We start from the raw sequence: 72,089 nt of genomic DNA on the forward strand, positions 1-72,089 counted from the left end.
GGATTTGTAGACGGTACTACCTGTTTCATGTTCCAATAAGTAAAACATCGTATGTTGAAAAATGCTTTTTTTCGTAGGACTTTTTCAGTGTACAATACAAAATTTAAAAATAATAGATTACACAAACATCACTCTGTCAGATTTAAAATTTACACTAAAAATTCATTGTGTAACTTAGTAGAAATTATAATAATAAATATGTACATCTCCCTTCCCCTCCTTATCCTCTCTTCAAGCATTCTTGTCCTAATCCCACCCAATTTACAGTAACTTAATGTTCTTAAAAAGAATATAAAAAAAATATTTGATTATTGAGTAAATGAAAATAACATTTTTATATGTATACATTGTATGTATTTATTTGATATGTAATATATTTTCTTTACTAACTTTGTATACTATGTGGAAATCTGTTATTAGTTCTGAGTTTATACACTATATCTGTTTGTTTATTATAAATATGTATGTAGAACTGTTGATTTCCCAAATAAAATAAAATACATAAATAAAATAAAGAAAAGTGAAAGAATTATATTGCGAGAGAAAAAAGAAATCAGACTCGTTTTATAACTTTCAAGTCCAGAACCAACTATATCAGCCTTGTCCTCATTCTGATTATCATAGCTGTGGAGTCTGGGGATAGGCGAGTATTATAGATATTTTACTATTTTTTTTATTATTTGTTGGTAGTCATAAACATTTTGAAATTGAAATAATGGCTTAAGAGAATTGAAAGAATATAGATGTTTAAATATGGGCAAATAATGTATATTATATTCATTAACTTTAACGTTACTCTTTATTTTTTAAGTGATAAAAATGTTATTTTGTAATCAGTGCTAGTTTTCTTTTCGCTTTTATTCATAATTAAAAATTCAATTCATTAATATAGACCATCGATCGATTTAGACTTCCCTATTCCATCGATATCGAGTCTCGAATTCGCGATGTGGCACAACACTAGACCAGTAACTGCATAATATATTACTAACCGACGCTAGTGCTTTGTGCCTAATATCGGAACTACCATTGAACAACTGCATTATCTGTTTCAACTAGCATATAACAATATAATCTGTGGTTTGTATGGCCCCATAATTTATTATAACCGAATAATGTATCTATTACTGCCATCTACCGAGATAATGGTCTTACTCTCAGGACAAATTGCTGTCATATTAAAATATTTTATTTTCCCATATAAGTACCTAAATATAAACAAGTGTAAATACCATCAAATCATTCGAGGAAGGGATTCTTGTATTTTAATTTTATTTACTTAATTGTTTTTATGTACAATAATTTATTTACCAAATAACTTAAAAGGATAAATTTATTGAAAAAATAATTAATATTTAAAATACAGATTTCTAAAAAGAAATTACAGATATCAAATATACCGTAGGGTATCATATTATATTTATAATATTTTGTAAATGTTATCAACTATCAAATATCTAAATTTAGTAAATGGGGTCTAGAATTTCAACCGTCCATGCGCTCAGTAGCTGTAAGATTTGTTGCTACCTTACTTATATTATTATTAATTTGCTTTTTATTTCGTTTTTAAAATATCACTTAAACTTTTAACTTCACTGTTAAATAAAAAAAATAAAAAAATCGTAAATAGGGGCTAGATTTCTTACTGTCCATGCGCTATGTAGCTGCAAGACGTGCTGTTATCTAGCTCCTATATATCATAATTGTTATATATCATAATTGGAGACGAGGAACTAGAATCCCAACAGCCCATGCGCTCTGTAGCTGCAAGACGTGATGGGATATTTATTTATTATACAGCGCCTTTGAGGTGATTTTCACAAAAATGGCGCTATTTAAATTATCCAAACATATATATACCTACCTCCCTACCTCCGTCACTCCTACCTCAGTCTCACAAATAACTATTGAAGTTATGACGAACAAATTACAGTCACTGTCACTTTCTAAATCTGATTATTAGGAATCTGTAATCACTATCACTCGCTGTCAATGTAATAAAATTCCCAATTTCGACATCCAGCAGTGCAAGTATTCATCTTTTCATTTTCCACGTGCTTTAACTGAATACGTCAATCTTCGGGTGTAGCTCTATCTAACCACTAAAAACAGATCTTACTAGAAAATATATGTAAGCTCATAAATATACATATTTGTGTTCCAGATGAAAACAATGTCACCGGTGACCCTACGTGGAACTATGGAGAGGGAGCGAGCCGGAAGGGTGGAGACGCATTGTCAATGGAATGGCTGGGGAAAATACCAACGATCGCAACCCTCAGAACTGAGAAACGACAGAGAAGAAAATATTTATAAAAAAAAGTATAAGCATCGAGCATCTTTTCTGATGAGTCTGTCTTTTGGTTGGCTGGAAGATATTAATTTAAATGTTTTAAATTATGTAAAGTTGTAGATAAAAATGATGTTTTATAAGAACATATTCAAACCGTAATAAAAATAAATGTATTTAAAAAAAAATGCAAACGTAGAATTGAAATGGACCTTGTATGCATTTTCAAAATACTTAACTTATATACTTTTTATATTCCCAACCATATCACCAGAAATCAAAATCTGCTATTTTTTAAATTTTCTAAGAGCAACTTTTATTTTTATTTTATTTATTTATTTATGGTTTAAAGAGTGCTTACAAATAAAAATAATAAAAAATCGAGTGTGATATATTAATATACTTGTACTATACAAACCTATTAAAAATTACTTGAAATACATACATATTTCAAAGTAATTACACAATAACAAAATACATTAATAATTCTAAATATAACTATATATCAATATATAAATTATGCCCCAATGTACAGAATAAGTAAATTAGTCAATTCGTCCCATGACTTGAAATTCTTTGGGATAGATCTTCCGGCTTTTCGTACATGTCTTCGCCACTAAAACAGTGTGGGATGAAGATGGATTGGCATGGTTTAGCTCGAAGTCTTATATGTTTTAGTTTTTATGAATATATTGTATACCATTATTGTATTGCCCTTGTTTGTCTTTACTTCATAACTTTATGTTCTTTTTGTTCAGTTTCTTTTTTTTTATGTTTCTTCATGTAACTATTGTAATTGGCTTAGGCCGTATATTCAATAAATAAATAAAGACTCAACATATAAACATAACATATGAAAAGGCAGAATGACGAATGTTATATAGTTTGTAAAGTAATCTCTTTAACTAGCAAATGACAGGTCATGATTCATCTTCATGCCTGGTTAGACTTTCATATTGACTTATCGAAAAGGTTATCCACCTGGGTTAAAATATCTCTCACTCTCGACACAACCCTTATGGGATTATATTGTGTTCATATTCAATATTCAGATTATTTGTGACAATCACGGGCATTGCTTATTTGACGATTGTATTGTTATCGACTAGTAAACTCAGCGACTTACACGCAACTTAATAAAAACATTTATTGCGAAGAACCGAGCCGTTTACTTTTGCAAATATTTGTTTTGATCCTACGCTCATGCGTTGGTGTTGATATTTCACAGCGATCCGCGATGGTTCTACAAGTTTAGTGTTTACCGTTACATAATATTGAAATGGGAAGTTGAAAATGGAAACATTACAAGTTGGGCTACCAGCTAACAGCTAACAGCTGCTGTCTACTGTATATTGTGCTGGAGGGCACGAAGTAAGAGTGTATTTTCCAAGTGTCCCGAGCTTACTTAAACCGACAACGTTGTTTGGAACACTAATATTGACTTGAACGCTCAGGTAAGTAAACTGAGCGTTAGCCCTTACCTACAATAACTTGATCATACTCAAGAAATGAGTAGAAAACATTGTTTTGCTGTTTAACAAATAAACGACATCGAATTTGAACCCGGCTGTGATCTGCTATTGATATATTTGAGTATATACTCGTTTATAGATTAAATAAACGCAAACGAAAGTTTAATATCAATTGAACACAGTTTTGCAGAAAACTTTTGCAGAAAACAATTTGGAAAAAATTAAATGTAGGTGTTATCGAGTGCAGAAAAATCCATTCTTATCAGTCTAGCAGCAGTCTCGTACAATGGTCTCTTCCCTTAGACAAAACCCAAACTTTTATACTTTTACATTATTAAGTATACTTACAAAACTTTCCTGCATAATGCTTTTAGGTAATCACAGAAATAGGTTCAGTTTTCTTAAATAAATCCATTGACCTATTAATACACATGAGTCTTCAAACTCAGCCGGTAGAGACGGTACAGTTCGTTAATTCGCTTAAGTGACGTCAAATTGAGAATCACATACTTGCTTTTCTACTATTAGTGTTTCTTAAAATATATCAATCTAAAACTTTGCAAGCAACTTGCCAAGACATATGTATGGAGCATATTGATGTACGGTTGTGAGACACGGTGCCTTACCGAAAGAGATAAAAAAAGACTAGAGGCCTTAAAGATGTGGTGCTACAGAAAAATATTAGGAATTTGCTAATCAAAACCATCTCAGAGAGGTGAGCCCGATGGATCGGCCACATTATGCGCCATAAGGGTCTCCTGCATCATAGAGGGAATGGATGAGGGGACAAATTATAGAGGGCGCCCCCAACGGGAATATTTGGAGCAAGTGTGCGAAGATTTTAACTGCGCCTCATATGTCGAGCTGAAGAGGGCTGCAGAAAACAGAGACCAATGGAAGACGAGATGCAGGACTTTGCTGCAAACCAATCCCCAGGATTGAGACTGCAAAGAAAAATAATAATATTAAAGTATTACGGGTGTAAATAAATCGCTACCTACAACTGATAAAGAACAGCTGACAGCCGCCGTATTACCTACTACGAAGAAAGATGACGCGTGTAAATACGGAAATGATAACTAATTTAGGCGAACATATTTCAGCCCTAAGTGAAGAGAAAAATGAAAAATAAGTTTTTGATTAAGATCAGGGAACAAAATAAAATCATACATTTGCTACTACCAAATCATCGGTCTGTACAAAATGCCTCGCTTTCGTATGTAGATTGCCGCAAATATAGTAAACACCCCGAGACATACTATTGTGACTTCAGGGCCTCAATAATTATGAATGCCATCTTCATATGTACATCGAGACGGTACGAGACAGATAGTACTTCTTTACTATCTGTATCTACCTCAGTATGTTCTACCCTATTGTCACCTCGACATCATATGATCGAAATCAACCAATGAAATTGGTCCTCGTTTATTTAAAATAGTTCTCAATTTTATTTTAAATAGGCTTCTGTGATAAAAAGTGCCTACTTCAAAGCGATTATAAACAACAATAAATCCAATTCAAGCATAAAATGCTCGCTTGCACATGATTTTATATGACTTTTGACAATTGCCAAGACGGTATACGAACAATTGTCTGTATTTATCGACTAAGCGATTACAAGGTCGGCTCTCAACACATACACTCAGAAATGTAGTAAAACAGATGGAAAAATACTGAATTTGTTTTTTACAGTGGGAACATTTTACGATTAGATGCTCTTGTATATTAATAGGGCAGCGTCTTGCCAGTCTACCCACTGCATCTAGTCGCTCGTTTTTAAAACTGTTAGTTGTGTTAGAATTTAATTCGACTAGAAAATTCACTTATTTCTCTCTCATATTTTTATTAGGCTTTTAAGAAGAAAAGAGGCAACCTCAGAACGATAAAAAATAAAAAAAACGCAATTAAAAGAAAGATTGCTCGCTGAAACAAAATTTTGACACTTTTAATGCTTAGATAAACGTATCGAGAGGTTTTAGACCGGTCGGTACAAACCGATGTACTTACAAAACTTGATGGTGGGGGTTCGGTAGTGTATCTTCATAATCGCTCGAGAGAAATCATGTTCAACTATACCGCCATGGTGAAGGTTTGGCGTCCTTATCTTCCCATCCTAATCGAGGCCCTGTTCTAGCAAACAGAAATGTCTTTGAACCAAGTTCGTTTTGCCTTTTGGGAGAAATGGCAAAGTTCATAGGTATCTAAAGAATTCCGTGTTAGTGTATTCTGATGTTATTTTTGGTTATAGATGCCTCGAAACAAAATGAAATAATTTCAATGGACTGATCGTATAAAACTATTTTACACCACTATTTTTCTAAAAGAAGTAGTAAAATAGTGGTGTAAAAATTGCGAACAAACGTGTCCGCATCTTGTTAACAAGAAATTTTCCAAATAGATATTTCTAAATACTATTACTTCGATACGCACGTCAGCTGCTTTCGTATGATGTACGCATATTTCCCGTGGGTGAGTCGATATGTTAGCGAATTCGCTGAATTTATTCCAGTCATGTATCTAATATTTCTAAATGAGTTGTGTATCTTACAGATTGAACAGTTTTACAGGAGAGCAAGTTGGGAAGCCTGCAAGTTTAGCATACGCGAGTGAGGGAGTAACGTGCTCGGTGCCCGCTGCCCGCTGCCCGCTGTCCGGTGCCGGCCGATCCTCCTACACAAAGTAAGTAGTAAAGTTGCGAGCTAGATTGACCGTTCCGGATCACTTTCCGAAGCGACCGAAAGTAATATACCGGAATATCGGCCATATAATATTGCGAAAGGCCTACCAGTAATAAGATGACCAAAAGTTACCCCCTTTGATGTTGATTGGAGCGTAACGAGATATGTATATACGTACACTAGCCCACCCCCATTCATTAAAGTCCAAGCGGGGGAGTACGGACTGAAAAGAGACCAATATAAATGGTAATCACGTTGTAGTTAAGTCAAAGTACTTTCATCAACAGTGACCGCGGGGGTACGAGGCGCGGCGCCGGAGCTAACACTGTGGTCTCCGGGCCAGGGGCAAGAGTACTCTGAGCTAGAGTGTGAGCTATGTGGCGGTAACACCCCTCACCCTTCACGCCATCTTCCTCGATCAAGTATCCCAATATAAAACAATTAAGAAAACTGCAACGGTGTTCGTAATATGGCATTATACTGCATTTAAATAGATAAATCTCTTTTAACTTATTTGTTTATTTTTCCATACTAGGTATTTACATCGATTTTTTTTTTGCATTTCATTTATTTTATTTATTTACACTCTTTATCAAAATACAATTTTACGTTCACTTTGACCAGCTAACAAGGGTACATACCTCGTTCCAAGTTGGCAATTACATTTTAATATATTGTAATAGTTAACAAATTAATAGAGAGCACAGACAAATAAAATATAAACTTATTCGTATACACATTTTGATACATATACATACACAAATACACATATACACACATATACACACATATGTACACACATACATACACCCATGCGCATACACTTACATACATTCATAAAAACAAAAACAATTTATTTATGCGAAACTTCATGGTTGCCATCTATAAATGTATTTTTTTTAATTATTCCTTATTTTTATATTTTATTTTCGACATCCAGTAAGAATCTCCAATCCGTGGCATGCATCAACTTTTCTGACTCCCTACGACTAATGTCATGAAAGAGCGATGTCAACACCTTCTTATTTATTTATCAAAAGCATTCAAAAACCAACATTTAAATTATTAAGTCCCACTGAACTGCATTAAATGCAGTTCGTCAGCAGGTGCTTATAGTTAAGTTCTAAAATATATACATAATATTATCTCTTAAATTCTATAAACATATAAAAACTCTTATTACTTTGGAAGAAAAGAAAAATATGAACATCGAAAATAAAAAAAATTCCAAATAAAAAGAAAAACACAAAAAAACTTTAATAAAAAAAAACAGGTTCCAAAAGCCAGATTCTCAGCAGACGTCTTTCTCTTGAGCCAGATAAGTGTTTTTGATTTTCGATTTTTCATGGGAGCATATTATACATTTTTAGTATATTGTACTCTAGTGTTCTTTTCCCAAAATTACAAAAATACACTTAAAAAAATACATCTTAAAATTAAGCTAACATAAGTTGGAAAAAATGCCCACATAGACTTTTGCGTCTAAGCGTGGGCCATTTCTATTTTAATGATTTATAAGTTTATAGCATATATGTAAATCAAGGGGATTCTGCAAAAAAAGCACTAAGTCAAAATTACTACTTCTAAGATAAATTGAAGTTTAAAGTTTGTAACGAAATAACTTTTTCTTTTATAATTAACATGACTAAGCCAACTTTAAAAAATGGTAAATGGATCTATTTAGTACATTTTATTCAATAGTTTAATAAGTAATATCTGAACTTTCAGCACATTTTTTCAAAATAATAGTGGATTGACATGACTTACTGCATTTTCGCTGATACATGATAAAAGAATGAAGAATTTTTTCGAAGTCACATATTACCTACTATAGTAAAAAAAAAAAAACAATTTATATCATTTCGTCATTTGAATTTTAACAAAAAGGTTTCTAACTTTTTACTAAGCTCTTTATTGTACCATTTTTAATACAATTTACAAGTTTTAAGCAAATATATTATTTTCATACTTACGCACCCATACACACGCACCCTCTCCCTCATTCATTCCCACACGCACATGTATCCTCTCTCTCATTCATTCACGCATACACACATTCACATACACATGAATACAAACGTCACACAAATACAATTACTAAACTTCTTTTCTTATATATTATGTGTCATTATATTTACAGTGGATTTTTTCAATTGGCTTTAGTATTGTTAAGATTTTCCTAATTATTTTATTTATGTAATAGCTGTAAAAATCCCAAATAAAATAAAATAAATAAATAGTCACTTTGTGAGAAATGTTTTTTTTTCTTTAATTAAAAAAGTTTGATCATTTTATCTAATGTACAGTGCCTATTACAGTAGGTAAAATAATAATAAATTAGTAAAAAGAGAAAAGAAAGAAAACAATAATTTCCACGTTTGCCCCTGAGTGAAGCATGTGGACATCTCCAAGATATCATGTCGCCGACCAACAATCTCACCTTTTTTCAAGTCAACACTGCTCCATAAGCTTCGCTGAATACATCCGAATTATTGTTATTGATGGCCCACCAGTACGGCGTCCCTTGTCCCTTGGTGCTTTTTCCCTGGACGGATTTATGTAAAGGACTTAGTGCGTTTTTGCAGATTGTGGAGTATTTTTTTAACTGTATAACCCCATTATTAAGTCAAAACAGCAAAATGTTGGCTTAGTGCTTTTTCGCAGAATACCCACGAAACGTACATAACCATGAAAAAATTTTAATATATGCTGATAGTACAAAAACAAGATTTATTTGCAATATGTATTTCATTTTAATTTTAATTTTTAAAAATTTAAAGAAGGTGTCTCTCTATTCCTTCCATGCTAATCCAAGACCTTAAACCTACTTTAAAACGGCATCAGTGATTTAATGTTTTGTAATTCCTTAGGTAGAAAATTGAAGGATCTTGGACCATCATCAACTCTTAAGAGACTGTTGTAAATAATCTATTTGCGCGCGGTGATGTAACATCGTGTAACCACAAGCAAAAGACGGAGTATTTTAAAACGCTGACATTTGAAAAAAAAACATAGAGATATACAGTTTAATAATACCTTTCCATAACTTATTAAAATAAATATATATTCGTACTTAACCCTGTTGAAGCAACGAAAAATAATCATAAATTCGCCGCTCATACTTCACGCGTGAGTCTCCCATCACTGTCAACAACCGACTGAATTTCTTTCACTCAACACCGGCTATGGCGGCTACAGAATAGCGTCTCTGTCTCCCTTGTTATGTATAATATCTTCGGGCTTTCTCTAATACAGAGGTATTGCTGTATTTGCGGACATCATTCTTCGGGTAGCAAGGTTAAGTGCTTTTTGTATTAAAATCCAGCACAGTTATTCAAATTTTACTTTCCAAATCCGGTTTGAAAATGTCCATTTGAATAACATTAAAAACACAACTTCATCATTTAAAAGAATAAAAGAGACATTTATTTATTTATTTTACATAAACGGCGTAAATTGCCAAGTATATCAAGTCTTGTATCGTATGTCGACTAGTGTGACACACAGCCACCCAACAAAAAGACCTCCATCACAACTGTTGCGCTTGCTCTAATGTAACGCTTCGCCATCAAACCAAAACAGCGCAAAGTTTCGACTATAAATAAAGATTATTAACACCATTGATAAAACTAATATGTACATAATATACTAGGTACGGTAAAAATTACCCCTTTTTTTTGCTTCACAACATGCCAGGAGGTCCAATAACATTGGTGAAATACATCACAGAACAGCCAGGCTTGAGAAAAATCACGTTTAATTTTGGTGTTTTCACCAGGAATCGAACCCGGAACCTTCCGTGTGTGAGTCAAGCGTCTTAACCAGTACACCACGGAGCCCGTTATTTATGTTTTCACCAACTACGTTGTTGGTCTACGGCGCCTACGCTTAAAGTACCTTACAATGTATTAAAATAATGGTGAAATATTCACGCCATTTTTTATTGACAAAACCAATTTAGATATTATTTTGTTTCTATCGTTATATAATTGTATAATATATAATTCGATGCGACATTTTTTCTTTTATTATTATTGTTTATTAGACAAGTACCTACACGTTACTTTTTATACAATGAAACTTTTTAATTAAAAGTTTATACCAGTAATGTAAAAGCCCTCTGGGCGTATATAGATAATAAACAAATAAATAAATATTATAAATGCGGAAGTGTGTTTGTTTGTTTGTGTTTCCTTCACGTCGCAGCAAGGCAACAGATCAACGTGTTTTTCTGCATAGGGGTTTCCGGAGAGACAACAAGTGTCACAAGATACTTTTCGTTCGAATTTCAGATGAACGAAAACTCATGTTTTTAAGGTAGGCATAGGAAAAACATCTTAAGTGGCATGTACGAGTACGTATGGTTGAATTTGAAATCGGTTCGTCGAAATCCAATAATCTTGTATCGGGAAATTTAATATCAAAACTGCCACTGTAATGTGGAGTTCAAAAACAGTGCGTTTATCTACGTCAAATAATAGTCTGATCTGTGATTTATGTCAACAACATAATAATTGAGGTCGGTATGCTGAATTCAATAAGCCTGAAAGCTTTTCACTGAAATATGCATTTATTATTGATTTAAGACCAAAAACAAATAATGGACATCGTTATCTCTATTTGATATTGGATAAACATCAACACGACAATGAAATATTATTCTGTCTACTTATATTACTGAGGACATGATCATTAAAGTCCGTAGGACTGATTTTATTTGGCCAATAAGACATATTGATTAAAGCTCGTAGGGCGGATAAACGAAGTCTGAAGTACGGAATTTATTAATATTATTTTAATTTAGAGATTTTTCACTATTTAATTTTAATCCTAGTAATAAATTATGCGTAGAGAGTGGACTCCTTAGTTTTAGAAAGTAATATGTGTATCAGTGACTGGAATATGTTTACTTGAATAGGGAATTGTTAAGTAATAATTTTAATCGTATTAGTAATAGATCCGATAGTGTACTGTCAGTTCCAGGATGCAGAACTAAGTTCGCACACAGGCACTCCTTACATTTTGGTCCAAAATCCTTCAATCTTCTAACCAACGAACTACAAAACATTAAATCACTAGTACAGTTTAAAGTAGGTTTGAGGTCTTGGATAGGCATGGAAGGAGCAGATAGACACATTCTTTAAAAAATATAAAAAATAATTAAAATTAAAAATAAATGCATACTGTAAATAAATCATATTTTTATAATTTCAGCCAATGTTAATTTGGTTTTTCTTTTATTTTTCTTTTCTTTTCATGGTCATGTCATACCATTTATATGTGCTATAAACTATTTAATAATTAAAAAAGGAATGGCCCACGCTCAGACGCTGTAGTCTTTGTGGGCATTTTTTCCAATTCATGTTATAGCTTAATTTTAAGATGTATTTTTCTAAAGTGAATTTTCGTAATTATATTTCTATGTAAATAATATATGTATGGAAAAATAAACAAGTAATAAAAAATCGCTTTGCAAACGGATGTTTTGCAATGATCGGGTTGTGGTCCCGTGGCTAGTGTTGCGGACTCACGGATCAGAGGTCCGACGGTCGAATCCCACTCAACCCCATTTTTATTTTTATTTTCTAACAATGAGTTATTTACAACTCGTTGAAAACGGCCACCATAATTAAATAAAAGAAATATTGTTTATTTGGTTATTAATTATTGTTTTCTTATTATGAATCGCTTTTTTAATTTCTAAGATTCAAAAATAATGATATCAGATTACCACCCGTTTAAGAAAAAAAACACTTGATTTATTGGGTCCACGTGTAGTATTTAGTGAACATGATAGAAATAAAATAAAAAGGAATCAATTCATTAGTTACGTAAACCTTGACAAAGAAGCTTGTTTGCTTTGAAACCGGTCGGAGAAAAATAAAAATTAGTGGTTAAAAACAAAGTTGTTTTATTTATTTTATTTAAAGATATATATATATATTTATTAAAGGCAATCCATCCTAACGTTAAAGGGGTGCCTATAAATCATCAACAATCGGTTTTAATTTTCATGAATTTACTGTCACAAAAAAATAGTCTAGATTTTTGATAAACCAACAGTAAAGTTTTTTTTATTAGGAAATAGATAACTTTATTTTTTGAGTTTTTGTAAACACAAATAAGTGGGTATTTTTAAGCAACACTGTATTTTTTTCTGCAAAACAAATAATGTTTAGTTTTATTTTTCTTATTTTTCTTAGTACCTACTGAATGTTTTCTTATTTTTTATAACCTCTTATATTTCGAGGAGTTACAGTTAAAAAAATAAAAAGAATTTTCGTTTGGAAATAGTAAATTAGCGTAATTAACCTCGTAATAAAGAACGAAAAATTTGATTTCGATATTGTAATAACTCAATTTCATAATATTTAGAGTTGCCGTAGTTTATACCTCTCACACCCTTGTTCAAGGTCAAGTTTTGGACAAATAATGAATACTTAAGGAACAAAAAAGAATCTGTACAATAATTAATATGGAAACTACACCAAACATACATATTTCATGTTTTAAATACACCCTTTTTACTAGGTTGTCAAATTTTATCAGGTAAGTTGTTTCAGAAACGTTACAGTAATAATAATTTCTCTTTTCAACTTTCGGTGTTCAAATGGAGTAAAAATCATAATTTCTCTCTTTTTATTATAATGATAATATTTCGTTTTGCAAATACCGATTCTACACACACAAACATAAGAAAGTTAAAAAAATTATTCATTTGTAAATCGAAAAAACAGATTTTTAAAACGACTGCGTCTACGAAAATTGGTTTGCGGTTAGCTATTCTTTTTGTTATTTTTTTCATTCTGATTTCTTATAAATCATTTTCGTAAATGTAAAGATTTATGCAACTTAAATTTGTATGGGCTAACAACGTTTCGTTTTACCTTAATTTTATCTTGCTTAGTATCACGAACATACATACATAAACATTTCATCATGATCGTGAAACAACTATGATGAGACAACTATGTCTTTTGTATGCTGACGATGCTGTACTCCTTGCTAACAACAAAGAGGAACTGCAATTCTTGGTAACAAAGGTCTACGATGTATGCAAGAGAAGCGATTTGCTGATGAATGTCGATAAATCGAATGTGATGGTTTTTGAAAGAAATGAAAGTATGACTAAATGTGAAATCACTGTGAATGGAGTTATACTAAAACAAGTAGAGGAATTTGTGTATCTGGGAAGTATTTTCACTAGGGATGGAATGACTGAGAAAGATATTGAAAGGAGGGTGAGTGCCGGGAACAGAGTGAACGGTGCACTTAAATCGACCTTGGCAAATAAATGGCTGTCACAAGAGGCAAAATTGGCAGTTCACAACGGAGTCCTGGTCCCATCCCTGATGTATGGGAGCGAAGTATGGACTTGGAAAAACAGGGATGAAAGTAGGCTGAATGCTGTCGAAATGCGATCTATCAGGCGAATGTGTGGTAAAACTATGTACGATAGATGCACAAATGTTGAGATCCGTACATTATGTAGGGCTGAGACAAGCATTATCGACAAAATCAAGAAAGGAGCTCTGCGCTGGTTTGGACATGTAGAACGAATGGACAGCGAGAGAATGGCTAAGAATGTTTACAATGCGAATGTTGATGGATGCAGAAATACAGGAAGACCGAGAAAGACATGACATGACCAAATCCAACAAATACTTAAAGATGGACATGTCAAAAGTCGGAATAATCGGCGCGCGTGCATGAGAAGATGTATGAATGTAGAGGAAGCGAGATATGTATGCAAAGATAGAGTGTTGTGGCGTTCTATCCTCTCTGCCTACCCTTACGGGGAAACGGCGTGATGGTTTGTTTGTTTTGTGAAACAACTACGCGCGTGATTTTTATTTTTACGTAAGAGCAGTTTAATTTTTTAATTTTATTTGGACATCTTATGTCACAGCCTGATAAATACAAAAGTATTTAATTTGATAATTGGGTTAGCTATAAATAAAAAAAAAATACAGCCTGCAATATAGAGCCTTTATGTAACCTTTTCAAGATCAAATATAAAAGAATGCCACTGCCGCATTTTTCGCACATCCGTCGTTGTTCTACGATCACGACGATATGCTTAAAATAATGACAGCCTGTTAAATTCAATAAGAGCGGAGAGCAAACGTCCTTACGCAGCTAACCACATAAAAACACGAGGTGTTCAGCCAATGAAAATAGCCGAGATCAAGTGGGAATTCTTTTTAATGGGGGGGATTAAAAAAACATTCAGATAAAGCGGGCACTTAACAAAATATCTGATTTACTGAATTACTCGAGTATTCTAGCACTCATAGAAATTTTTTGTATCAATATACATAAATAATATGACCTATAGTGAAGGTCATTCTCAAAAAACCCTTGAGGTATTGCAACGGTAAGTTATAAGAGGTTGAAGTAAATTATCTGGTCCCAGTTGAGCGACATCGTAATGGTAGGTTATCACAACATTAATGATCAAATTTATAATATATAGAAGAATAATGAAGATAACCAAATAAAGTACCTACAAACAACTTACCATTCACCAGTTTCGCTCATTCGGCAAGAATATGAGAATTCTCCAAATAAGATTATGTTGTATAAATTTATTTTATGAACGGCATCAAAAGCGTTATATTTAAAAAACTTTACTTTAAAATGAAATAAATATGACTCGAGATCTGGATTATATGAAATAAACAACTCGTTATTGAAATACAAAATTTTAATAAAAGAGGCAATTCTCTACAAATGTAAAAAGATTAGTTAATGTAAAAAATCAGAATTCTGCCTAGCTGGTATGAATAAATGATTGACAATAAATTTATCTAAGAAGTAAATATTCGTAATAATAATAATAACTACTGAAATAGGTTCTTAATTGTTTTCTTCTCGCCGTAATATGGAATAATGTTGATTTTACGAAATGAAATCCGCAGATGGAATTTGATATGCGACGTCTTCGGTTGATATGCTTGAACTCATGATTGGCTCAGTCGATGAGTTCCCAGAAGATTGTTTGTCGACATCTGAATTCAGTAAATGATCGTCTGCTTCATTGCATTTGTTAATTTGTGTCTCATGATGTTGAAGAAAACTTAAAAATCTGACCCCGACTTTTCCAGGTATTTACGAATAAACTTCGTAATGATATATCATCCATTAGAATTATGAAGTAAAAACAGCATATTGTGAAATCTTTATCATAGGACAAAGTAGATAAATAGGTGTAGGAAAGTGAAAAAAGAGAGATAAAAGTGGAAGAAGGTAGAAAAAAAGGGAACCTATATAAAATACAATCTCATTTGAATATGATATCTATCTCTACAAGAATTGCGCTAATAAATTAAAAACAAATAGGCTTACGTTACGTTGAACATTCCCTTTCTTGAAGGACTACATTTTTGAAATGTGTGGTTGCCTGCCCTTCGAGTTCTTCCGCGACAGCTGGACTGCTCGTTCCGAGTTTTCTAATGGAAAAAAAATTATTTCTTGAGCACGGGCATCATATGGATGAGTTACTACCGCGGCCGTCAGATGGCGCTAAATCAGGCAACATAGAATTATATTCAGTACTAAAATGTCTTCAAAAACGGGGTACGTTGGATTTGTTTTTTTTTTACAACGTTACAGTATTCAACGGAAGATCTATTCGCTGAGTTAAAGATATTGGATGTAAGACAATTATTGTTTGTGAAGTGCCTACTACTTAAATTTTATGATAAATTTAGTGAGGTCAAAAGAACTCAACAAAATGTAAAAACTTGTTCAGCAACACAAATTAACTGTATTGTCCCATTTGTATCAACCGCCTTCGGTAAAAAGCAATACAATGTAATTGCTCCAAAAATATTCAATGATTTATTACCAAATATAAAAGACTCAAAATGTAAAACTAATTTAAAAATAAAAATAACTGCACATTTAAATAGTGTAGCGAGAGATTTAAAAAAAAAAAATATGTCAATCAAAAAAACGTAGTGCTTTAAATAATTGTGGTACACATATTATTTATATTTTTATGTATTTCATTGCTTTATATTTGTTTTATTATATATTATACTTTATTATTTATGTTTAAGCAACAAGTTTTCTTGGCACATATATACACTTTATATTTGTATAATAACGATTTTTAATTTCTTACATTTAATTAGCTAGGCATTTTTAGTTAAGTAGTTTTAGTTTTTCTTTTTTATGTTATTGTTTTATTAGTATAGGACTTCTTATCCTCTAAAGATAGAAAATCTCCATCTAAGAACAGGCTATGCCATGTTAGACCATAAACAGAGAACACTCTGTTTTCATTTTACATTAATTGGTTTTATATAGATTCCCTGTTTTTAAGTATGCATATTATTTTTTTGCAATAAATTTAAAAAATAAATAAAATACTCAATCCGGCGTGGTTAGCGCACCCCCGAAGCCTCGTTATGTTTTAAGGACACCTGAAAAATTCGACACTTCTAGTTGGCGGGCCTAGTGCCTACTCGGCAGAAGGGCCTTTAACAGTTACACATATTACATAACACTTGGGCACGTTGGCAAAAGTTGAGCTGGAAACGAGTTAAGGTAACTTTTCAAAAGGAAAAAAATGTTTGGCGTATTTCATCAGTTTTCGATTTAGGTAGGTGAGATTACATAATGTGGTGTTAATTGTTTAAAAATAAAAGTTTATTTAATTAAAATATTATAGTTACATTTTTAATATCTTCAATGAGTAGCAATTAGAAAAACAATATTTTGAGATCCAACTCCCTGGGGAGCTGTTAACTGTTTTCAGGCGTTGCCTATTATGTAGGTGAAATAATTCAATTAGATGAATCTCACCCGCATAAATAAAGGTTTCAGCTTTTAAAATGCCCCAGCATGCATCAATCTTACGGTATGTCACATGACGATCTTGCAATATCTGTTCACGCAAAGCATTGATTTTTTCTAGCACAACAGCCGATATTGGACGACCTTCACAAAATTTGTCCTGTAACGAAGCGCGATCACGATTGAATTCAGAAAACTTGCAAAACACGGTAACTCGAGATAGTGCTTCATTATCAAAAGTTACAACGCGTTAATCGTCACACTGTTGTTGGTTTATATCCACGTCGAAAGTCATAGAAAATCATTGCACGAATGTTCCATTTTTAAAAAAAAAAAATTTTTTGAAGTATCTGTAAACAACACAAATATCATTCGTATGACAAAACGTTCTGCTTACGTTTACCATTAAAAATAAAAAACTTTACGATAACAATGTCAGATTTGACGTATTCACACCGGTGTGGCCATATCTCAAAACTTAAGTAGCAACCCTCGTACTTAGATAAAAAATGTCCCATCACTACATTATTATTATTTCGGTTTTCGACTGATATTTCTAATACAGTATTGTATTTATATAGTGCAATTTTATGAAGGTAAAGTATTTTTTAATATTATCATTTAAATTCAGGATTAGTAATTAATTAGCTAAGTTTAGCTAAAATTATTTGCTGTTTACTTGTTTTATCGAAAAACTAACCAGAACGCAGTATAATAATAGCCCAGCTTTATGTTCTTTTTGTTCAGTTACTTGTACATATATAATGTTTATTCGTGCAACTGTTGTAATTGGCTTAGGCCGTTTATATAATAAATAAATAGCCTACCTGTTAAAATACTCTAAAAATGCAAATATAAAAATAAAAGTTCAATGGCGATGGTTCGTTAATTAGGTCGACCAGATTTCTTCATTACAAAGTGGCCAGAAATTGTAACTGAGTGTCTTGTCTTGTCTTTTTCATTGTCTTTTCAAACCACATCCGATCGACCGAATTTGGTCACTTGAGTTTTTCAATTAAAAGTAGAAGAGTTTATTAAAGGCATTGTGGAAAGAATTATTTTCGGCAGGGTTGTAGCTTGGGTATATGTTATTGAAGAGCAAAAGAGAGGATTACTACATTTGCACGGGTTGTTTATATTGTGTGAATCGGGTAAATTTCGTTCCACTACAGAAACATATGATGTTATATCTGCAGAACTACCAGATGTAGGGATCGATGGGTTGTGTAGAAATTTGAATGTGAAGATTTGAATTCAAAATCTGTATGCATGGTAAATGGAAAGTGTTCGAGAAATTTTCTTAAATCATTTAGAGATGAAATAGATTGTAATTTTACAAGATATCCATCAAACCATCGTAACAAATTATATTTAAATATATCCAAATGCTTCCATTTCACCTTTACTCGAAACATTTATATCATTCACCATCAAGATAACCTTGTTACCAGATATATTAATAATTTTCAAATAGTTCGGGACCTCGGTGTTCTTTTAAATAGTAAACTTGACTGCATCGAACATGTCAGGCATATTACAGGTGATACATTCAAAATTTAGTAGTCACTAAACTTTTTAAAGATATACTCGTAAATACATACGTTAAAATGTAGTATTACGCATTTTTTAGAAGTCGTGTTGTAATCTGGTCCCCATACTATGAGTCACAAATATAAAATAAAAAATGTCAAAAATAAATTATTAACATGTCTCATACATAAAAAATTACCAATTCGATAACTACAATAAAGCGAGAATACATTTTTAAATAAACTCCTTGGATAATAGACGAAAGATTGCTGACTCAATGTTTTTATTCAAGCTTTTTAACGTCATTACTGACTGTCCTAATTTACTTACTTTTATTCATTTTCGTTTACCCTTTAAACGTACCCATCACATCAAATTATTTAACTGTGCCAACATAAATACTAATGCAGCAAAAAATTCATTCATACATAGAATTTGCAACTTGTATTAGGTGGCGCAAAAGTCATCACCCTATCGGAAGATGCCATAACTTTTGCAATTGGAGGCAAATGTTTGTTCTGCTTTGACATTTGTGAAGTAAACAGATACAAAATACACGTCAACAAGACATAAATTGCTAAACTCTTCTAAGAACGCGGAAAAATTGTTTCGATTTTTTGCGGAATAATTCGTCATTGGTGTTGGCGCAGCGTGAATTTAAGCGCAGATTTCCCGGTCGTCCGACACCAACCGGATAAGCACTACGGCGTTTAGTCACTCGCCTAGAAGTGTATGTGACAACATGAGGTGTTGCCAGGTCTGGCCGGCCCTGGAGCAGCCTTTCTGCTAAGAATACCCCGGCTGTGGCTGAAGATGTCGCAGAGGATCCCGGAGTATCGACCAAACGATATGCCACGTAATTGGGCATCAATCGGCGGTTTTTAGAGAGAATTTTAGGATTGGAGAACATGTGGTTCCAACAGGATGGAACAACGGCGCATACTGCACGAGCCACAACCAATATTCTGAGGGCTGTATTTTTGTGTCGCTTTATCTCTCGTTTTAGTGATTTGCACTAGCCGGCAAGATCACCCGATTTAACCATTTCTGACTTTTTGTGGGGTTTCTTGACGTCAAGCGTCTATGTTTAGTCTCAGACTCTTAAAGTCCTCAAAGAGAATATCCGTCAAGAATGCGAGAACCTAGAGCCGGAAGTTCTGGAAAGAGTGAAGGAAAATGTCATAAATTGAGCCCGTATGGTCGTCAATTCTGACGGCAGCTCCATGACCGATATAATTTTTTCGACTTAATGAAAAAAAAGTTAGGATATCAAATAAACACAATCCAAAAGCAGAATCAAAAATTTTCATTTAAAAAAAAATACTGTCGAAGAACATCGGGTGACAACTTAAGCGCCACTTCGTATAATAACATTATTGGAGTCAATACGAGTGATAAATTATTAAACTTGAATAGTATTAAATTCAAAGGGGAAATCAGCGACAGCATGCAGGCATTGTCGTCGTGGGTGAGTAATTATGGGTAAATACAATGTTATTTTTTCATTTTTATTTCTATTTTAAATTTTCAAAGGTATCATTAAATTTTGTTTTCCAAATTCTGATCCTGTTTTTTTTTTTTTATTCATAAATTTATTGCGAAAAAATAATATACATACTAAATAAAACCAATTAATGTAAAATGAAAACAGAGTGTTCTCTGTTTATGATCTAACATGGCACAGCCTGTTCTAAGATGAAGATGTTCTATCTTTAGAGCATAAGTAGTCATAAACTAATAAAACAATAACATAAAAAAGAAAAACTAAAACTACTTAATTATAAATGCCTAGCTAATTAAATGTAAGAAATTAAAAATCATTATTATACAAATATAAAGCATATATATGTGCCAAGAATACATGTTACTTAAACATAAATAATATAGTATAATATATAATAAAACAAATATAAAGCAATGAAATACATAAAAATATAAATAATGTTGCTACACATCGATAGGGACGAGGTTGTCAATTTTTTAAAGTACGAAATTAGCAAAAATTTACAAATCTGCTTTCCTTCTATACTCTTTAACATTTATTTTCTTTTTATATATATTGATATTTTTTATGTTTTTCTTATTATGTATTTTTGTATAATTTAATTTAGTACGTACTATTATTTGGCATATGATTTATTGCTCCTATTCCTTATATTTCTTACTATAATTAAGTGAATTTCTAGAAAACATAACTCAATTATCATTTCAATTATGCTTTTATATATGTATATTCTTTTTCTGTTGATTTAAATCATGCTCTTATTTTGTGATGTTTTTTATTTATTTTTTATTTTATTTTTTTAATACTACTATATTTTACTATTATTTTGTTGATTTTAATGATACCACTATTTTGTATATTTGATTATGTGTGATTCTTAATTTGTATAATTTATATTTTAAAAATTATTTCTGATTATCTTTTTTGCATTGTATTCTTTGGAATTTGATTATTTATTACATCTACCTTTTTTCTAGATTGTGATTCTATGTCATTATAATTTGATCTAATTAATTTTACTGTGTATTTTTATTGTTATTTATTGTGGCTTGACACGGGCATAGCCTAAAAAGCCTTAATAAGTTTATAAATATTTAATTTTGTAATTTTGAATGAATAAATAAATAAATAAATGTGTGTAAAAATTATATAAAGTACTACGTTTTTTTATTTACATATATTTTTCAAAAAACACCCCTCTGTTGGTGAGACGACCGGAGTTTGACGTTTGCAAAAAGAATGCCATATAAAATAATATGTATTTTATGTTTTGGAATTCAACCATAAACAAGTACCTACTTAAATGCAATATTTTTTTAATGTCGCCAATTTTTAGTTTTGAAATTCAATCTCAAACGAGAACCTAGGTACCTACTTATTATTGAAAAGTATTTTTCCAAACTAATAGCAGGCAAGCCAACGTTCGGGCAGGACAACGACTGTCGGATCCGCTAGTATAAAAATAAAATAAATCATTTAGTATATGAAATGTTTAATTTTGTGTTTATATATTTAAAAAAAAAAATATTTATTCAAACAAATGCATATATACCTTTTATGTTTATGTAATGATTTTTAAAAAAATATTTTTTTGCTATTATTTAATTATGTCCACTTTCCATTATGTTGTATCAAAATATATAAAAATAAAACAAAACATTTTATTTAAGAAATGCTAATTTGATAAAAATTATCCGCCTATGATAAAACAAAACAACGATATCTTTAAATTGCTATTTTCTAAGGATTCTGCTCAGGTGGAAGGTAAAAAAATACTTACATTATTAACTTACTAACGTTAAATTTTACTAACCGAATATCGCATATTCATTCCAATCATAATTCACCATCTTAAGAACCAGACATCCATCAGAAGGGTATTTTACAAATAAACTTTTCTCTCACTGCCAAGTCTTAAACATTATATTATTATTTACTCGGTAAATTAAATTGTTTAAACCATTTTATTACGAAGCTACACATAAAATTAATTATTAAATCTGCTATCGCCCTCGGTTTAATTAATCGATGTCAGATTATATCGTGGAAAATATTTTGAAGAAAAACTGATAATGATTAATGCCGAGTGGTTTTGATAGGTTCCTTGGATAGATTTAATTTGTCGGATTTATTAACTTTAAAGTTACCTAACTTTTCCCTAAGAAATAACAACCGATTTTCAGGAGTATTTACCCGCATTCTCTCTTATTGTATTCAAATAGCTTAATTAATACAAAAATGCGCAATTCAAAAACAATTATAATCACAGAGAGTAAAGACGTCAATAGTGAAAATAATGCAGAATCTTTGCCTGATAAAATAAAAATAGTATAACTTTTACAAATTGCACCCCGGGAATAGTAGGTGGCACCACTGGAAAAGCTCATTTTTACAGGAGAGCAGTTACACACACACACACACACTCACCCACACACACCCACACACACACACACAAACACACACCCAACTGAAATTTAATCGGAAAAACATAGACACAACCAAAAGTTCACATACTTGTTCCATTTAATTTCAAATGTCATCAAAAATTACAAAAGCATAATGATCATTGTGCTACTATTAATTGAATTTGAATTTAAACAATATGGTATAACATTGTCGTATTTGTTTTAAAAGATTTTTTAGTATCATTTCGTTAATAGGGATATATCACATACTACAATTACCGATAGAAATAAATTAAATGGATTTAGAATAATTAATTGCACTTTCAAAATCAAAATAAATATGTAGAGAAATGTTTTCATAAATAAATGTAAAAAAGAAATTCAATAAAAATATGTTAGTAGAAAAACGCGACGTGTTTTGCTTTGGTTGTTGTGACGTCAAAATTCATAAAATTGTTCTACACAAATTTCAATGGCAGGAAAAAATAAACATGAATCGTGACGTATTAAGGGCGTGGTCAATGAAATGACCGTTTTTGTGAAAATTACAAATTTAAAAGTATTTTTTATGCTACTAATAATTAGCAAAAAATGATTTTTTTACTGGGCAGTATTTCACAGACCTTTATTGCTTTAAAAATGTTATAAAAAAAGGTTATATTTCTCCATTAAACGGATAGGAAATATTTCTGCTTACTTAACTCAAAAAAGTTATTCCAAACGCATTTACATCGCGCTATAACGCGTATTTAGTACGTAAAAACGCGCCATACCGCGCTATAATTGCGTTCCGAATACCAACCCAGGGGTAATATTCCTAACGCTCTCGCGGCCGTAGAAAACACTTTTATCTCACGTATTTTGCATGTAAATACACGAGTTAAGGTATTTTCTACGGCCGCGAGAGCGGTTCAGAATAGAACCTCAGGTGCGATATAGGTACCCATAGATACGCCATAAGGCTGGAAAATATTTTTACTTTAAATGGTAAGATAGAGGTAAATAAGTGAGAAACAAAAAAACAATAATTGAACGAGAACGAGAAGAACAAAAGAAAAATAATGAATAAAGCTTAGAATGAAAATACTTGATCGAATAAACATTTTTATCAAACAATCCAACATAATTGGAAACCAAATTACCGATTCTTTGGAATATATTCCGAAGTAATGTAAAACGAGATTTTAGCTTTTTATTTTTTTTCTTATTTTTCTCTAGCATTCCTCTCTCCAATGCTGGATACAGACCTCTTCAAACTATTATAATTATATCACTAATATTAAGTGATATAATTTTATTGTTATAAAATGTTTACTTGTTTTCACGACCGCTGTAAAGAAAGGATTTTATAATAAATTTTATTTTAAGATATGTATAATAATATTTATCAGATATAAGAGTGATTATTTATTCAGGGAGTTTATATCAGACAGCAATATTTACTGAGGGCAGTGGTGGTCAATCACACTAACAGAGACACACAGTCATTAGTTTATTATCAATATGAGACTCTGAGTTCCAGTAGCGATCTGATTTCCCGACAAATGGTTAGAACTTCATTAGCACAGAGACAATACTCTTATATAGGACAAAAGCTATATAATATAATGCCAGAACCATGGAAACGTTGAGTTACTGACTACTTTCCTCGGTGAAATTGGTGGCAGAAAGTCTGAGGGGTTGATGGTGGCTGTAAGATTACCAACACATGTCATTATTTGTAGAAACTATTTTTGGTTTTTTATTGATTGAATTATCAATTTAATATTTGAAGATCCTCATTACTTTTTACTCCGTTTTAACTGTTTTACTATATAGATAAACATTTTTTTTATTCCATCTTTTACTATTTTTTTTATTTTTACTACGTATTTTACTATGTTTTTTTAATGTCTTTTTTTCTACATGCATTTATATATTTTTTAAATATATCTGTTACTATGTTTTTTACTATGTATTTTGCTTTTACTGGGTTTTTTAATAGGTTTTTTACCAAGTCTTTTGTTTTTGCTACGTATATTACTGGGTTTTTATTTTGTTATTTCTACATTTTTTTCTGTTTTTTCAACGTGTATCAACTATATTTTTTACTATATTTGCACAATGTCAACTACCTTTATTTATTTTCTATGAATTGATTACTATTTTTTATATAACCCTAGTTAGATAGCCAAAGAAACTTTGTATAAATGTGTAATTTTATGTATTTTAAACTATGATAATAAATAAATCTAGGCACTGTGCCTACAGTAGATAATTATCATTAGGTACTTTCGTCTGTCATGTAAAGTAATATGGATATAAGAAAATAGTAAATAATGTGATAAGAAATTTTGGACTCAAATTTAAAACAGAAGTTATAAGGAAAACGGCAATTAAGATGAGTGATAAATTTTGCCCTGATCCAAATCTCGAAAATGTGTAAATTCGAAATAAATGGCGGTTAAAGTTTCTACTTTGCTCTCGTACGCGGGAGTCGCGCGTTTGTCGCTTCTGGTAATGTTTATACATACCTATATTTTTCGTGGTAGTCATTATTATTTATTAAGACAGGCGTCATGGCTCAGTTGGTTGGACGGCCAACTGTGAAACTGGCGTCGAGGGTTCGATTCCCGCCAGTTGTGAGAAAAAAAAACCAACAAAGATTTTTTTCTCAATCGGTCTAGATGTTGTGGTGCATAATTCATAACTTCCTCGTAAATCCTTTTTTCCTACATGCTGACAAGCCTCTTAAACGCTTAGGGGGTTATTTTTTCATTTTTTTAATGTTATAACTTTAAAATCTTAATACAGATCTTTGACCATCAAGATCTACATATTTGTTCATTTTCCTATCATGTGCATACAATAATGTGTGTAATAAACTCTTAAATAGGTACATATTTCATGACATTCCGGAATGTTAATAATTGGAACAGTATTATAGTTTAAAATTCGCGCAGCAGAATAAAAAATACAATAAGTACATGCTACGACGAAACAAAAAGTTACTCATGTGCGTTTTTTTATTTATTTAATCATGCAAAATGATTGCCAACCTCAAATGAGAATGTTTGTGGGTATTCCTGTAACATCTAATAAAAAATATTCAATCATTTATTTTATTTTTTCTTTGCGTTTTACAATAAGTATACATATGATACAACTGCAAAAAAATAGTATTACATCAACATCAAAAAAACCCACAAAGGCATGGCCAGTGTGTGAGTTTACATTTTATGTTAAATTTTAATAAAAGATACTGGAATAATAGAGATATCAAATAATAAAAAGTAAATGCAAATATTACAGCATAATTTTTTTGTCAATAAAAATGAGACAATATAATAAAAGTACCTGTATGCTATTTGTTAAAAAAGAAGCTAAATGAATCCGCTTTTTTATCTATAATTTCAACATGTACAGTGGTAGATACAACATACATGGAAGAGGCGTTAGAGATAGAAATAAGAAGGTAAAGCGGAATGGGTGAGGTAGAAGGTAGGGGAGATCCAAGGGTAAGTACCTACAGCTACAGGAATGGGAAGAAGTTGAGAAAGTTTAAGGAGCGCGGGCGCGGGCGCGGGCGCGGGGCGCGCAGTATCACGTTTCATCAACTCCGCAAAAGTTGAAAGTATCAAGCCTGTTTATTTGCAAAATTAATGTTCGTAAAATCTTGGTTTGAACTGCTTCTTCAATTTCGTTAAGTTTGCCTGTAGCGATAAACCCTTCAGCTTAACTGACGCACATTTTAAGTGGAACAATTTGCGATTAAAAATGAAGTTGAGAAGGTTCAACACGTAAGTACGTGTAGAGTTATTTTGGAATAAAATCAACTGAGTCAGGTATCGACAACTTTTAGATGGTATAAATTAAGACCTCCAGACCTCAGTTAATTGGCCCTTCGGACCTCACTTGATTAGGATCTTGGATACATAGAAATATCCCCTCTTTTTATCCATTTTTTTAAAAAAAGTTACCCGTGTATTTGAGCGAATTATTAAATTCGGGGCTTTTTGTATTTTTTTTTTCAAACTTAAAGCCCTTTGCGCTACTTTTAAAGTATTTTTCCGATAAAAAGTATGCCATTACACACGTTTGAAGCCATGTTTGAAATATATAATAAAAAACAATCGTTGTTTTCGACCCCTCCTAATAATATCCAATTGTTTAAAACTATTGAAGGGAAAAAGTCAAACAATAACGAAGAACCACTGTTGGATGCAATTAGCCGGCAGCCTATCAACTAGTATCTAGATATGTAATTGTACTATCAGTGACACGATAGTCCAATATCCTTATTGTATAAATCTATAAATATTTATCCGTTACAGCTTTATTATGGTCCAAGCTGGTTTTTCAGCATGCGTCTCTATGTGAAAACAGAAATAAATTGGAGCATGCGTATAATACTCGGTTCACTAGTGTAAATGGACTAGCTCTCCCTAAATTCAATAATAAATACGGGAAAAGAACAATAGAGTACAATATACCAAAATTGTATAATATGCTCTCATTAAATTTAAAAAAAAAACAAAAAAACTTATCTGGCTCAAGAGTCTGAAAATCTGGCTTTTAGAACGTGGTTTTTTTTAATGAATTTTTTGCCTTTTTTTTATTTTTTATTTTGACGTTTTTTTTATTTCTCTACGTGAAAAATAGTTTTGATGCACATGGGAATACATATTTTCTTCTTTTTTCATAGTAATAAGAGTTTTTATATGTTATATAATTTAAGAGATAAGATCATGTACATACTCGTATTCTAGAACTTAACCATAAGCACCTGCTGACGAACTGCGTTTTATGCAGTTCAGTAGGACTTGATAATTTCTATTTTATTTTTTGTATGTTTTTGATAAATAAATAAAGTTAAAAAATAAAAATGAAAAATCTCGGATATATTTCAAATCACGGTAGGTACTGAAGTATTATATTTGTGTAATGTTGAATTCGAAGGAAGGCTGCTGTAATGGCAACGTTTGATGCGCTCGCGTTCATCGCGCGGGAATTTTTGCCGCGTAAACTAACTAGAATGAATAGTTTTCATTAGTAAAACTTTGCATCATTTAGCTCGCACATTTAAGAATTTGAAATTTATAAATATTTTGTTGTTACGCATAAATATATTTATTGTTAAAAACATTCATGATAAATACTATGAAGCGGTATTTAATCGCTTAGTAGGTGGGTACAGCACTCCCAGCCCGCCCCTGTATGTAGGTATTACATTTGCTAATGATAATGCCGATGTTAATTATACTGATCTGAAAGGATTATTAAATTAGATCAGAATTAAACTAATTAGCTATCAATCGAGAATCCCGAGTCCATGAAATGTATTCAATATACATAAATACGTTTCACGTAAATTCATTTAATATAAACGAAGAGGTATCGTTTTTCAATCCGATATCAATATACAAATTACACAGTACCTATGTACTGAAAGCACGGAGAAGACATTTCTGACGGCGGATTGCTTGGGTTTAGGAAATGTACTTGAACTAGGTGATCCTAAGAATATTAGAGAAATTTGATTTGCGAATGAGAAATGGAAAAGGGAAAATGTTGTTCGACTATTAACAAATGAAAAATTATATTGTTTAAACACTTTTTTCAAAAAACTAAAACAAAGAAATTAAGTTTATTTTTGAAGCACTAACTTTGTGGTTATTCATTATAACAAAATAAATAAAACAACTTTGTTTTTAACCACTATTTTTTTTTTTTTTTCACAGACCGGTTTCAAAGCAAACAAGCTTCTTTGTCAAGCTACGTAGTTACGTAAACCTTGACAAAGAAGCTTGTTTGCTTTGAAACCGGTCGGTGAAAAATAAAAAAATAGTGGTTAAAAACAAAGTTGTTTTATTTATTTTATTACAAAGAAGTTAAACTTGAAAAATTCTGCGTTGCAAAACGAAAAATGGAATTGACTTCATATTGGCAGATCATAATAAATATTGTAAAAACCATGTAAAGACATATTGGTTTTGAATAACTTTGACACCTGGCAGCGATTGGTCAGCTCACTTTTTAGTATAAATAATTCCTAAATTAGAAGTTCTAGCTAGAAATCGTAATTCCGTTCAGATACTTATTTTTCATTCCGAATGAAAAAAAAACAATAAAAAAAATGTATTATATCTTGCTTTACTATTGCTTAAATTTGAACAATCGACTTGATTTATCTGTTGTATTGTATCTAAGTAGGTACTTAGTACAAATGTTCAAATATGTAATAAGTCCTTTGTCAATTCTCTTTTATCATATTATTATTAATACAAGATATTGTAAAATATAATCCATTAAATAATTATTGTTGTATCTAAATACTTTAAGCTCTTATTATGAAAATAGAAATAACTTCTCATAAATTATCTTTATATCTAAAATAAAATACCCGTGTCAAATAAGTTTTCGTTTTATATTTTTGTTGTAAAATGTGTATAAGAAGGTTTTGGGTGTTTTTCTTAATAATGCATGTCATACACTGGGTGCAAGACTGTCAAAACGTAAATTTCGTTCTGCATATTTAACTAAAACAGTCGTAATTCTATCACAAATACCTGAGAAATTATACCAATTACTTCTCTTTTCTATTTTTATTTTTTTCATTATATATTTGTATATATTCTATATTTAATCAAAAATAATAACATTTTAATTTCATCAATTTCAAATACAAATACATTATAAAAATTACTGAAAAACCTATCTCCTTTTCTTAAAAGAATAACTCTCTCTCATGTAAAATCAGCAATTTTGAGTTACTACTCAGCGTGCGATATTATTATTGCTATTTTCGTTTTATTTATAATTGTTATTATACTTTCCGTTCTTTGTATTTTAAGTTATTTAAGGTTTATCTGATTTTTCTGCATTGTTGTCTGTAATATTGTATTGCTCCTATTTAACATGAGTAAATATCGTTTGTTTCTGGCTTCCAAAAATGGTAAAAGCCGTAATTAATTAAAGTAAAAAAAGAAAAAAGATTGGTCTGCAAAACACGTCTAATGATTATAAAGTCAAGCTCCTTTTACACAATTAAACATTCATTGATTAGTTTAATTTGCTTTTCGTGTTGGTTTGATAGTAAGATTTTGTATTAGTAGTGGCGATTCGCACTATATTTTCCGAATAATCACTTAAAAATGAAAATAAAATATTTCAAAAATATCATCACAAGCTCGAGCTCAAGGGGTTGCTCGAAATTAAGAGTCTTATAAAAAAGCCGAACTCAGAAGACGAGAGCAAGCAAAGTCACGCTGCTTTAAGAGCCGCTGAATCAAGCTTTTACCCGCGGCTTCGCTCACATAGTACGAGTATTAGGGAGAAAGCTAATTAATTCGTTTCGAGTCCGGCAGATTTATGAAATTTATTAACTCTTTAGCGTGCAGATAATTATTAGGTATAAAGTAAATGTATTTTAAAGAAATTAAAATTAATGATCATAGGTAGGTATTACCTCTTGTGTGGCTGTGATGTGACACTATAGTCCTTAAAATGTAAGATTATTAGAATGACAGCCGTCAAACTCAAATCAATAGTGATGAGAAATTACTGATCACTGATCATGTACCGATCAAATCGATTTTATCAGTTTTTTCATGCAAACATGAAACTCTGTTTCCGAAAATTGATAAAAAAAACGCAATCACAAGCCTAGTTTAGTGTGTTGAATACAATTATTCACAAAAAATAAGACATTTATACTTTTTTCGTGAACATTATCAAACGATTTTTTTTTTATTCGATCAATTTATCCCATCTCTAACGTTTTTGCAAAATGATATAACCTTGTAAGAACATCGTAAATAATTAGGTTTATTTTAGTTGTTTTAAAGTTTTAATGCTGATTTTATATATTTATGTTGATTTATATGTCAAGAATTGTATAAAAAAATAAATTAACTTACCAAATACTAATGATTTTTCGCGTGTAAATATAAATCACTCCTTAGACGTTACTACAAAGTTATGTCGTCAGTTTTTCTGACAACTGTCATTCTAATCATTTTACATTTTAAGGACTATAGTCGACATAGGACACAATACTTTTTATAGGTATCTATCTTATTTTTTGAAATGATGAACTCGTATTTTTTGTAATCTTCAAATGGACGTTTTCACACCGGATTTTGAAAGTAAAATTTGTATGACTATGCTGGATGTTAATACAAAAAATATTTATCCTTGGTACGCGAAGAATGAATGTACGCTAATTCAGCAACACATCTGCATAAGAGAGAGCACGAAGATAGAACTCATAACAAGGAAGACAAAAACGCTGTTTTTTGGCGTGTGTTGTGTAAAAACTGTTCAGTCTTCAGTCGGTTGATGAGAGTGATCGAGGACGCACGCGCATAATATGAGCGGCGTATTTATGATTTTTAATTTATTCTGCTATAGAAGGGCTCAATTATATGTTTATTTTCATAACTGAAAAGGAATTGTTAAACACTATGTGTCCATGTTTTTTTTTAATTGTCTGAACTTTAGAATATTCCGTTTTTTACTAGTGGTAACACGATGTTACATCACCGAGCGCAAAGGGATTATTTACCACAGTCTTTTAAGAGTTAAAAAAGTTAGTAATGTTAGAATTAGGAATACGAATGAATTGAAAAAGAAGGTACTATGTTTGTTTTACTTATTGATTAGTATACCAACTATTGCTAATGCAAAAAAACGATGATCCGTTAGTCTATGGCGTAGTATCATCGTTATTCTGTGTTGATATTGATTTATTTTATCACTAATAATATTTATTCCAATAAGAAGAGGAGCGATAGCAAGCAGCTTGTGACACTTGTTAACTCTCTGGCTATCGTGTAAAAAAATGAGTCAATCGGTCGCTCCGTTGCGATGTGAAAGAAAAATGCTTTTTTTTTTTTGTTTTCTGGAGGGAGTGTGGTGGGGCCTTGCGGAGCGGTGCGGTGGGAGGAATTAACGAACAAACATATGAAATCTATGGTGTGAAAGGGAAAAAAAAACACAAAATAAAATTGGAAAGTTACTTTCAGATTACTTTTAATAATCAAACAGATTTTAGTGGAAAATAAGAGAATGAGAAATAAAAAATAAAAAACAAATGTAGAGGCAAACAAAGAATTATCACAAAAGTTTTTAAAAATTACAAAAGCAAATAAAAAGTTTACCTGGAAATTTTTTTTATGAATAAATTATTAGAAGAAGAGAGGCTTAAATTATCGTTTTCTGTTTAGTCTTCACAGTAGGAGTTATAAAATTTAGTTTTTGATAATTAACAACAACAATTATTTAAAAATTTAAAACTGAAATAAAACACCTTTTGAGAAACAATTTATTGTACAATAATTAAAACAAAAATTACAATCTCAAATTTTAATTTTATAGAAATAAAAGTGTGAGTTAGATTGTATAGGATAATTTTTATTTCAACTCCAAAACGAACATTAAAAATAATGGGTAATGATAAATATGTTTATACAGAATGCTGATTAAATCAAACATTACTTAAAAATTTGTTTAGTGGGATAACTACTAGAGCCTTTAAATGAGGCTTTAGATTTTTTCAAACCCTCAAAATGTATTCCATCATCATCACCCCTATCTATGGCTTTCAAAGCTGCTAATAGCTTCTTCTTCTTTTCGCTGTTCAATTCTGTAGTAACCTTTCGGGTGCTTAAGTTATTATTTACTTCTGAACATGTGGGAACCAACCTTTCTTTGAAATCACTCTCCGCTGTAGCTTCATGCATCGATTTCTCATCAGATGATTCATCTTGGCCTTTTTTTTCGTTGGTTGGGATAGTGTTACTCCCATCAATATTGTCGAGTGACTGTTGATAGATATCTAAGCTCTGCATGTTAAGTTCGATTTCAGAATCAAGGTCTTCCAATTTACGCAGAGCAGAAATACATTTTGTAGGACTTACATTTTTACTGGGTTGTTGTATTTGAGAGGCAGTCATTCTTTCATTCTGGATAGAGTCTTCCGATGTAATACTAATACTGTCACGACTGTATTTCCTCAACTCTCTGTAGGTAACATTTCTTTCATGTTGCTCGAAAGATATGTTTGAATCATACGATTGTTTTCTTAATTGATCCTTCATAACTTCTACCCTTTCTCTTACTTCATCATCCGAACTTTTTGCTTCTGCTGCTTCTGTGTCACTTTCAAAAATCTTAAAGTTTGGCATACCATCTTTTATAGCTTTAACGATATCATATCCTGAAGAAATATTATCAAAATCTTTTGATCCTTCGGATGATTCGTTTCCGCTGTTAGAACTCTTGGAAATTCTAGTTTGACTGTCAGGCATCTTGGTAGGACCATGAACATCCTGCGACTCATTATTTTGCATGGACTTTCCAATAACAGAAAACATTGATTTTGAGCTCGGACTAGATTTTGTGGTAGTTTCCAATGAAATCTAAGTGATAATGGAAAAAGGAATAAATTATTATTATGAAAATAAAACTTATCATTGCAAATTAAACCCAATTGAATTCCAATTCAATTGGGTTTAATTTGCATAGGATGATTCACCATGTGAAAGTTAACAATTCCACTTTCAATATAAGTAATGTGAGAACACTTATGCAAGAAGGTATTGAAAGTGTTACACCAGACCATTGGAATAATTTCGTTGGACATATTATTGGTATTGAGTAAAAATTTTGGAATTTCGATCATATTGTTGATGAACTCGAGGACAATAATAATGATTCATTGGCTTTCGATGTTTCAAGTGGGTGTCATTTGAGGCAGATTAGTTTTTTTTCATGGCAATGATGATATTTTAAATTATGGATCAATTCCTTAACACATTTGATAAATTTGATGCCACATAAAATGCAATATTTATATTCTTATAGTTTTATAACCATCTTTATTATCTGGTGATGATGGTATTAAATGTATTTATTGCTAAAATAGTAATAAAATTATGAATTAATTCTAATCAATTGATTAATCAGGATTAAATGTGTTAAGTTAGTAGTGGAGGAGGAAGCGGGACATGCGTGGACGCAGGTCGTTCTTACCTTGGATCGAGAATAGTCTCATGTGTTTATTCCTCCACGCGGTATTTCTGAGTCACCCTGATGTTGCTGCAGCCTTGTTAATTTGTTTCAAAGTTTCATTGTACAAATCACCTTTACTACTGGTGTGGACTCCGAGATACACGACTCGTCGACTCCGAGATACTTAGAAAATTTAAAATAATTTACATATTTATTATAGAGGAGAATTTGATAAATACCTGACTATCAGAAGAAGAATTTCCCTTCGGAGATAATTGAGAACTCAATAAACTATGTTTACTTCTGTTTTCCATATTAAACATATTGAGCGATGCTTTACTATTAGATCCACTAACATTATTTATTTTGGGAAACAACTTTTTTGGTATATTGGCAGCTATCATTTTTTCTTTCATCTGTAATAGATTAATAATTTTTTTTAACATATAAAGTTTGCAAGCATAAATTAAGTAGCGCTGGTTCAAGTATTTTGTATTTTGTTTTTGTTTTTGAGAATGTTGTTAAATTTATTTAAAATAAAATACTTTGTGTACCACACACGAGCTTAATATTATTATTACACAACTAGTTTCAGATATTCCGAATTACACATCCTCAGGTTTCATATCAACTAAACCAAAATTATTATACTGATTAATACTTAGGTAATACTTATGTGTGTGGTGTATATAATTATATAAAAAGTATTTTATTTTAAATATATTAAAAAATTTATTCCACAAAGCAGATGCTGAAGCAATAGAGAATGTTAAATGTGATTCTTTTAACAGAAAAATATTGATTACAATGAAATGAAACACTAGTTTCCACCAAAAGATAAATCAATAAAGAATATAGTAACAGATATTTAAAATCATAACAAAAATACAAGTTTCTTCATTATAAATTACTTGGCTTCATTAACAGAATATCCTCTGATTAAACTAATGTCCGTACAATCAACTCTTTATTGCTCAACTGTTCGCCCTCTTCTAGAATATGCCTCCGTGGTCTGGTCTCCATTCTATGTCAATCACATAAATCACATTGAATCAGTCCAACATCGGTTGCTTCGTAAAGTAGCGTGGATGCTTGAACTAGAGAGAGGTAATTATTCTTATGCTGATAAAGAGTCAATGTTAAATATTTCTAGTCTACAAAAACGTAGAACTAATATTGACTCCATATATATGTTCGGCATACTAAATGGTATAATCGATGTTCCATCATTACTAGGACAAGTAAAATTCAATATTCCGACCCGTAGGTTGAGAAACAATGAAGTACTGTTCATCGATCAGCATAGAACAAACTATGGCCTTAATTCTCCAATGACCCGTCTTTGTCGTATTGTTAACTCAAGACAAGATCTGGACTTTTTTGGTTTAAGTTTACAACGATTTAAACGAGCACTTAATAAATAGTCCGGATCTTGTCTCGACGTCCCTTATGTTTGTCAATGCTTCTTTCTTTTTTTTCTAATGTTTGAAACTATTATTTTATTGCTATATTTAAACCCTATAAATTGTATATATGGACAATGGCCATTAATAAATAAATTATTAAAATAAGCCACAAAAAGGATGTGCAATTCTTGGTTATAAAGGTTTACAGTGTAAACAGGTCAGAAGTGACTTAATAATTAATGTTGACAAATTAAAAGTGATGATTGTTGAAAGGGAAGAAAGTATTATTAAATAATGTGAGATCGTTGTGAATCAGATGGAAGAATTTGTGTATCTGGAAAGAATATTTGCTAGGGATGGAAAAGCTGAGAGTGATATTGAAAGGCATGTGAGTGCCGGGAAGAGGTTGAATGGAGCACTTAAATCAACTTTGGCAAACAAATGTTTAACGCAGGAAGAAAAATGAGCAATTCACGGTGGAGTCCCGGTGCTGACCCTTATGTATGGGAGCAAGTATAAAATTGGAAAAACAAGGATAAAACTAGGCTGATTTCTGTCGAAATGTAATCTCTCAAGTAAAAGTGTGGTAAAAGAATGTACGATAGGTGCACAAATGTGGAAGTCTGCGGGTTATGTAAGGCCGAGACAAAAATTATCGACAAAGTCAAGAAAGGAGTGCTGCGTTGGTTCGGACATGTAGAGCAACGGACGGTGAAATAACAGCTAAAAGGATTCACGATGCCAATGTTGATGGATGCAGAAAACGAGGATGACTGAGAAAGACATAGCTTGACCAAATTCAACAGATACTTGAAAATGGACAAGTCAAAGATAAAATAATCGCTGCGTGTGCGTGAGAAGATGTTTGAATGCAGAGAAAAAGAGTTCTGTATACAAAGATAGATCAAATTGGATTTCGAGGAAATGACATTTTGGTTTGTTCGTTTATAGAGGTAGGAATTAAAATATTTCCAGTAGTTTATTTTGTTGTCAGACTAGAAATGTATTTATCGAACAGAGTTTACAATTATCTAATTGCTTCTAAAAAGAAACTTAAGTCCTTAGAGGTGCATTTACCTTTACCTCAATGACTGAAGATAGTTGATCAGAATGGCAAATGGCTTCACTCAACTGCTGCTGAGTTTCTTTGTGTTTCAACATTTCTACATTCAGTTGATGTTTGAAGTTCTTGGCTTCCAGATTAATTCTCCTCTGCAGAGTATTAATCATTTCATTCTGTTTCTGGACTTTATCCATTAGTTCTGTGGCTTGATTTTGCAGTTTCTCGCGTTCAATAAGATTTCTGTTGTACAAATAAAAAATTATATTTGCTCAGATAATTTTGATAAAAATGGAAAAACATTAAGTTGTAGGTTATGGTGGTTAATTTTATTTAATGAGTGGCAGAAATTCACATATAAAAGTAAATTAATCATTAAATATAGGTACTGTTAAAATGGTAGGTATAGAAGCTAAATGTGTTTTTTATAATAATATTTCCTTGCGTTGAATACATTTAAATAAAATGATTCTACGTGTATTGAAAAAGGAAATAGTTGTGCCACAAAAAAACATTGAAATATTACATTTCTACTACTTATTTAGTTATTGAGAATTTAGTAAGTAACATAAGACTAAACAAAAATCATTTGAGTTGCATAATAACTCGACAGTATGAATATCTACCTACGCACATTATGTAGGTATGTTGGCTGAAAACAAAACTAGATTAAGTATTAGATTTAAAAAAAAAATAACATGTATATTTCATTGTCAAACTGCTAAGCTTACATAACACAAATATTCCAGATTGTTTGTAAGCTATTAAAAACTGAATCAATTGAATAACTTATTTTTAAAAAACACTATTGATCTGATATGATTTATTGATTTCAATAGGGCATACATTGTAAATCAATATAAAATGTGTGCTATGTCATTGTTGCAATGATATATGAACACTCATAATAAATATAACTTATAATAGGAAAAACTTGTTCACAGCTTATACCGTGGTTTTCTTTCAAGCCATTTTGTTTCATTTAACGCATGAAATAAATTCAAATATTTTATTGAAAAAAATCCCAAGTTTATAAAAAAGCAACCAACCATGGTTAACTTTATTTTTGAATGATAAAAAAATACTCACGCATCTTTACTTAATGATACTAGGTGCTTATGCTCATCGCGCAATTGTTGTAGTTCAAAATCCTTATCCTTCAATCGTTGAGTCACAGCTCTAGATTGAAGTTTTAGCTGTTTGTATCTTACTTGCCATGAACGAATTTCTTCTGTGTGACTATTTATTAGTTTAGGAATATCTCCATTTGCATTTTCATATCTTAAAAACAGTTGCGAAACATAACATTACTATAAGTCAAAAGATTCAAAGACTTTTATTTTTGATTTTCTACTATTTACTATTGATAGTAGTGAATTTCCAATTCCATGTATTAAAAAAATATGTATTTAAGCTCTAACAAAAGATATGAACAAACCTCTGTAGAGCAGAATCTTGACGTTTTTGCAAACTGCGTAGCAGGCGATTTTCATTTGATAACTCCTATAATTTAACATTTGTTAAAAAATTTTACATTACAGAATACTTCAAATTTTGTATAAATGCATTAAAATCTTACACTCAAATGAAAGTGCGCATCAGCCAACTGGTTTTGTAACTGCTTAACTCTATGCTCCTTGGCAGACAAAACTCTCTTAGTGACAAATTTGTCTCCACTTCTACTGGAATTATTAGCAACGGAGAGCATCGTAGTAGAACTGAGTAACGGGTGAAGGGTTTTCCTTTTATGCAAGGCACAAGGAAATTTCAATGAATTTGAGCTGTACACGCTTTCCGAACTGTCAATAAACAAACATATGAGTCAAGTAAGGTTAGTTGAATTCTAATTGGATTTTTTTATTCATCTCTGCTTAGGTAATTACATATCCATATCACCGTCTTTTGACCTAAATTGATTCATTTGGCAGAACAAATCTCCATATTTCTTTTTAAAAAATAGGTAATTTCACACAACAATAAGAATATTAATAGAAAATACCTTATGGTTTAGCTGTCGGCTGACAGAGATTCATCCGTGAGCAAGATATGTAGAAAGAAAACAAAGAGTAAGCATATTGAAAACCAACAAAATCAGCATTTCTCTGACCTTATCAGCAGAACATTACGTTATTGGAATTTAGACTTTTGTGTGCAAAATTAACAAAAAAGACATTTCATAATTGTGTTTACCTTTGGACGCATTTCTTTTTCTCCTCTGGTATCAAACTTAAAATTGACATTTCAAATATCGTGTTATTGCTTCCAATTGTTCGTATAATTAAATTTTAAAAATGTTTCTCACAATAATATTAAAAAGAGTAAACAAATTACATCACCATGTAAAGATAGTTGTAATATTAAAATGAGAATGTTTTGTGTTTCTTAGCAACCGTTGCTAGGGTTAAAAATTTAGTCAATATTGGATAACCATAAAGTAAGTATTATAGAGAAATACATATTTTTATGTACCTGTTATTAACACATACATATTTATTTATTTATGTCTACTAATTATCAATCAGATATTTATTTGCATATTTTTTTATTGTGGCCTTTACAATTTCATGATAATATCAACCAGTATTTAAACCACAATTCCAAATATATATTGACTTAATACGGTGCCTTGATAAAAAAAACAATCATTTGAAAATTGTATAATGTCAGGGCGGTATTACAAATGTAGATCTGTGTATGAAATAGAACCAAAACCCTGGACGAAATCAAATGGAAACTATTTCACCTTGTGTTTGGTTAGACAATTTACCTATAATTCCTGAGGTCCTGGGTTCCTGTTGAAGTCGATATGAAGTATGAACGTAAAGGGGTGAGTTTTACTGCAATATTTCCTATAGTACAGACACTGGATTTGAAACGTAAGACTGATCATCTGGATCACCAAGATATCCAACAATTGGAGTACGATACCTTGTGCATCACTGGGTGAGGATAGGAAGATAATAATAAAGCATTTACGATCAGCGTCACCAACCCTACCAATTTTTCGGTAGATCTACTGATTTATCAATTTGAGAAATCTACCGAATTCGATTGATGGAGGTTGACAACGCTGTTTATGATACACATTGAGTTTTTCTAGGTTGTTGCGCTGTCCTTTGTTTCTCTTAAAAAATCATTGGTATTGCATATCTCCTTTCACTTTCTTAATCTTTCCTCTTTTATTTCTCCTTCAACCCTCCTTTATGCAGTTAACGTAACATAGACAAACTCTTCTTAAATATTTATTATTCTTTAAAAAATATTTTTCTAAAGAAAAAGTATTCAGTAGCAAGAGCTTCAAAACAACTTTTATTAAACAAAATATATAATTTTTTTTTTTTTTATCTTTGTTAACAAGTTCATGTTTATGATATATAAGTTTATGAATGGGACAGACATAAAAACATTTTTTTATATAAAATATATATTTAGAAATTAAAGGTAGAAGGAACAATATATTACTATACCTATGTGTTATGTACATTTTCTATATATTAATATATTTAAATAATATATTGAAGACATTATCAACTATTTTTGGTACCAGATGAGTCTCCTTGATTTTGTCTATTCCACATTTGAGCATACAAAGAATTGTTGTCAGAAATGAGTTGAGAATGCGTTCCTCGTTCACTAACGGATCCATTTTCAAGGACGAGTATTTCATCAGCGTCCATCACTGTAGAGAGCCGGTGTGCAATACAAATGGAAGTTCTACCTTCCGTGGCTCTGTTCAGTGCTTGCAATATATTCTGTAATAATTTACACGGAAAAGATTAAAAATCAGCATAATGTTTTAATACATAAACTAACATAAATAATAAAATGTTGTTTTAAAAGACTTTTTAGGGATAAATTTGGAATGGTATTTAAAAAAAATTTTAAAAACTATGTAGGTATCAATAGTTTCAATAGAAAAAATATATTTAATCAAAAATGCTTAACAATTTTTTTTAACATTTATATTTATAAATATTTGAAATAGTATATTATTTTCAAGCATGCATTTTTATCTCTATTTATTTATGAAATTATTCAGTCCATTAACATTGAAATACATTTTTTTTTTATTTACAGGATAATTTAAATAAAATACAACTAGAAAATTTATGGTAGACAAAAAAAAACTTTGAGACGAGATCTGGACTATTGGAATGATTGCTTAAATCTAGAAAGACTTGCACCAAAATAGTCTAGATCCTGTATCGAGTTGACAAAACGACACAATTGGGACATCAGTGCATGCAAGCCATAGTTGGTGCTGTGCTGATCGAAAAACAGCACATCATTATTTCGCAACTGGCGAACATTGAATCCCACTCGTTCCAGTAACGATGGTACATCACCATCAATTTTGATAAATAGCTATGATTAGCTATGATTAGCTTCGATATCTATTTTATTAAACGCAAAATACATGAGCGTGTCTGTTTGTATGCCTGTTACAACATCTCCTCCGAAACAGTGAGTCGTAGCAACGATTAGTAGATCAACGGACGTATTTTCGGGTCAAATTTAACTCTACCTCTACTCGATAGACTCGAACTTCTTAACGGAAACTTGTGGAAACACAAGATTCAAAATCAACATGTAAAATGCCATTTTCAGATCCATATTGCTGCTTTAGAGCAAGATTGAACTTGTAGAGGGTATGTAATATAAAAAGTAATAGAAAGCAAATACATATATGAGAAACAACAAACGAGATGAACCGGCAAACCATTACACAGTAAGGGTATTAATTTTTTTATATAATTTTTTACACCTTTGAAGACAAAGCTATTTTGACCATGACTAGTGTGGAATTCAGGAATTTTAATATTATGTTGGTATCTGAGTGACTTATTCATCTCAAATTGTTTTCTTTTTTCTTTTTTGTATATTTGTATAATATAATTTATTTCATAAAGAGTGTCTACAACTTGAACTTGATACAACATGATACAACTTAAACTTCTTAATGGTAGGTTGTAGAAAATAGAAACTTTTATTTTATTTTATTATTTTATCAAATCTCTCTCCTCCACTTTCTTTCCTTATCACCTACCTTCTTACAGTGCTCTTCTTTTCTTTTATTTAATATCTAATGTTTTTCTCTTAACTGTGTAACATATTTTTTTTTTTTTTTAAAGAAATATTTGCGTTCTTATGAATTACCCAAATATTTCATTTTGAGGGCCATTTTCAGCCAGTTGTAAATAACTCAATATTAGAAAATGGGATCAACTTGGGGTAGAGTGGGATTCGAATAACAGACCTTTGGTCCGTGAGTCTGAGACACTAGCCACAGGACCACAACCCGATTTTTAATTATTCTTTCATTATATTCGCAAAAAACTCTAACTGGGTGTATGCACTAATTTTTACATTTATTTTTTTTAATATAGTATGATATCTATTGTTTTTCCTAATAAAAATAAAATTTAGGACTTATTAAAGTTAAAAATGGCTAAACGGTTTTTTAGACTAAGGAATGAATAATAATATGTATCGATAAAATAAGATAACAAAATTAGAACTTACATGTTCTGTTATTGAATCAAGACTAGAAGTCGCTTCGTCAAAAACGAGAATAGGAGAATTTTTCAAGATGGCTCTAGCAATGGCAACTCTTTGCTTTTCACCTCCCGATAGTTTGAGACCTCTTTCGCCAACTTTAGTTTGGTACCCGTTTGGCCATTTCAATATAGATTCGTGGAGTTCCGCCATCTTGGCAGCATTTTCTACTTCCAATGTTGAACCTTCTAGATTTCCATAATTGAGATTATATAAAATTGTTTCGTGGAACAATACGGAATCCTAAAAAGCAGGAAGCATTAATATTTATGATCAATTTAGTTATTAAAATAATGATAAAGCAAATGTTTAATATTAACATACTTGAGGTACAATAGCAATTGCCTTCCTTAAGCTATCCAAGTCTACGTCTTTGATGTTTTTATCTCCTATGAAAATTTCTCCAGATAGAGGTTTATAAAACCGGAATAACAATCGAACCATAGAAGATTTTCTAAAACATTAATAAAAACTGTAAGTTTCTAGGGTCCTAAAGCCATAAATATTCATGTCGATTATGATGATTATTCATAAATACCGACCCAGAACCGGATCCTCCCACAAATGCTACTTTTTTACCAGGAGCAATTGTAAAGTTCAAATTTGTAAATATGGGTTTCCCGGGTTCATATTGAAAAGTAACATTTTTAAAAGTAATTGATGCATTTGTTCGATTTACATCAAGAGTTGGAGCTTTTGGAGCACTCTAAAAATAGAAAAAGCATAAAATCATAAATCAAATCATAATCTTATATATTATTATTATAAAGGTGATTGATTGTGTCTGTCATGAACCGGCCCGTTTCACACGTATCGTGCCAATCCACTCGGTCTGGTAAAATGAAGGTGGGTGGATGCTTATTTATTTTTTGGTTTTAGTTATTTAGTTTCTACTTGCGGGTGAAAATTTTGCTAAAGAAATCGAGTGGAGATTACATTTTCAGCAAGTGAGATTCATTTTACTAAGAAAACGGGAAATTTGTGGGTTGAAATTCTATTGACTATGAGACTACCGAAAAGTCTATTATTTAAACGGGTAGAATTACACAGAACATCATTGTTACTAACCTGAATTGCGCTACTAACAGTCATCAAAGTAAACATTGTTTGCATATCAATAAGAGCTTGCCGCACTTCTCGATAGACTGATCCGAGGAAGCCCAGGGGAACTGATAGTTGGAAAAGTAAACCATTCACCATTACCAAGTCTCCAACTGTCATGTTTCCTGGAATACAAGACAAGTACTAAATCAAAAGACCCCCACAGAACCAAAAAGTCCTAGAATCATACTATTTTCGAATTTACTGAAAATTACTTCATAGCTGAAAATTAAAATGAGAAATAAACAAATTTTTTTTTTTAAATATTCTCATAAAATTACATCATATCAGTGCTTACTTTTCCATAAAAAGTACATATTCTGACAAATATATTTTTTGTAAATATAATCACAATTTTCATCTGTTAAATAAAATTATTCTGCACGATAATATGACAATATTACTATACAAAATAATTTGTAATAATAACAAAAAGAATACGCCTCTTAGATCTATACTAAGCATGATAGGGTCTCCGACCTACAAACTGGCGCAGTATTTGTCAAACATTTACAAACACATACTGAAAAGACTAGCTCGTTTGTAAAAGATTCAGCTCATTTTGTAAGCCTTCTTAAAAACATCTTGGTCGCAGAGAGGGACATTTTAGTAAGCTTCGATGTAGTCTTATTTTTTACAAATGTACCAATGGGAGACTCTTTGGCTCTTCTGTGGATATGTGTGATCTGTTCAAACATTGCCTTAAAAGTGGCTACTTTACACTTCAAGGTGAAATTTATGAAAAGATAGAGGTTGTGGCCATGGGTCCATGGATCCACTCTTTCCAGAGATAGTAAATTTCTTCGTGGAAAAATTTGAAGATATAGCACAGGACACGGCAACTTTGATACCCGAAGTGGGGCTGAGGTATGTAGACAAAATATTCAAGGTCTGGCCACACGGGATGAATGAACTGAACATTTATCTAGATCACATAAATTCATTACATACCCTTATAAAGTTCACAGTGGAACTACAAAATTATGACTCTCTTTCATGCTTGGATGTTGAAGTAAAGAGGAAACCAAACGGCAGTCTTGGGCAGACAGTGTAAAGAAAACAAACATCATCATCCAGCACAAAAACGAGGACTGATAAATACTCTACTAACGAGAGCAACACAAATATGCGAAGATTTCACAAAGGAAGAAGAAATTAACAAAACTACAGATGTGTTAGAGAGTAATGGATATGAGAAGCAACAAATTAACCGAATTTCAAAATCGCAAACTACGATGAAGATTGATGAAAAAGATGTTTCAAAAATGACTGCATACCTACCATATGGAATGTTACTGACAGGATAGCCAAAGTGCTTAACCCATTTGCGTCCTCTGTCCCCATTTGAGGACACTACTTACTAATCTTATAATTTATTTTTTTAACTTTTTATTGGGAAAAATTGTTATTAGCCCATTAGCATAGATGTCACTGGATATTATAATGTGCCGAAAATGACCTTTACTTGTTCAAATTTGACATTTATCCGTGGATAACTTCATTGCAGTTACAGCATCTACCGGGAGTTATTATTTGCATTGTTTTTTCACATTATTATTTTTTTATTTTTAAATTTTACTAAAAACATAGACGAAACCCATGTGCTAACTATGTCTTACATATAAAACATCCATCAATAATCTATATCGATGTCTACGTCAAGTTTTATATTGCCGTCCTTGTTTGGGGACAATGGGCTCATAAGTACTACATTTTTACTCTTAGGTTTAGTAAGTTTGTGACATGAATAGCTCGACAAACGTTGTAAATTTATTATAATTAGATCTTTTACGATTCTTCATTCTCCCTTCATAATAATATTGTGTGTATTTAGTTAGTGAATAATACATACGCTTATTTGGTAATAAGTTATTTGCTATTCATTGCATTTTTTTACAGTTCCGAGAAACACCTATTCTTACAAAAAATGTATGTGTTAATTAACCTGGAAACGCAATCGCCGCACTAAAAGGACTAGAGCCAGTTGATATTTTTGAAAAGATTTTCAATACTGAAGTAGTGGACCTGGTAATTGAGGGTTCGAAGCTCTATGCTAAACCAAACGTTGGTGATATTTGTTTTGTATTCTCGCGAAGTCCTCTAGTGTTTTTAGTGTCTGATAAGTTTGAAAAATTTCATAAAACTTAGGGTCAAGTGGGTACACACCTCCGGCTCGCTTCCGTACCTAAAAATGCACCTAATACCTAGTGCCAAAGACGAGAGAATACGAGCTAAGACGAACGTGTCCGCTTCTTGCTGCGCCGAAGGAAGCCGAGGAGAACCGAGGAAAGCCTAGCGATCCGACCCGAGCAAAACCGAGATACGATACAGGTACACAACCAAAGGTCTACAAAATAAGTAGAGTGACCACATTTCATCATAAAAACTATAATACAGCGTAATAAAATAAATAGTAAAATGCCTCAAGATACATTAACTAGATCTAAGCAGTCCGAAGATGGAGATGTGTTCTAAACTAACTGCATACATCGATACTAAATTTGAAAATTAAAAGCTAACTTAGAAATCTCCATTGAAGGAGGTACAGAGATATTTGCAAAAAACTTTGAAAAAATAATTGTGAGATTTCTAATTATGCTTCACTAACTCAATGGAGAATGCTAAGTTTGCGGTGTCAAGTAGTATAATTAAAATCTGTGTTTGCAAAATTTGGATACGGTTTTGAATTACGTTATTACTTAGGTATTTATTTATTTATATTTGGATAATTTATATAGCGCCGTTTTTGTGAAAATCACCTCAAGGGCGCTGTACAATAAATAAATATCCCAGCACGTCTTGCAGCTACAGAGCGCATGAACGGTTAGGATTCTTGTTTCTCGTCTCCAGTTATGATATATAAGAGCTAGATTACACGTCTTGCAGCTACAGAGCGCATGGACAGTAAGAAATCTAGCCCCTATTTACATTTCTATATTTTTATTTGACAATGGAGTTTAGAGTTTTAGTGATATTTTAAAAAATGAAATAAAAAACAGATTTATAAAAATAGAAGTTAGATAACAACAAGTCTCGCAGCTACTGAGCGCATGGAAGGTTGGAATTCTAGACCTCATTTACTAAATTTGTATATTTGATAGTTAGGATAGGTAGGTAGGTTTTTATGTATAGTTTATTTTGGCATCAATAACTTATTTTCATTTTTGGTGGAGATTTCTAAGTTTGCTTTTAATACCCTTATTATTTAGGAATGAAAACTACATAAACACTTGTAGCATATTAGAAGATAGGACAAAAGTAATGCGAGGCGTGGCAGTTTACATCCAAAAAACAACGATTTATTGCAATTCACATACCTCGAATAATCTCATTGGCTGATAAAACCATAATAGTACTAAGTGCAACACTGAATATAGCATTTTGTCCAAAATTTAAAAGAGCTAAACTTGATGATGTTTCCAGAGACGCTGTTTCGTATTTCTTCAAACTTTCGTCGTACCTCTGGAGCTCATATTTTTCATTGTTGAAATACTAAAACACGATGACACACATATTATTTTCTACACATAAAAATATCTAACACATTGCGAAAATCTTGTTTCTATCTTACCTTGACAGTTTCATAATTAATTAATGAATCGATGGCCTTATTTCCAGCATCATTTTCTGCTTCATTCATAAGGACTCTGAACTTAGTCCTCCATTGTGTCACTGCCAGAGTGTAAGCGGAATAAACAAATACACAACTAAAAGATACACCTGAAAGCAAATTGATACCAACATAGCATTTAATCTAGCATTACAACATAAATTTCATAATTAGATAGTACAGTTTATTAGAGACAAATCCGAAAAAAAATATATTTAGGTAATATACTAATATTATGTCTATGCAAATCCAATTCACTAGTAAGATAATTACAAATTGCCACAAAAAACATCCACAGAATTAACTTTGGTAATTTCAAAAATATTCCAAATGTCAGCAAATAAAGCAGACATATTGCCAATTAATGCAATCACCCAACGTCGGTCAAAAAAATATTTATAGAACATTCACAAATTGATAATATTAATTTATCCATATTACATGGTATACAAAGTAATATTTACAGTATATGTATCTCTACCTATTTAAAACATATAAATTACAACGGTAAACATGACACTTCTTAACTTCATTCCTTTATCTTAAACATGTAATTTGGAGATGTCTTACTAATGGACTGCACAATCTAAATATGCATGTACTGATGTAAAAACTTAATAAACTAATGAAATTAGAAAAAAGTAACACAATAACCAGATTAAGCTCAGTGTGGAAATAAACATAAATACTGATTTACATAATAATATTACATACTTCTGAAACTATGTACGTACAAAATGCTAACCTGCAAATGCCAAGCCTCCTTTCAGGCCAAGGATTGAAGAGACCAATGCAAGTTCAAATATTGTTGGCACTATGTTAAACACCATGGCTGTTAAAACAAAATTAATAGCTCGCGATCCTCTGTCAATGGTCTGAAAAAATAATCAATTTCTTTTCTAATGTAGAAATAATACAAAAAAAAAATATAACAATATTTACCAAAAAGATATAAATATTAAACCTACTTTGGATAGGGCACCGGTTTGTTTGGATAAATGGAAATTTAAGTCCAAGTTGTGAATATGAGTGAATACATTGCATGCCAACTTCCTGATAGAATGCTGAGCAACTCTTGCAAACACAGCATTTCTCAATTCATTCAGTCCAGCAGCACCAGATCTTGCAATACCATCTTTAAAAACATGGAGAGTTTATTGATGAATGTCAAAAAATAAAAAAAATAGTACCAATGCATTATACAAAACGGTAAATAAATATAAAAAAAAAAAAAATGATTGTATGTACATTTGTCTTACATCCAACAAGAAGACTGAACCCAGCTGTTCCCAAAGCCTGCGGTACAGTAGCCATTCCCATAAGGGCTTCTCCATTTACTGTCGCAGCTTCATTGATGCCATCAATGGCGTACTTAAATATAAATGGAACAGTCACATTTAGTACTTTAGCACCAACCAAAAGTGATAATGCTAATTTAACGCGAGACCGTATGAACTCATCGTCCTGAAAAAAGTATTGAAATGTAGATAATGACAAAAGTTTTACTGTGTCACAATGTATTATTTTTGAAATAGAAAAATTTTATGTTCAGGTTCAATTAGAATATTTCGGAAAATGCAATGTATGTATAGAGTACTTTACGTATGTTTTAATGTGACACAATACAAGTGTACACCCTTTTACATTGTGCCTTTCATGTTGAGTATAATTTAAATGTGTTAAAAAAATAAAGAAACTGTTCTGGGCTTATTTTGAGCAAGTCAATACACGTGGATATGATCTGCTGCTAGAAATTTGAAGAAAATCATGACATCAGCTCGGGAGTATTTATCCGGCACTAACATTTCATAGATAACATCAAGTAATTGTACCGCATTTTGTCTCGATTCCAGACAATAGAATGAGGTCTCTTTCAGTAATTCCTCACGATGTATAGATTCAGGATATGTTTCATACATTTTCATATTAATATACCAGAGAAATTTCTACAGAATTTTCTATATTTCTTGTGATAGGGGCTCTATGTAGAAAGATGTTGAAATCTATTAATTGTGTTCCTATTATTTAGTAATGCGTTAATATAACTGAAGTGGGGTAACTTTAATATGTATCGTGATAGCTTTGTAAACTCCGGATGCAATTTCCCCCCTGGTCTACACCACTTGATTAGAATTTTATAAGATGGCTATTACTATAGAAATATTTAGCTAAATCACAAAAATTATACTAAAAAATATCATTCTAAAATAAATTCTTTTTTTATTTCAATAAATCAAACAACAAAAAAAGTTACTGTAACAAGTTATTTTTTAGAAACAATTCACGAACATATTTCATTTCTTTGTGGTCGTAGCACTCTACTGACCCAAGAACAATAAACTTTTATGTAGCTTGACCGTTTAAATGATAGACAAATTAAACGGACTTTGAAATGCTTTTGGGAAAGAAAAATACTGTCAATAAGGATAAGTTTTGTTAGAAGATATCATGCGAAATCAAAAGTGGAATGGTATCTCTATTCATTTTAGGCAATGTTTTAAATTGGCAGTAAAACATATTTTAGATATATAAATGCAAATGTTCATGTTACACTGTACCATGCGTCAGATACCTGGCTTGTAGCACCTAAAGGGTTAATGGGTATGTACATACATAATATAGAAATAAATATGAAAATCAGTATCCATTTTGAACATAGCATTTTTAGGAAATTATATGTAAATTTCAAACCTTTGGCCAGATGTACGCCATCATTCCCCGCAGCATGTCTGTAGAAGTGACCGGTTTCACGTCCTTCCCAAGGCTGACATCTTCTCGAGACATAAAAGAGGTACCTGGATGAAAGCAGTCGCGCTTGTGGATACCTAACACCGGGGACAGAATTCATCAGAGGATAGAGGATATAAGGAAACACGGATGGAAGGAAAGGCAACAAGCAACTAAGTAAGAAGGATCTATGCTGAGGATTAAGGAGAAACAAGCACTGCAATCATCCACTGTTAAAACAAAAAATATCACACAAAAACATGTTATTATTGTGAGTTGTGATGTGTTGTCATCTCGAGATAAAAATGTTCTAGATATTCAAATAATTTGTATCAATGTTGAACAGTCAATATAATTATACTTTTAGTCAGAGGCCGTACCGGCCTGTTTCCCGTATCTGTCACGCACACGAATAATGCAAAAGGTCCATTTTCGTATGATTTCTTTCAGTATCTACCTGTATTCTTTCAGTATCTACATGCATAGTAGGCTGTCTCACTACGTCAACATACCTACCAAACGCTGTCTTGTTATTATCAAATTTACAGAACAAAAAATCAGTGCCAAGTGTCGTGAAGCATAAATATAACATTGTTTTTACCCCCTTGTTCGGTGGAAGTGTTAGCTTCAATGAGCTCAAATTCTTTCGTGCAATAAAACAGCAAAAAATATATTTATTAAATTGTACCCGCGAAGTTTGTCATTTGTTACTCGTAAATTAAAAAATAAAGCAAAACTTTATTTGTGGCTAGTCCGTAAAGTGCTTCCATCATAACAAATGAACTCTTCTGTAAAATTTTACATCATTTGCGCTGTGTAAGTGACTTTTTAACAAGTGAAAACGTTGTATAAAAAAGAAGTGTTTAAAGTAAACAGTCTTTGACAGTTATTGTTTCAAGATCTGTTCGGCCCACTGTGCACTGCTATTGGTTGTCACTTTGGCTCGTCAAGCTAGTAAAATTGCGGACAATAATTTTGCCAGGCGTCGACTACTAATCACGCATTATTTATTAACATCATGAATTGCAAAATTTGCTTGAAAAACATGAGCCCAACGAAGACTTTAAAGTGCTCAAGGTGCTATATGAGTGCGCACCATTCATGTTTGGGTACTTCCTCTTCTGTTTTTAAAAGAATGTCCCAAATTTCACGCGGTAACTGGAAGTGTGAATCATGCAAATTGCAGGACCCACGCTCTAGATCCTCGAGCCCTCATGTGATTGCAAGTCAACTCTCTACGTCACCTACTGCGCAACCTTCTCATCCGGCGCCCCCAACGATACAGGCCCCACAAATAGTGTCTTCGGCTCTTGAGGAAAGATTGGGCGAATTGATGAAATCGATGTTCGAGAAATCAATTGACTCCTTGATGTTGAAAATAAAGAAAGTAATTAAAGACGAAGTTAGCGCTGCACTTGATTCATTTGCTTTCGATATTAATAACAAAATTACAGAACTTGAAGGTAAACTTTTGCAATCCCAGGTACGTATTGCCGATCTGGAAAACCAATTCGGTGATCATCAACAGTGGCTTCGAGTAAATAATGTAGAGATATCCGGAGTTCCGGAATTGAGCAATGTTTCACCCCCTGATATCATGATGAGGATTGCTAAGCTCGCTGGAGTGTCTCTGAAGCCTGATGATATCGAGTTTGCACATCGCGTGCAATCTTTTAAACCAGAGGCCGGACGTCCGAAAACCATAATTGCAAAATTAAAAAACCGTCAGCTCAAGGACAATATATTATCTGGTATTCGGAAACACAAAAATTTCTCATCTGCGAACATTGACCTACCCGGTGAACCTAGGAAGATTTTTGTTCACGACCATCTGACTCCATCTAACAAGAAACTTTTTAAAGACTGTAAATTGTTGTGTAATTCTTTAAAGTTCAATTATATATGGGTGAGAAACTGTAACATTTATGTAAGAAAATCCGACGGTTCACCACGAATCCATATTAGAAACGAATCGGATTTTCTAAAACTAAAATTATCAAAACTCGCCGTATAGTGTTATATAATATATTGTATCACTATTTTATCTTTTTTTACATACAACTTTTTACGATACTTCCATTTGCACAATTGTTCTACACACACTTGCACAATCTACCACATACATTTTTATTATTATTAAAAAATCAAATATTCAATATTTCACACTATTTTATTGTCAGAAAACTGTATCCTTATAGTGTACTATCATTTGCACACTTGTCCTGTACACACTTGCACATTCTACTGCACACAATTTTATTATTAAAAAAACAAATATTCTATATCTCGCACTTTTTTATTGTCTTTAAACTGAATCATCATAGTTATGCGCCTTTACCAAGGAGTTTAGTCACATTATTTATGGAATTATCTAAAGGTATATATTTTTCTCAGTTATATTATGTTTATGAAAGGCGATAAATTACAAATTCTTTATCAAAATATAAGGGGAATTCGCTCTAAATTATCTCTTTTTTATCAGAATGTCTTAAGTAACTGTTATGATGTAATTATAATCACGGAGACTTGGCTACGCGAAGGAATCCTCGATTCCGAAATTTGCGACAGCAGGTACGATATTTTTCGCCGCGATCGTGATCGCGTGGAAAGTGGTAAGCTCGACGGTGGGGGTGTGATGATACTGGTACATCGGAGCCTCAGTGCACGGGCGCGTCCCGAGTGGTCGCGAGTGGGTTCGGAGTGCTTGTGGGTTACCATTCCTTCGGAGTCCTTGCGCTCCCGCATGGGTTCGGCTGCGTCTTCTTCAGCTTCTCGCAACTTACATATTTGCTCTTCGTATGCCCCTCCTGACAGCATCAACTATGTAAACAAGGGTAAGAACCAAGTTTTCCTATCTCAACATATATTGCGTTTAACTTCAATATTTGAAAGTGTTTTTGAACTTGGTGGCGATGATTATTATTTTGTTGCGGGTGATTTTAATCTATCCAATATTCAATGGATTTCTTTTGACTCCCCGGTTTATATCCATAAAGGGTCAGCCGAGTTACAGGAATCAGCCAGGAACTTGATCGAATTACTCATAAAAAATAACTTTCGTCAATACAATTTGAATAAGAACTCTAAAAATAATATTCTCGACCTTGTTTTTAGTAATTTTGCATCGGAAGTAAGTCGCTCTAATTCTCCTTTAGTAAAGGAAGATGTTTTCCACCCCTCGTTAGAAATTTTCATTAATGATATTTTTACTGTCCCTCTTAAGGAAAACAGTTTACCAATTAGAAGGTTTCGGAAAGGAAACTACGATCTGATTAATGAAAAGTTTTTACAAATTAACTGGATTCAACAATTCCTCGGCTTATCGTTGGAAGATACCGTCTCCAGGTTTTATGATTTAATTAATGATTTGATCGTAACACACATTCCTCTCGACACGCGTAATCGCAAACGTTCATATCCTACTTGGTTTAGTGATTCTTTGTTAAAATTAATTAAAGAAAAAAAGAAAGTTCATGCCAAATGGAAAAAGTTTGGTAACCTTCTCGATTACGATGAGTTTGCTCTGTTGCGTCATCGACAAAAAATACTTCAGGAAGATTGTTTTCAAAAATATGTTGTATCTTTACAAAATAACATCAAATCCAACCCCAAGCAACTCTGGTCATATATAAAAGAACGTCGAGGTGGCTCTGCTTACCCTAAATCCTTCGAGTGTAAAGATCAGAAATATAACAGTGGTCAGTCTATTTGTCAAGGATTCAATGATTTCTTCAGTTCGGTCTTCAGCAAACCTTGCACTTCATATTCTGTAGAAAATCTTGCACCACCATATTGTGATGACGGTAGTTTAATAGATAAAATTGAAACTACTGAAAGGGAGGTACACAAGTTCTTGTCTACACTCGACGTAAATGGAGGTGCTGGAAGTGACGGAGTACCTCCATATTTTATTGTAAAATGTGCAAAATCATTGTGTATCCCTCTCAATAAAATAATTAATTTATCTCTCAAACAAGGATATTTTCCTCTGAAATGGAAAGAAGCTCATATCTTACCAATACACAAAAAAAGTTCAAAAAATAAAATTTCTAATTATAGAGGTATTTCCATACTCAATACTTTCAGCAAAGTGTGCGAAAAAATAGTTTATTCTCGGATTTATCCAATCATAGTAAAAGGAATACCTCCCCAACAACATGGGTTTCTGAAAGGCAAATCTACTATCTCCAATTTGATAGAATTTATAGATTATGTTTTTCATTGTATGGACAAACTTGAGCAGGTTGATGTAATTTATACAGACTTCGAAAAAGCTTTCGACCGAGTGGATCATATCATTCTTATGAGAAAACTTTTAAACTTGGGTGTAAAAGGAGACGTTCACAGATGGATCTTATCTTATCTCAGCAATAGAAGCCAAGCTGTTGTTCTTGGTGGTTTTCGATCTGAGTTTGCTGATATTTCCTCCGGAGTACCCCAGGGTTCACATTTGGGACCATTGTTTTACAATGCGTATCTCTATGATATTTATGTTGTATTTATGAACGCAAGATTTTTGATGTACGCAGATGATAAAAAAATATACTTCAAAGTTAAGAATCCCCTTGACTGTCTTAAACTTCAAGATGATCTAAACCGTTTGACAGAATACTATTTGAAAAATCGTATTAACGTCAATGTATCAAAGTGTTTGCTTATTTCTTTTTCGCGAGGTCGACATCCAATCCCATATCATTATATATTATCAAACCAACCTGTTCAGAGAGTTGATACCGTACGCGATCTGGGTGTTATTCTTGATAGCAAACTTACATTTGAGAATCACTTCGATGACATACTGACCCGTGCACATAGAAACCTTGGTTTTGTACTTCGTACATGTCAGGTATTTAATGATATCGCGTGTATTAAAATGGTCTACTTTGCTCATGTTCGCAGTTTGCTCGAGTATGCCTCTTCTGTTTGGTCTCCACAATATGTCACACATAAAGAAAAGTTTGAGAAAATTCAATGGACATTTCTTAGACATCTTAACTGGAGATGCAGGTATACCGATCTCAATTATATGTCTTCCTGCAAAAAACACCACTTGCTTACTTTAGAAGATCGCCGTCTACTGTTGGACATGGGGGTGCTTCATGACATACTCAGTGGACGCCTTGATAGTCCGGCTCTTTTGTCAGAGTTATTATTAAATGTCCCCGGCTACCGCACCCGTCACACGTCGAGCTCTCTATTTCATGTGCCAGCAGTTCGTACGAACTATGCCCAGAACTCTCCACTTATACGTTTTGCTAGTGAATATAATTTGAACTTTCCCCTTATTGATCCATTTGATTGTAAAAAAATAACATTTAAAATGCGCGTCTTAAAACATTCTTTTTTGTCTTATACTTAGTTTCAATAATAAAGTTTTATTTTATTTTATTAAATTTTATCTCTATTTCTTAATATTTTATATATATTTATATTTTCGATACCTGACACCCTCTTTCCAATATAACACCCACACACCCACCTTCTCACTCACTTACACTCACACAAACACACTAGTATGTATTGTACGTGTATTTAATGTATTTCTGTGGATATCTGTCATTGGTTTTATTCTCTGTATATGTTATTTGTTATATTTGTATTACATGTATTACTGTTGATATCCCCAATAAATAAAATAAAAAAAAATAAAAAAATTAGCTTTCATCGGCTTATTCAGGGAACATTGCTATCTTCATAATTTAACCCCATTACGCTAGTCCAGCTGTCTGCTATTATCATGCACGTGGCCATCTCTTCTTATCTCACAGTTGCGAGCGAGTACAATCTCATTGCCAATCGAGCCGCAAACTCAAATAAAGCGACATTGGAATGTACAAGCATGCAAACAATAAATTAATATTATCTCTCAAATATTATGGAGATAGTTTTAACAATTAAACAAATGGCTACAATAATATATATTTTTAAATCATCTTTGCACTGGCAATATCTGTTAATAATAATGATTTATCAAATAACACACGTAGTGAAATTATATTGAAAAATTGTGTTTAAAACTGTATAAATAAATCAAAATGCTAGTGTTGTGAATATACAGTAAAAAAAAATATTGACATATTTTTCAAATAAATCTAAACTTCTAATCTAGTATAAAGTATGCATTAATTTATGTATGTTGGAAACAGAAAACAAATAAGTACAGTCAACACTCCTATAACCTGGTATTCTAATAATGTGGATTCTTATAACGAAAATTTCAAACAACCCTCTTATAATGCGGTATAACACATTTTTCATATAAGACAAATTTCATTCAATATAAATGACTTAAAAAGTTCATCTATTGCATTCATCTGCATGTTGTTTGATTGGTAAGGTAAATTGACATTGACAAATAAGGGACCAGGGAATTCCCCTAAATATGAGCAAACAATAAAGCACTGCACTCTTTTAATTTAGCATAAAATTGTCTTCAAATGTGTTCAGACGTACACAAAGAGAATTTTTGGCACGTTAGAAAAAAAAAGGTTAGGATAATAATACTGTGACTTGGATCTAAAAGGGCCGATAACAGATTTAATTTTTTTCTTACCGGCATTTTGTAGATGGTGGATAACCATTAAAATAAATACTTATTTAACTATTTTATTTACAAATACGTATGTAGTCATTATTTTTAATTAATATTTGTAATCAAATATGTCATACAGTTCATAATGACGCCACAAAATGGCTGAAAAATTACTCTTTTGTCAAACACAAACTCTTCTTTTGTAATATTGCGATTTACGACATTGACCTTTTTAGATCCAATCCACAGAATATGTGTATTTTTTATAAACAATTGTTTTTAGTTTGTAATTTTCTTATATGAACTATGTATCATATTTTAAAAACTTACACCTAAATATGCCATTTGTATTACGTTTGTAACACAATTTTATTTATTAAATGTATTCATAAAGACTTTGAGAATAATATTTTTATAAATGTAATGCAAAACTAATCGGTCTGATTTATGTACAATCAAATAATTTCTGACATTCATTTAACATGGTTTCTATATAATGTAATACGAACAAATCACGTAATAGAAGGGTTGACTGTACACAAATTCTAAAGCACAATAATTTAGAAATCGGATGGCTATTAAACTGTGTGCACATTTACAACTAAGAAAATAAATATTTAAAAATAAAACCAAAATACACTGGAAATTATTCCACAATAATTATATAGTAAATTGTTAGAAAATTAATTATTTATCTAATTCATGTCTGTAATTCGATTCGAAGTTAGGCCTCTAAAAGTTTCAATGTTAGGTATTGCCCATTAACAATCTTCAAAATGTGTTACCTATGTACGAGGATCATCCACAAAATAAGATTACAAAGGCTCCTGAGGCAGTGGGATTTTTTTCATTCAAAAGTTGGCGCACCTGATGTGCATGGGGGATCATAAAGGTAAATTTATTTGGTCGCGCGTGTTTGTCGGCCATTTAGTTTAGTAGCAGAGAATTTTTCCGATAAAGATCACATTGCGCACTCCCGGCACCTCCCGTCCGTGCGAGGTCATCCGTTTTTTACTTTGCAGAACTGCTGCTGCGAATATCCATCAGAAACTCGTAGAAGTTTATGGTTGTGATGTGATGAGTTGACAAAATGTCACGAAGTGGGTTAGGTTGTTTAGAGAAGGGCGTACTGATACTCACGACGAGGCAAGGCGTGCAAGACCATATTTTTTTCTGACGAACTTGTGCAAAGAATTGAAGAACAAGTGCAAAAGGACTGCCGTGTGACGACCTTCACAAAAACTTTCCTGGCATTTCTAAGACTCCTTAGTGAAATTGTGTCAGAAAAACTTGGTTACAAGAAGTTGTGTGCGAGGTGGGTGCCCAGAATGCTCACACCGGAACACCGTCAAAATTCCGTGACCACCTCGCGTGAATTTTTGGATCATTTTGCACAGGAAAGAGAAGGTTTTCTGGACTCTTATCATGACGGGGGATGAGACATAGATGTGTCCTATCCACCAAGAAGTTCAAAACAATCCATTCAATCTTTTTTATTTTCAAAATATTTTATCCGCCGGCTGCCACCCGACCAATTATCATCCCACCCTCCAGGACCTTATATAATTAATAATGGGTTTAAAATTATTTTTTTTATAACCCCTCAGCCGTGGGTGATTTTGGAATTAAAGTATTTAGTGTTTGCCCTTTTATGATTGTACTAAACTATAAAAAATCTACATTTTAGCATATCAAAGCCACTACATCTCTTATTAGAGCCTACCATAAATAACGATTATTGATTACTGATATCCAAATGCGATAAATTTATTTCTAGATTGAATTAACAGTATATTAATTTTGCTTACAATTTTGACGATAAAATGTTACCGTAATTTTTCCTAAATAACTAGTAGAATATAAGCTAGTTTACCTTGGGGAATTTTAAGATTTCTTCCTTTCTTTCCTAACACAGCAGCTAGTACACTATTCCCATACTTGGAAGTTGGTTTGTTGGAAACTGGAGAATGTCCTGATACATCTGTACTTTTATTCTGAAAGTAATATATATGGTTTTTATGTATATTTATTATATCATTCTATTTTGTGTATAAATAACACTAATACAAATAAAACACATTGATTTAAAATTGCTTTGCCCACTAGATAAAAAGATATAGCATTATATATTCAATGGGAAATACATTGGTACTTTAGACTTGGATATTGTAGCTTTCATATGAGGTATATATTGGGACGACATGATGGACTTTACTTATAAACCTGGCATAAAGTTTTGCCTTGGCATAGAAGTAGAAATTTCTACATTATTTTATTCCAGGTTTAGAAATAAGGCCAGTATGTACATCAAAATAAAACATTTATTTTATGTAGCAGTTTAATGAAACAATTCGAAATGCACAAATTATGTTCGAACTATATGGTTGCACATTGATAAGAAAAAAATACAAAATAATATGAAAGACATCAAATTTTTTACTCTGAATAATTTAAAAACTAACCCCCAAATAACAAAATTATCCAAGTTTTTATGAAAACTAAAGATTAACCCAACTGTGCACAAACCTTGGCCGCATCATATTGTAACTTTCATTGCTCACAACATCATTAAATGGTAGTGACTAACTGAAGTTTCAGTTTCGGCCAGTAAAACAAGTTTCGGCTACGGTTTCAGCCAAAAATTGGCTGAAACTACGGCTCAACCGAAACTTGCAGTCCAGATGAGTCAGATAACATTCAGCTGTACTCGGATGCATCTTATGGCTCATGACTCTTAAGTTCTCGTGAGTTCTACAATCTTTTATACTTACATCCGTGTAATTCCTCAACAACTACTCTAAAAATGGCACCTCTTCGTGTTGATTAACATGCCTATCAAAAAGGCAAGTCCACAGAGACTGCACTACTTAATTTGTTGGAACAGAGAGGGAAAACATTTTTGGTAAGGGCCTATGACCTGTCATCGGCTGGTTTAAGTGGCCACTGTGGCCACTTTATACACTGTGTAACATTCACTATTCTGCCTATGTTTAAACATCCACATTTGCTCAACTCTTCCATCTGTTGACTTTTGAAAAAAGCTGAAACCTTTATCATAACTTTCTGGGGAGGAATTCCAACCTATCTACAAGCATTTTGACATACTCTAAACCTTGTTGAGACTGCACTACTTGCATTAATTGAAAGAGCAGTGAAGGCACTTGATGATGAAGATATTACCCTTTATGCCTTTCTAGACGTTTAGGGAGCTTTTGATAACACCTCAACTGAAGCCACTACTGATGGAATGACGAAACGAGGTGTTGATTCGTCTACTGTAAAATTGATTGAATCAATGCTTTCAAACAAAGCGGGCAGGATGAGTAGCCAAATATGGCAACCCTACTCATGCACAATATTTGGTAATATTAAGCTATATTACTATCGTTGGATCCGATTTTTTATGGGTTTAAATCAAACTAATTTGGGGGTTTTGGAAACAAAAAATAATTATAAATTATCAAACCAATTAGGTACCTACATGTTTTGTTTACCTCATATATTTTTTTCAAACACATTTTTTGTTAACTCACCCGGATTATGTGGCTAAAGCAAGTTGAATGTCCGCAATAAAGAAATGGAGCGAAGTTATGAACTCTCTGTTGCGAAACACAACAGTGATTTTTACAGAACAGCCTACTAAATCCAAAAACTTTTAATTGGAGAGCCATTTCAAAGACGAAAACAACAGAAAAAAAAAAAAAAATTATAAACTACATTTATAATAAATACGTTGCATGTATTTAAATTTACTCACTCACGTATAATATATAATATTATCTATAAGTAAAAAAATCTAATGAAACGTCAGAAAATCGCTAAGCTTAGAAATGAGATCAAGAAACGAAAGCAAACCACAGTGCAAAGTGTGACATAACATGATAACCACAGATAAGTGATAACACACCAAAACATGAACAAACGTCAAAATAAACTAATGCGTTCATAAATATCACCGGTACCACTTGAAAGTGTATAAAGTTGGAGCGAGTCGTAAAACTCATTTTTAGTAAATTTTACAACCTGACCTCAAATGAATTTGAATAAGTTAATTGTGCAACTGATTATGAGTTTCGCAGTTTATATAAAAGATAAGTTAGTCATGGCTGAATTAGATTCGGAGAATATTAAATTATTGGGGTACCTACTTACATTGATCGACAGCAAACGCAATAATAGATTACTCGATGTCAAAAGTATTCTATTAAGTTATATGAATGATTAATGATTTTATTTATCACGGATTAAAATTCAAATCAAAAAAGGAGATATTGTTGTTTTTATAACAACAATTATACATTTTGGGGGGGGGAAAGCAAAATGGGGACCTAAAGTAAAACGGGGCTACCCAAACATATATAAAATTAGAGATGCTAAGTGTGTATTGCAACAAATATGTCGTATTTTTTGTTTTGTAAAAAAAATGTGCATTTCCATTGAGCATAACGGAACACGGATACGAGGCACAGTGGGGTATCCCATGGTACCCCGTACACTTTATTCATTTGATTAAAGAAGGTTTTTTTATGTTTTCATAGGGTGCGGACCTACGAGAGGTGACTAGTTTGTAAAAAACATAAAACAGGCCGTAGATGTAATTTTAAGCGAAACAACAAGGTTCAGAAAAGCAGTATTATGCAGTTTTTTTAAAGTTGCGTTAAAAAGCAAATTTCCACATTATTGAATTACTCACTATAGTTACTTAGCCTATAAGAGTGTTGTGATTAATAATAATGGTAAAATGCACGTTAAACATTTTATATGTTTACTATAATAAACTCCTTTTTTACATGTGCCAGCAATCTCCATTGACGAGACAAGTTAGTCAAGTGTCAAAAAAGTCGGATCAAACAAAATATTCATAATCATCATCAACACACAGCCAGTCCTGTCCACTGCTGAACATAAGTCTCTCCATACGTCCCAGTCTTGCCCTTTCTTTATCCATAGTCAGCAGCAATTTTTTTATATCATACATATTTGGGGGGTCTCCCTTTTTTTATTTTTTTATTTTTATTCCAGTAAAATGGCTATAAAGTGCAGAGCCAATTCTACCATATAAACATGAACATAATTCTAAATATAAACAAAAATATAACAATAAACATAAATGTAACAATAAACATAAATATAACAATAAACATAAATATAAACATAAAATAAAATTTTATATTGCAGCACTTATGGTGGTCTTAACATATCGCGCCATCGCTCAAACAACGGTGAATGGATCCACCTTGCAGTGGCTTGGAGAATTTCGTTATTAGAGTTTTTTAGGCGTTCCCATAGGCTCCAGGCTCTTTGGCGAAGCAGGGCAGCGAAAATGTTTATTTGTCCAGCTGTAAACATTTCAAAGGCACTGCAGTACCTAGGCAATCCGAATAATTGTCTGTATGAGTTCTTATACGTGATCCTTAATTTATTCCACGCTCCTTGCGTAAAGTTATTTCAAAATTCCGCTGTATACATGGACGTCAAATACAAAGTAAATATGATTTTCTTCACTTCGTTACTGCATTGAAAGAAGCGTCTCGCTAGCATAGAGGCCCTGACATTGATGGCTATCTCTGTCTCTCTATGTCCTGATCGTCTTTATAATTATCAGTCAGTATGTGACCTAGATATTTGACTTTTGGAGTTACCGTTAAACTGTTGTTGTCTAGGAATACAGGAGGTGATGGGTGCACGAACTCAGAAATTGACGTCTTGTGTTTAAATATAAGTACGGCAGATTTTTTTGCATCGTATATCATATTGTAGTCAATTGCATATTTTTCGCAAATATTGAGCAACAATCTCATACTATTAGTAATTTAATTATTTTTTCTTAGCGAGGTTTCCACTCAACTACCCTTTTATTACATCTTTGGTATTTTTATCTGGCAACATGAACCTACCCCAAATGAGCATTTAAGCTTAGCCAATCTTTTGACTACACCCGTAACTCCAAACTTTTTCCGTATCTCAGCGTTTCTTATCTGGTCAGAAAGTTTTATATGTAGCGTGGCTCTTTCGTGTTTCCTCTGTGCTACCTGGAGCTTCCGTCAATAATAAGTCTTAGCTTAGTCGATTTGGCAAATCGTAATGTTTCTGCTCCCATATTATGTCAATATTGAAAGTTGTACTTTTAATATTTACATAATATGGAGCAGAAACATTAACATTGGTCATACATTGTAGCATTGGTCATACATTTTGCGTTTCAGACTTGGGGGAATATTGCTGTTGAAAAACTTCTTTAGATTGCCATATGCTGCCCACCCAAGACCGATTCTTCTCTGAAGCTAGGCAGTCTGGTTATCTTTGGAGAGTAAAATGTTGTGGCCGAGATATTTATATTCATCGACTTCTTTTATTCAATAATTGGCAATATCTAGAGCACCACTGAGGATCGAATTCGTCACTAATTTGGTCTTGTTTGTGTTAATAAGGAGTGCCACTTTTTATGTCTCTTATGTGTAAGCTGGTTTAACATGACCCGCGCCATATTCTAATCTTCTGATACAGTGATGCAGCAGCAATAAGTGTGCTGAAAAGTAGTGGAACCGGCTGAGCCTTTTGGACATGTAGATAGTCGTAGTGACAAACCCCTGAAGGAGGATATTAAAGATATTACGGAGATGACCATAGACGAATGGCAGAGACGTTGGGATTCCTCTCCAAAGGGTATATGAAGCTATTCTTTTTATCCAGACGTGAGGACAAGAGTTCGAAATAAGCGCTAGAGTCTAAATCACCATGCATTCAAATGATTTCAGGTCATGGAGAATTAGGGGTCGACTTCATTTCCTTGCTCTTGTTTTTTTGCGGTTGCGGAGCGTTAAATCAAACGGCCGAACATGGGTTATGGCATTGTCCTGTTCTAAATGAGGAAAGGGAAGTTATGTTGGACCGTCCGATGGATGTTACTACATACTACAGATATCTTGATGTAGCCAGATCAGATTTGCCGGTCTCTCGCCCGTCTTGTCCGATACCTACTTTGAGGCACCATACTAGTACAACAATCATATGGCAAGCGATAAAAATATTCAAGTTCAGACAAGAATCGAGTTACTGCAATTGTCTGTTTCATTAACATTCTCCCATGCTTACATGAGGTGAGTATAATTTATTTGATTTTTTCCTTATCAGTAGTTTATTACACATGTTTCGAGACATAAGTCCCAACTCCATGGGACTAAAAGTCCTGTGTTGAGTTGGGACGAGTAATTAATTGACACAGACATACGAGTATATCACCAAAAATATTATATTGGATCAGAAACATAATGATCATTTAAAAAAATAAATATGATAATAAAAAATATATAAAATGTATATTGCTACCTAGACAAGAACATGAAATACAGCAATGTACCTAAAGCACTTAGTGAGTTACTTCAGACACGTCTAAATGAAGATTTGCAATTCCGATTTACGCATATTAATGTCGAAGATTTGCAATATTATTATAACTAAATATATTTTGTGCATCTGAAATGTTATAGCTGGAGCTACTCTGATGCAAGAAATAGATGCCTAGAGTAAATTAATTCAATGTGCAAATGTAGTATATTCAAACTTTGATTACGTGTGCGTAGCCAAAAAAATATATACAAATCATTCAACTGTGCTTACACAATAAAAAATCGTATGTTTACTTCTTTCTCCGACAGGCACTAACACATAATAAAGGCTTCTAGCAAATTGAATATATTTGATAAGCGAGTAATTTTAAATATAAAAAAATTAGACCTAAAAATGAAATTGCAGCATATTTAAACGAAATGTTTTATTGATTATTATTAATATGGACTATTATAATATATGCCATATGATTTTTTATGCATAATTAACTTAAGAGTCCTCACTGGGGAATCCTGTTCTAATGAGGACTGTATAGTGTTCAAAATTTCTACGGTACATATTTCACGTGTCACTTAAATATTTTTTTATTTCTTCAATGCTAATTTGCGTCTGCCAGATTTTGATTTTATTTTTTGAAATATTTCTGGTCACTTGTTTACTTAATTTCACGGAAAAGCATATTACAATTTGGCTAAAAAATAATCCTTGCGCCTTTGACCAAACGCTGCATTAAAGATAAAGCTTCTGTAAGGTAGAGCTGAAACCTTTATTGTTGTGGGTAAGATTCATCTGGCTAAATTATTTCACCTAGAAGGCAACGCCTGAAAACAATTTTTCAATGTTTATACTTCTTATACCAGTTAGTTAAATGTTTTGAGTATGTCCAAAAGTTTACAGACAGGCTGGATTCCTCGATCGGATGAATTTTTTTGCAACAGTTAAAGGTTCAGCCCTTCACTTCACTAAAATCAACAAATGAAATAATTGAAGAGATATGAATGTTTAAACATCGGTAAAATGGTGAATGTCACAAAGCGTGTAAAGTTGCCACTTAAACCAGCCAATTGCTGGTCATAATCTCTGTAAATGCCTAGACTTCCATAATTTCTTCTCTCCATATTTGTTGTTATTTGTCAATCAAATTATTGTTGCGAAATTCTATTTAACATCGATTTCTGTTGATGAGTACAAACATTTCCTACCTAAGGAATTACAAAACATTAAATCTCTGATTCAGTTTAAAGTAGGTTTGAGGTTTTGGATAAGCATGGAAGGAACAGATAGACACCTTTTTCAAAAAAATTACGACTAAAAATAAAATAAAAGGAACGACCCACGCTCAGACGTTGAAGTCTCTGTGGACATTTTTTCCAACTTACCGTAAAGGTTAATTTTAATGTGTACTTTTTAAAGTGTATTTTTGTAATGAAATTTCTATGTAAATAAATGTATGGAAAAATAAACAAATGAAAAAATTGTAGGAGACTAATGCTTTGATACCTTTTAATATTTTTCTTAGATTAATGTAGGGAAAAGTTATATCCTGAATAGCATAAATGGTTTAAATTATTTATGACACTTCTACGACCAAGAATGCGAAGTATCCACGCAACAACATTAAATCCTGAATAAATAATTACAACAATACGTACAATTTTTTGTACCGCTGTTATTTTATACCCAGTCACATTCACATAAAAAAGATAACGTACATATAAGGTAATGCCATCAACGTTGAGAGTACCAACTATATCTACAGACGCACGATATCCTTGTAATAAATACATTTTTATTCTGAATACATATTTTATATTTTATTATTGCTAATTTCATTTTTTTTAATTAGGAAAAACAACAGAAAATAAAAAAGGCAGTACATACTTACTGTACCGTCTTAGTTGAAATAACTGACGATATCCGACAAGCAATAAACGATAAATGTATAACGCTTTTGGTCCTACTCGATTTTACTAGTGCTTTTAACTCTATTGATGTTGATTTACTTTTTGCCAGACTTGAGTCCTTATTGGTATCTTCATCCGTGATAAATTGGTTCTCAGCGTATTTACGCAGCCGTGCGTTAAAATGATCAGATTGGATCAGATATTCTTTCAGATTGGATTGATCGATCAATGTGCCGCAAGAGGGGTACTTGGTTCAATTTTATTTGTCCTTTTTATCAATTCAATAACCCAAAACCTCCCCTGTTTGTAACTATTTATGCCCCGATAATTTTTAATTATTTATTCATTTCTTACCCGGTGATATTGATGAAGCACACAAAGCAATGTCATATGCACGCCAGCATATCTCTTCATGGGCAAAAAATAATGGACTTCTCATACATCCTACAAAAATACGAATGGTATTTGTTGGTAGTTAAAGAATGTGTTCTAAAATGGATCTTCCTACACTCCTGTTTTAAAAATAAATGGCACATAAATTCCATTCATCACTTCAGTCAAACACTTATGTAGGTATTCTCAAACATAAACATTTGGGGTGGCATGTTCAGGTTAACGAAGATAAGTTGGAACGATTGCTGAATGTCTGCATCCGTTACAGCGTTAATCTTCGCCAATTTGACAAAATAACCGTTTGATTTTTATTTCCAAATCTTGAAGAAGTCATGTAAGTTTAAAAAAAAAAAATTTAACCAAATATGTTCATATTTTAAGTTTTGTAAGGGCTATTTTGCCGTAAGTATTTGCCGTTAATAAAATAAAACATAAATAAAATAACCGAATAACACTCGCAACTACACTGGCTCAGTAGTAGGCACAGAAGAATCATTCACATTCTATCACGTCTTTACAATATTTTGTATGATCCACTTCGCCTGTTTATCTAAAAAAAAACTCTTAAAACCTCTATCATAACATGGGCTATCTTATTATTATTATATTATCCGCTCTAATTTATTTGTTTCCTCTTTCCAAATAGTAACTGCCGGATTGTGTAATAATTTATTCACTAATGTAATGTTTGTTATTTACATTTATTCAAGATTGAAATGTCACTATCTGAATACCTGAGTTTTTCCTTTCTCCTTATTTCCTTCCCATTCCCGCTCCTCTCCTCGAAGTATAATTTAGATTTTAAGTTAAATTTTGTTTCTGTAATTTTATGAATAAACATGTTCTGTTTAACGATAAAATTATAAGAACTTATTTTTATTAGTACACCTAGAATATGTCCATTTACTTCTTATTTTCTCAAACTGAACGGTTTGAGTAGGTAGGAAAAAATTGTCTTAGTAGAATATACCCGCCCATTTATGTATGTATTTTTTTTCCCTCACATAATAATTTTTTTTTTTTTTAATGTGACCTCACTGGAGTGGGGTTACCCGAACCGGGGACACTTAACAATATACTTAAAAAAAAAAAATTACATAGTTTTATTCCATTTATCTTTGTATTTTTTACCAGTGACCGGGTCTTGTCGTGACCGACATCTTCAGCCTGGAAAAAAACTGTCTCGTATTTTTATTATTATAATTAAAATGCAGTTTCATCATGAATGACAAATAGTTTCAAGAAAACTTTTTCTAACTTTGCATTTTGTTTTAAATTTCGGCCAATATCGATAATTTGAAAAATTCCAGTTTACCATTTCGACTAACATAATTTTAAAAATCTTTTACTGTCTCGTTGACAAAAATCCAATCGAATCAGTATGTAATTTAATTCGATTTCTACCTCCCTGTACCAGCCATGATGAGTGTGAGAAACGCTTTAATTACTACCGCAAAGGGAGTGAAGGTCGCCCGTCCGCCGCACTGCCACCGCACGCTGAAGCGACCTTCGACATGAAGCGTATACTTTTATAGTAAACGATGATATTACAGAACATCTCCAGGGATGGTTGACCCTGGCCCCGAGCCTTTTACCTTCGCAGGTTACCCACCTGTGCAATGTGGAGGTAATCGGAGATGGGATAATAACCGTGAAATGATACAGTGCACACAATACTTTTAATAATAATACTTAAAATAATAAGTGTAATAAGGAAGTCATGTTTGCCGTTTGTCCTAAAGGGGACACCAATTGTCTGCTATACCTACCTACCTACATACATATAGTCAAATTTCATCACACTCAATTTCAAATTATGTTGTATGTAATTTTTATGGGAGTAGGTGGGAATTAATCAAATTGATCAATTGAATTACGTACATATTTTTTTGCCTCAACATCGAAATTATCATGTTAGCTGATGATTCCAATGATATTAAATATTTATCTAATGAGTTGGTGACTTAATATGTGTTAATTTAATTTATTTATTTATGTATTTACGGTTCCATGAACCATTTACAACAGTTTACATAATTACAATGACACCAGTGAAAAAAAATACAACAAAAAATAGCATTATATTAAAAAAGAACAAAAACATCGAAAAAAGTGTACAATGGTAAACAGTTATTATATATAAAAAAAAAAAAAAAATTACATCTCTAACAAATACAAATATTTACCCATTTAAAAGAATCGTAAATTAAAGAAAACGGGAGTTTTAAAAAAGAAGAAGAGAAGGAAAAAAAGAAAAAAAAAGAAAAAGAAAGTGCTTTAAAAGGAAAGTTAAAAAGTTTACTTCGTGGTTTATATAAATATTAATACTAAACAAAAATAAATATACTCACAAGAGTAAAAAGTTAAAACCAAAGTGAAGAACTAATGATTATTTGAATTTTTAATAGTTAATTCCTTTTCAAAACACAGGACTTGATCATCAGCGGCGTGGTACAAAATAAATCTAAATCATCACTGTATTGATTTGCAAGTCGCTGCATGTGAATAATTGGTGAATTCAATAAATAATTAATACCATAATGATGACTGTAAAACAAAAAAAATAGTCTTGATACATTTTTATAAATCGAAAACGTTTTTTTTAGAGTGCATATGCCCACGTATACACCAAAAACAATGTTTATAGTAAAAAAAATACGAATACTTAAGGAAACTCCTTCAATAATCTATAAGCTTTCTTTACAATATTTTCCAACGAAACGAAAAGTCTACTATTGCCTATTAAAAATTATGGGTAGTTAGTACTTTTACATACGCATAAAATTAACTTGGTTTTGAAATTGTTATAAATATTCGCTTTATAAATATTTATATTTTAAGGCCAGTTTCAAAAGACATATTTAAATGTGCCAAAAAAAGGGAATCAAGTTGTGTTAAAACGGGGCTAGACCTTTGCCTTAGAACAGGAAATATGGTTTAACGATCCGCGACGCTTATACCAATCCATCTATTTTACTATATTTCTGAGTGTGCGTATCGAGACGTTAAAGGAGCCGGCTTTGTAATCACTCGGTAGATAAATACAAACGATCGTTGAACCTACCTCCTTGGTAATTGTCAAAAATAATTTTTTACTTGAATTGGGATTTACTGGAGTTTATAATAGCTTTAAAGTGGCCACTTTTTATCCTAGAAGCCTATTTAAAATATAAATGAGAACTATTTTATATTTTAATGAAGTGAGGAACGCGGACTAAATTTTCGGGGTCATTCATTGGTTGGATTCGATCATATGATGTCGCGATGACAAGTCGAACATACCGAGGTAGATTAAGATAATACAGAAGTTAAGTATACCATTTCGGTATGTACCGATGAAGATAGCCTTTATTTTATTTTATTAATTTATTTTAAATAGTAGGGCCTGCCATCCAATAAGATGAATTCACTTAATTAAACTTAAATCAAGCGACGTCGGTTGAAACTTTATAAAAAATAAATATACCATATTTTAAATTAAAGAAAATAATAAAAGAAATACGGACAAAACAAGAAGATATTGGGAAGGAAAAGAAGGAAATTGATGAGGAGTGGTGAAGGATGAATGAAGGAAAATAGGAGTGGAAAATTGCATTTGATTTGACTACGAGAAATAAAGAGCAAAAAAAGACGATACGTCTATTCTCTGTTATTCTGAATCAAGCCTATTAGTTCTCTTCTGTACTATATGAAGTGTTAAATATTTTAAGACTATTAAATTTCTTGTTAAATGTTTCACATGTACGAGCGATGGTAAAATGTTTCCGATGATTAATTTTTATGTTAGGAATATGTAAAATATCAGACAGTCTAGTTGGTCTAGAGGGGACATGGTAAGCAAGTAGATTAATTAGTTCTGGGGAAACAAATTTATTATTTACAATTTTCTAAAGCAGGATCTGATCGAAATATCTCATCTGTGTGTTGATGAATCAAGGTTATGAAATTTTAAAGAAGCTATATAATTTGGAAAATGCAATTATTTATTTATTAATTTTTTCCATTGTGAACAACGATTGATAAATAAAATAATGTGACCTCACTGAGGTTACCCATGCCGAGGACACTCAACAATGCTCTTTTTTTTATAATTTTACATATGAGAATACACAAAGAAGACTATATTATTATAATCGCGACCCTGGTTCACAACCCGAGTCTTTTATAAAATTTATCGGTCACCTGCTTCCAAATCATCTGCTCACAAAGTAGATATTTAAGCATAGGATATCGGCGTCAAAATATCCGTCATATGAAAAAAAGGCGTAACTTATAATTAATATTTTTGCCAAACAATAAAAGTGCGTGTGAATTTAATTTTTGAAGAATCACTAAAATTTCAGAGATTTTACACTAACTTAATACGTAGCAGTGGCAAGAGGTGAGTTTTTAGATTGGTAAACTGCAAAAAAAATCATAAAAATATGTCCATAGAGGTAATATGAACAGAATTCGATGAAAATTTTCAATGATATTTTAAATTCGATAATAATGCATATTATAATTTTTTTCTTATTTATAATATTTAGTGGCTTTTAGTTACAATTAAAATATTTCGAAACTTAACACCAACCGTAAAATAAAATAAATAAAACAACTTTGTTTTTAATTACTATTTTTTTTCCACCGACCGGTTTCAAAGCTAAACAAGTTTCTTTCTCAAGTTTTACTTAACTAATGAATTCTTTCCTATTTTATTTTATGGTATCAGTATGCTGCCAACAAAACAAATAAATCAAGATTTTCTTCATTCAATCATTTCTTCGAATATAAAATTAATACTATCTTCAAAAAAAATCAATAAAAATAAACATAATTTTTATAATTTACTTATTAATAAACTAAATAATAATAAAAGTGTTTTCGTTAAACTGATGTTAATATTTGTTGTGCCATGTTTTTTGGTTAATAATTATTCGTCCCAGCTCAACACGGGACTTTGGTCCCATGGAGTTGGGACTTATGTCTCATAAAATATAAGTACAGTGAATATTTTTTTTTTATTAATACGAAAAGGTTAAATTTCAGAACACAAATAATTGTGTGATAATGAGGTTATTTAATAAAGGTAGTATTTTCTATACAAGCGATGTTAATCAAAAAACACCTTTTTTCTCACGAATTATATTTTAATGATAAAAATCCTTTTTAGGATATAAATATTTATTTATAGTACTTAGAATTTATCATGAATATGCATATCAACATTAATGAATAAGCAACGTTTACGTGTATTTGTACCTTGTGCAAAAGGAATCATCTTTTCATTGACATAGTGAATAATGGCATCGAGCAATGGACATCGAAGTTTTTATGTCCTTCATTCTATTCGAGTAACTTGGAAAGTAAAAGTTGTCTCAAGATGGCCAACGATGGGCCTTCCACTGCCTTATATTAACAACCTCTTCTCCACTCCACGTAACTGACCAGCGCTCTGCACAATACGTTGACCGTTTAACTAACTCAGAGGCGGCACCTGTCGAATTGTATTGATAACTGAAAACAATAATTCAAGAAAAAAAAATATGTACCAATCAGATTAAATGCATTGAAATATCAATACAAAAAACTCAAATTGAATTTTAGAAAAAAAAGTTTAGATTGTTTTCAAAATTCTTCCAATCATAAAGATAATTGGCCAACAGTATTTTGAGTTTATCCAAATTTTTGTAGACATGGACTGGATTCAACTCCCTGAGGAGTTGTTAATATTTACATATTACAACAGAGATGAAGAACATTTAAGATAAGGTTATATAAAAGTTTAAGAAGGTAATAAGATGAATCTAACCTGCATAAATAAAGGTTTCAGCTCTTTTTTAAAAATGTATTTTTTATTTTTATTAAGTCTTAAAATAGTACAAACATAATATATGAACTTTCTAATATTACCTTATATCTAATAATTATTAAAACATACAGTAATTATAAACATTTCTAATAGATATACGTACACTTAAAACAACAACTTCTTCAAAGACAACTCGAATAAGATTACTATTAAAATTAAATGAAATAATATTTTTTTGTTCTCTTATTTCTATTGGTATTTCCTTATAATATAACTGTACAGCTCGGTGCATCGACATCAGAGAGCCTTTAACTTAACAAACATCAACATATGAAAGAATTGAAGGAATATAGATGTTCAAATATGGGCAGAATGGCGGCCTCCGTGGTGTAGTGGTCAAGACGCTTGACTCACGCACGGAAGGTTCCGGGTTCGATTCCCGGTGAGAACACTAAAATTAAAAATGTGATTTTTCTCAAGCCTGGATGCTCTGTGATGTAATTCACCACTGTAAGTAGGCCCCCTGGCCTGTTGTGGTGCAAAAAAAAAAAAAAATGTAAAAAAAATGTAAATAAAAAAAAAAAAAATGTTACACAGTGTGTAAAGTGGCCACTTAAACCAGCCAATGACAGATTATAAGACCTGTAGATGCCTAGACTTCTTTTTTATCTTCTCTAAAGCGTTCTTCATCTATGTTATATTTGGCGTAAAATCTCATACATCAACTCATTTATTAACATAATAATGTCGCTCATATTTTACCTTATAGCTTTTGAACAGTGTTTTATAATAATATTCAATTGCCTGGATTTCTGTATTGGTAAACTTAAATTTAAAATAACATAATATAAGATGTCTAAACAATAATATATTCTCAGAATTCAAAAATAATTTTATATCCAAAAACCACAACTTCAATCAAGAAATTTGACATATGAATAAAAGTGGTCATCGTTTAGAGCTTAAACAATTTAGAAAGTAA

At 31.9% G+C, this 72,089-nt stretch overlaps 2 protein-coding genes across 6 annotated transcripts; both read right to left on the minus strand.

Annotated features, from left to right (window-relative positions):
* Positions 1 to 31,975: 31,975 nt before the first annotated feature.
* Positions 31,976 to 38,500, minus strand: LOC148271902 (uncharacterized). 4 transcript variants are annotated; one of them, XM_088240776.1, is made up of 7 exons: positions 38,334 to 38,500; positions 37,723 to 37,942; positions 37,582 to 37,646; positions 37,233 to 37,424; positions 36,167 to 36,386; positions 33,917 to 34,093; positions 31,976 to 33,085 (listed from the first exon to the last, which is right to left on the minus strand). In XM_088240776.1, the coding sequence occupies exons 1-7, from the start codon at positions 38,381 to 38,383 to the stop codon at positions 32,159 to 32,161; spliced, it is 1,851 nt and encodes a 616-aa protein (XP_088096902.1). In that variant the 5' UTR covers positions 38,384 to 38,500; the 3' UTR covers positions 31,976 to 32,158. The 4 variants fall into 4 exon arrangements, with proteins under 4 accessions (XP_088096902.1, XP_088096901.1, XP_088096903.1 ...); XM_088240775.1 differs by having other exon boundaries at positions 36,161 to 36,386; XM_088240777.1 differs by lacking the exon at positions 38,334 to 38,500 and adding an exon at positions 38,143 to 38,234 and having other exon boundaries at positions 36,161 to 36,386.
* Positions 38,501 to 39,396: 896 nt separating this feature from the next.
* Positions 39,397 to 59,558, minus strand: ABCB7 (ATP binding cassette subfamily B member 7). 2 transcript variants are annotated; one of them, XM_088240774.1, is made up of 13 exons: positions 59,203 to 59,558; positions 57,543 to 57,663; positions 49,102 to 49,181; positions 47,670 to 47,874; positions 47,379 to 47,545; positions 47,156 to 47,285; positions 46,372 to 46,520; positions 46,118 to 46,292; positions 42,768 to 42,925; positions 42,242 to 42,405; positions 42,024 to 42,153; positions 41,667 to 41,942; positions 39,397 to 39,895 (listed from the first exon to the last, which is right to left on the minus strand). In XM_088240774.1, exons 1-13 carry the CDS (start codon positions 59,338 to 59,340, stop codon positions 39,671 to 39,673), a joined length of 2,118 nt encoding a protein of 705 aa, XP_088096900.1. In that variant the 5' UTR covers positions 59,341 to 59,558; the 3' UTR covers positions 39,397 to 39,670. The 2 variants fall into 2 exon arrangements, with proteins under 2 accessions (XP_088096900.1, XP_088096899.1); XM_088240773.1 differs by having other exon boundaries at positions 49,102 to 49,235.
* Between the last annotated feature and the right edge of the window lie 12,531 nt (positions 59,559 to 72,089).

The sequence above is a fragment of the Micrasema longulum genome, unplaced genomic scaffold, assembly GCF_059751315.1.
Source record: "Micrasema longulum isolate JH-2025_06_02 unplaced genomic scaffold, ASM5975131v1 h1tg002592l, whole genome shotgun sequence".
Taxonomy (NCBI): Eukaryota; Metazoa; Arthropoda; class Insecta; order Trichoptera; family Brachycentridae; genus Micrasema; species Micrasema longulum.

Excerpts from the sequence above, each read along its gene's own strand:
- LOC148271902 (XM_088240775.1), bottom strand. The coding sequence starts at position 38,383 with ATGTCAATTTTAAGTTTGATACCAGAGGAGAAAAAGAAATGCGTCCAA. Across the intron at positions 37,425-37,581 it reads CAAGATTCTGCTCTACAGAG|ATATGAAAATGCAAATGGAG; the intron begins GTTTGTTCATAT and ends ACTGTTTTTAAG. Across the intron at positions 33,086-33,916 it reads ATTCTTCTTCTGATAGTCAG|ATTTCATTGGAAACTACCAC; the intron begins GTATTTATCAAA and ends ATTATCACTTAG.
- ABCB7 (XM_088240773.1), bottom strand. The coding sequence starts at position 59,340 with ATGGCTCTCCAATTAAAAGTTTTTGGATTTAGTAGGCTGTTCTGTAAA. Across the intron at positions 49,236-57,542 it reads AAATCTTAAAATTCCCCAAG|GTATCCACAAGCGCGACTGC; the intron begins GTAAACTAGCTT and ends CCCCGGTGTTAG. Across the intron at positions 42,406-42,767 it reads CTGTTAGTAGCGCAATTCAG|AGTGCTCCAAAAGCTCCAAC; the intron begins GTTAGTAACAAT and ends TTCTATTTTTAG.